General features: G+C 34.4%; 6 protein-coding genes, 1 long non-coding RNA gene and 2 pseudogenes across 7 annotated transcripts in view; 7 read left to right on the top strand and 2 right to left on the bottom strand.

The window, feature by feature from the left end:
* Window positions 1-1,814, top strand: part of LOC120166265 (26S proteasome regulatory subunit 8 homolog A) — a 4,084-nt gene extending 2,270 nt beyond the window's left edge. The window contains exons 6-9 of the mRNA XM_039175565.1: window positions 207-363; window positions 478-576; window positions 1,044-1,154; window positions 1,490-1,814. Of these exons, the coding sequence (XP_039031496.1) occupies window positions 207-363; window positions 478-576; window positions 1,044-1,154; window positions 1,490-1,630 (508 nt within the window). The 3' untranslated portion in view covers window positions 1,631-1,814. The remainder of the gene's footprint in view (window positions 1-206; window positions 364-477; window positions 577-1,043; window positions 1,155-1,489) is intronic.
* Window positions 1,815-2,704: 890 nt separating this feature from the next.
* LOC120166276 lies at window positions 2,705-4,726 on the top strand. Its single transcript, XM_039175576.1, has 6 exons — window positions 2,705-2,914; window positions 3,099-3,184; window positions 3,298-3,444; window positions 3,950-4,073; window positions 4,230-4,516; window positions 4,586-4,726. The coding sequence occupies exons 1-6, from the start codon at window positions 2,734-2,736 to the stop codon at window positions 4,676-4,678; spliced, it is 918 nt and encodes a 305-aa protein (XP_039031507.1). The 5' UTR covers window positions 2,705-2,733; the 3' UTR covers window positions 4,679-4,726.
* A 24,743-nt stretch (window positions 4,727-29,469) lies between these two features.
* Window positions 29,470-32,528, top strand: LOC120166305 (transportin MOS14-like). Its single transcript, XM_039175592.1, has 3 exons — window positions 29,470-31,252; window positions 31,891-32,076; window positions 32,368-32,528. The coding sequence occupies exons 1-3, from the start codon at window positions 29,470-29,472 to the stop codon at window positions 32,526-32,528; spliced, it is 2,130 nt and encodes a 709-aa protein (XP_039031523.1).
* Window positions 32,529-39,267: 6,739 nt separating this feature from the next.
* LOC120166304 lies at window positions 39,268-40,415 on the bottom strand (annotated as a pseudogene).
* A 4,859-nt stretch (window positions 40,416-45,274) lies between these two features.
* LOC120166324 (uncharacterized protein At2g34160-like) lies at window positions 45,275-46,961 on the top strand. Its single transcript, XM_039175605.1, has 5 exons — window positions 45,275-45,464; window positions 45,688-45,736; window positions 46,300-46,362; window positions 46,488-46,552; window positions 46,773-46,961. Exons 1-5 carry the CDS (start codon window positions 45,345-45,347, stop codon window positions 46,866-46,868), a joined length of 393 nt encoding a protein of 130 aa, XP_039031536.1. The 5' UTR covers window positions 45,275-45,344; the 3' UTR covers window positions 46,869-46,961.
* A 376-nt stretch (window positions 46,962-47,337) lies between these two features.
* On the top strand, window positions 47,338-50,351 carry LOC120166323 (chaperone protein dnaJ 49-like). Its single transcript, XM_039175604.1, has 2 exons — window positions 47,338-48,667; window positions 49,999-50,351. The coding sequence occupies exon 1, from the start codon at window positions 47,553-47,555 to the stop codon at window positions 48,609-48,611; it is 1,059 nt and encodes a 352-aa protein (XP_039031535.1). The 5' UTR covers window positions 47,338-47,552; the 3' UTR covers window positions 48,612-48,667; window positions 49,999-50,351.
* Window positions 50,352-53,312: 2,961 nt separating this feature from the next.
* Window positions 53,313-53,980, top strand: LOC120166326. Its single transcript, XR_005519916.1, has 4 exons — window positions 53,313-53,421; window positions 53,495-53,592; window positions 53,760-53,823; window positions 53,962-53,980. It is a non-coding gene; the product is annotated as an uncharacterized LOC120166326 (long non-coding RNA).
* Window positions 53,981-54,066: 86 nt separating this feature from the next.
* LOC120166303 lies at window positions 54,067-55,253 on the bottom strand (annotated as a pseudogene).
* An 8,213-nt stretch (window positions 55,254-63,466) lies between these two features.
* LOC120166325 (methyl-CpG-binding domain-containing protein 11-like) lies at window positions 63,467-64,997 on the top strand. The gene is made up of 2 exons (XM_039175606.1): window positions 63,467-63,648; window positions 64,184-64,997. The coding sequence occupies exons 1-2, from the start codon at window positions 63,556-63,558 to the stop codon at window positions 64,940-64,942; spliced, it is 852 nt and encodes a 283-aa protein (XP_039031537.1). The 5' UTR covers window positions 63,467-63,555; the 3' UTR covers window positions 64,943-64,997.
* The last annotated feature ends 6,831 nt before the right edge of the window (window positions 64,998-71,828 follow it).

The raw sequence follows: 71,828 nt of genomic DNA, 5'->3' as shown, positions 1-71,828 counted from the left end.
TGTTTTTGATTGAGATGAAGAATTTTTTTTTTTAATTTGTAGATAGTTACTTGTCATCTATTATTAGTCATTAGCCAATGCGCAATCTTATGTAGCCTGAAACACAAAGTAGAGCTGCTTCTGTCTGATTATCTGTCATGCTGTTATACTTTAGTTTATATTTTGTTTACAAAAGCGGTTTCTTCTCCTTCCTCTCCTATCTCTAGGGAGCATGCTCCATCGATCATATTCATGGATGAGATAGACAGTATTGGATCTGCCCGAATGGAATCTGGAAGTGGCAATGGTGACAGTGAGGTGCAGAGGACCATGTTGGAACTTCTCAACCAGCTTGATGGATTTGAAGCATCTAACAAGATTAAGGTATTAATTACTTCAGTGGATACTGATCTAGTGAATTAGGAAACACTGTTTAAATTTGCCAATAGTTATTTTTTGTTGATTCCTTTAATAAATTTTTGGTGCGTTGATGAACAGGTTCTGATGGCTACAAATCGGATTGATATATTGGATCAAGCTCTTCTTAGGCCAGGACGAATTGACAGGAAGATTGAATTTCCAAATCCGAATGAGGAGGTACATGTTATAGTGGTCATTAACTCATTATGTTCCTGCTAGTACATTGGTGCAGTTGTCCATCTTTTCATGTTAGGGGTATTCAATGTGATCCCCTCATTGTCACCTTGTTCTTATGCATGTTTGAAGAAGAAAAGGCATGGAGAAGGTTGCATTTGAACTGTAAAAACAAAATCTCATGATTTATCTTCCTGATCATATGTAATTGATTGCATTACGTGTTCTTTCATTTTAGACTTCATTGTAAAGAAAACATTTTTATTTAGGTAGTTGTTCAGGTTCTTCTGCCATTATTAGCAACCTGTTTTGGGTATTATGAACCTGCAGAATGCAGTTAATAGAGCTATCATTTAATGGCAGTCAGTATTTTCCTGCTACTGTTTTACCCGAATTTCTCCCTTTTCTAGTGAGCACGTGATACTATGCTATATGATAAGTACTTATGTTGTCTATTCAATTGTATGCAGTCTCGTCAGGACATCCTAAAAATTCATTCTAGAAGAATGAACTTGATGCGGGGGATTGATCTAAAGAAGATCGCGGAGAAGATGAATGGTGCTTCTGGTGCAGAGCTTAAGGTATGTTTGCTGATAATTATTCAATTTGTGTCTGGTTTCTGGATAAATAGAATATATTTTTCTGATCAGAATATGGTGGGCAAGCTGTGAATGTCATCTTTTTGTCGCCTTGGATGGCACTTATTAATACACTTGTGATTTTTAAAAAAAATACAAAACCCTTGGATGGGATCTGGTTTTTTGGTATCTCATTATGAATGCTAAGGTCATTCGACGACATCTGCGAGGCTTTTGAGGACCGCTAACAAAATTTACGAACATATGTAAGATGCTTTTGCATGACCATATGGTTTATTGAACGTCTTACCAATGTAGACGTGTGCTTGTTTTTGCAGGCGGTTTGCACAGAAGCCGGGATGTTTGCTTTGAGGGAAAGGAGAGTCCATGTAACACAGGAAGATTTCGAGATGGCTGTGGCAAAGGTGATGAAGAAGGAGACAGAGAAAAACATGTCCTTACGAAAACTGTGGAAGTGAATTATGTTTTTATTTTCAGGTTGTGCTTCTATACTTGGTTTTCGGGGGAAATTGAACATGTAATTCCAGATTTATATAGTGACAATGTAAACTGTAAGCCTGATTTCTTTGACAAGACTGTCTTAGAGATTTACATGTAGAAGACTTGAACTCTATGAACTACTTAGATCAGTTTGTCGTACGATGAAACTATGGGGATGATTGAGCATAAAACAGAGTTCTTTGATTGCAAACAATTTGGTTTCCGATTGGGAAAAATTGTGGTTCTAATTACAAAGAAAAAATCTATTGGATAGTGGAAGGATGAATGAAAGAGCATATTGATAATTTGAAATGCATGATATCTTGTTGTTGAATTAAACATCTCTTAGTAAAATTTTTTCTCATGGTTACGCGCTGGCCTCTTAAGAACAAAGGACACCAGTCGACTGTAATAAGGTTTGGTACAATTCAAGACTGTTAAATGATACAAATTAATGAAGTTTAGATAACTTGTTAAAGAGAACATTAGAATTAGTCTTAATCTTATATATTAAGAGGTTGACTTCGATATCTAAGCTGTATGAGTTGTGGAAATAGAATGGTTGGAATTTACCTTAGTAGTATTATAATGACAGCAATAATGAGAACTTCACTTTTTAATTAGTAACCTCTGATCATAAACTTCAAAGGGTAAAAGAAAATCACATTTGACAAGTTTAAACATCTCTTACGTACGATTAATTCGCATTCTCCAATATATATATATATGGAACTTTTTAGTATAATCGATCACCCTAAGGACTAAGAAAGAATTTAGCCAGTTTTGGTCCATATCCATTTTAATATAAAATAATATAGAAATTCCAACAAAAGAATCCGAGTTACTTACAATTTCCCCCCTTTAACTATCCGCCTTTCTTTTGACCTTTCAATTATCCCCAATTTCAGTTTCCTCGGGGCAAGAACCTGAATTTTTATTCCGCGAAATTTTGTATTATATATCGATTTATGTTTTGTTTTGTTTTAAAGCATCATTTTTTTATGTTCGATTCGTGATTGCTAAATTTTGGTCATTGATATTTGGCTAGGTAGGTTAATTTTTTTCTCTTCTTTCTCGATCAATGGAGGGTGAATTGCAGTTGGAGCCAGCAGATGCTCGAAACCCTAGTGATTCTGATCCTCTTTTAGGAAACCAGATCGATCCTCCATCTCCGGAGAGTTCGAGCGAGATTAGGAATGAAGATATCGAGAATGGTTCTGCTCCTTGTTGCCGCATTTGCCTCGAGTGCGATGGTGAAGAAGGTAAGGTTTATTCCATCCTTTGATTTTCCTTTTTGTTTCTAATTTTTTATCTTAATTTTTTAGCTTGAGTTCGTGAATTGTGAATGTAATTGTATTAAGATATTCAATATTGAGTTTTGGCATGCGGGTGATTTTACATGATTGACATGTATAATCAAACCTTGAACTGATTGTTGTTTTGTAGATGATGAACTAATATCTCCATGTATGTGCAAAGGCACCCAGCAGTTTGTTCATCGTGCTTGCCTTGATCATTGGCGTTCGGTAAAGGTAAATTAAGCTGGTTTCTCTACCTGAATGTGAAGGTTCAGTTATCAACTTTTGTGTGAAAATTATATGTTAGTAATTGGACTAATGTGAGCTTCATCCTCCTCTTTTGATAGGAAGGATTTGCTTTCTCCCATTGCACGACTTGCATGGCTCAGTTTCACCTTCGAGTTGAATTTTTTGAGGACAACTCTTGGCGTAAAATAAAGTTCAAACTTTTTGTGGCAAGAGATGTCTTTCTTGTGTTCTTGGCTGTACAAACTGTAAGTCTTCTTAGTTTTCTACATGTACATGCATCAGGCTAATATGGTTATTATATGATAGTTAATCTACCACCTCTTATTCTTCTCATTTAGCTGTCTTTATTGCTGATTCTGATATTTGTATATGGTGATTACATGTTGTATTATGGTGCCACCAACTTCTGGAAAACCCTGCACCTTCTTACTCCTTCGACTTTGATGTATTTTTTATTGTTGGATTCATGAAGCCTCATTTTAGCACTACCATTCAGATGCATTCATCAGAATTCAGAATACCTAACCCCTACAAACTTCATACTTCTATCGCCTTCCTATTTTTGTGGAAAAGATGGGGAAAAAATTATTCAAGTGACCCTGGAATAGTGGAAGAGGCTGATATAAGTATCTTCTTCCCCAAGCTTTTAGTCATGCATAACTTGGAAAGATTGAGAGGAAACTTGTCTGATTGGTTCATCATCAATTGCCTTGAAATGGTCATCCTATGATGGATTTATCTATTCTTCAGGTGATTACTACAATGGGAGGTTTTGCATATGTCATGGATAAAGATGGGGCTTTCCGGAAGTCATTCAGTGATGGTTGGGATCGCATACTGTCAAACCATCCCATACCATTTTATTATTGCATAGGTAAGCTTCCCTGATTTTGTCCTGTCTTTTTCTAGTATATACTACAGGTAAACATTGCTTTGTACATTAATAGTGTTTAATGCATGAGTTCAGCAGCATATGCCAATTTCTGGCATGGTAAGATGATAAACTCATAATGTTTCCCATGTTTCTTAGGGGTGCTTGCCTTCTTTGTGTTGCTCGGATTTTTTGGTCTCATATTGCATTGCTCCTCCCTCAATAGCAACGACCCGCGAATGGCTGGATGCCAGAATTGTTGTTACGGGTGGGGTATATTGGATTGCTTTCCTGCATCTATGGAAGCATGCTTTGCACTGGTGGTGGTTTTCGTTGTGATCTTTGCCATTCTGGGGATAGCTTACGGTTTTCTTGCTGCCACCATGGCAATTCAGCGGATCTGGCAGAAACACTACCATATTCTTACTAAGAGGGAGCTTACTAAGGTAAACATCATGCTAGCTAACTTTATAATTATATTACTACTAATGAAATCTCACATTGGTCTTTTGCAGGAGTACATTGTGGAGGACCTTCACGGCTCTTATACCCCACCAAAACTTGATCCGGAACACGAAGAGCGCTTGAAAATGATGAAGCTTTTGTAGTGTGAAGGAATAGGCATTTGAGGTGAGTCTTTCAAAGTATTCAGAATACAAAAGATAAAATTCTATCGGTTGCTTGGTCATTTTGTCAAATAGTTTTTTTTTTGGGGGGGGGGATATCTGTGTCTCTAGAAATCTGACTTTGAAGTCTTTACATGGTTATAGCCGACTGAATGTGAACGCAATAAACCGGCCATGTTGGGGGGCAGGGGGTGCATAATAATATGTTCAGTGATATATACATATGTATCGTTTTCCCTTGATGTTTGTCTAGTAACCAAATCAACTACCGTTATATTAATTATTCTACACAATATACCTTGCGTATGAAAACCCTAGTGTACATAAATGGTTCTTATGTAATATGTTTTTAATTATTTTCTAGGGTAAAGTACATAGATGGTCCCCTGACTATAGGCTACTATTTTATTAAGTCTACTGACTATTAAAAGTTATAAAATGATCTTTTAACTATAGAGTGTTGTTTTGTTGAGTCCATCGACTATTAAAAGTTACAAAATGATCACTCTATTCATTATGTTTCAAACTCGTCATTTTCTGTTAAAAAGTTGATGACATTCTAAGCTGAACGTTAACTTGCAGACTGTGATATGATAAAATCTGATACCAGAATCTCAAACGACTATCATATTTCAGTCATCATGATAATGTTCATCTTAGACGACTGATTTTTTTTAACAAAAAATGATGAATTTGGAATATAATGAATAGTCAGGTGATCATTTTGTAACTTGTAATAGTTGAGAGACTCAACAAATCAACATTCTATAGTTGGAGGATCATTTTGTAACTTTTAATAGTTGATGTACTTAATAAAATAATACTTTATAATCGGGGATCATTTGTGTCCTTTACCCTATTTTCTATATATATGTGTCGGAAGCTGAATCATGCTGTTGGGGGTATTTGATCTCCATATTGATACAAACTTCTTTTCCTTGAAAACGTTGTTGTTAAGGAGGTTGAATATGGAGGAAATAGATATGTGGTTTATATATCTTTTCACTTTTAGCGTAACATGATCCGATTCTTTTGGTCGCATTTCGAGAGATAGAATTATGCATGGTTGGTAAGCGAGGGCTCGATATTTAGTTGTATCATAAAATATTCAATATGAATCAGTAGCAGAGCCACAGCTTGGTGACGGTGGGCACTTGTAATACCCTAAATGTCAGGCCAGTGACTTTATTGAAAAGATTTAAATTTTGAGGATTTAATTAATAAATGATAAAGTATAAGAAAATAAATTAGAAATTGTTTGGTTAAGACTAATTTCTAAAATTCAAAGAATGAAAGGGATATTTTGGTCCTTTAAGGGGGAAATAAATTATGATATAAAAGTAAAGTAAAGGGGAAAAGAGAGAATGAACACCTTTGAGGAAAAAATTAATTGTCTAGTTGTGCATTTGATATAAAGGTGTCAATTATGTCAGTTAAATAAAATGTTAAATACCTTTGAGTAAAAGATTAATTGTCTAGCTGTGCATTTGATAGAAATGTGTCAATTATGTCAGTTAGATGAAAGGTTAAATACATTTGAGTAAAATATTAATTGCCTAGCGATGCATTTGACAGAAAGGTATCAATTATGTCAGTTAGATGAAAGGTTAAATATCTTTGAGTAAAAGATTAATTGCATGATGTGCATTTGACATAAATGTATCAATTATGCCAGTTAGATGAAAGGTTAAATACCTTTGAGTAAAAGATTAATTACCTAGTTGTGCATTTGATAGAAATGTGTTAATCATGCAAATTAAATGAAAGATTAAATGTCTTTGGGTAAAAGACTAAACGTTTAACAATGCATTTTAACATAAGCGATGTCATTTACTGATTTGACTAAAAGGACTGTAAATGAATCCCATAAAGTAGACAATTTATCATGGTTTTGATAGTCAGGACATACTTATAAATAAATTGTAATTCTTTTACAAGGTTATGCATCACTAAGTAAATACTTAACGTGTGTTGATTTCACGTGTAGGTAACAATCAAAGATTTGTCGAGTAAGGAGTGCAGCCACAACAACTTTCATCAATTAAAGGTTGACTCGTCAGTAACATTGAGATAATCTTATTCATTTTGAAAACTTAGCTGGCATGTAATTGAACTTAAGAAAATATTTTGTAATGTATTTAAAGTGATAGTTTTAGTATTATGCTTCTATGAATGTTATACTATTGTGTGGTTTTAAAATTTAAAACAAAATTTTACGAGTTTTTAAATGACAAAATGTTTTAAAAAATGATGTGTCATCTGTATCTCGTGTACGAAAAGATATACGGAAGATGAGTATTACATTTATTGGTATCAAAGCTACAGGTTTAGCCAATTCTTGTCCGAAATCGAGTTCATTCGAAATAAGAAAAAAGGATTATAAGCAACTAAAATTGTCAAGGTTACTGATATGGTGTCATTAGAGTGTAATTGATGACACTCCTTAGTAACTATAATGTTATTACTATGCATGTTCTAATAGATATCAGAATCCTTAAACTTGCGTAGAGCGGGGAAACAAGAGATGAGAGAAGGAACTGGTAGCGAAAGTTATGAGGTTAATAGTGAACTGTCGGTTCCATCTGAAAATGCTAGTGCGCCTGCAAATAAAGGGATGACAATGCCAGAGTTTGGAGTTTTTATGCAAGCTCTCTACGGTATATTGACTCGTTTTCAACCTCCTCTACCCCCTGCTCCTCTAGTACCGAGGATGATGATCCCAAAAGAGCTAAAGAGTTTAGGAGCTCTTGAATTTCGTGGAAAAGAGGAGGAATGCCCTATGGAGGTTGATTTATGGCTGAATCTGTAGCACCCTTAACCCGTATCTGACCCGGATACGAATCTTAGGTGTCACATTGACTTTTCAAAACATGTACCTTTATAAAAACTATAGAAACTTTAAACTTTAATTAATATAAAGTTAACCATTTACATTCATATGTTCAAAACATCACCAAAATCGATCAGAGCATACATACTTAACGATTTTGTTTACATGCCAACATGTCTATTACATAAAAAGACGTACTTTACAAAAATATTTCTGATCTGATCTTCGAGTGGAGATATGTTGTTTTTCTAGTCTTAAGCTTGATCCTCTTGCTTATCAGCACCTACATGTAAAACACTTATACTCTAAGTCATATACTTAGTGAGGCATAAAAATATAACAAGGCATTTCCTATGAACATGCAATCTAACTATCCAAATGCAATTATACTTATCATATCCTCATTTAATAATGTCATATATGATTCAGTTTAAACAATAATAACATGTTAACATATAATCATGTAAATACTCTTTATATCTTTTATAAGTTCATGTACATTACTGCGAACTTAAGGTATGCGAGTACTTTGAGGTTGTGCACACATATGTTGTCACCACAGCTCGTATAAGAATCCACTGAGTGACAAGTGGAATCTATGTCCCGAATGACCTATGTAACCCTCGACTTTTAGTTTGCCAACTATACCTATAGCTCTCATATCACATAACATGGGCATAATTTCTCTCATATCCACGGTGGGTAATTCATAATTGCTGGTGGTCTTCCTCGGAAGTTGCTCTCAACCTAGTGTTGGGGGCAGTCTACTACCCTACCTCCCCTTACCCCATTACATATGGGAATAGGGTCAGCTAATTTTTTTTCATACCTTCATATAATCATAATTTCATCACATAATCATAATTTCATCACATAATCATGTACATATGACCATCAATCTCATATCATATAACATATGTTATTTAAGTGTATTCACATGAATCATATAACATGTATCAAATCATATAAACATATATAACTCATACATGTGTTTATAAGGATCATAACATATGCATGTTCATAATTATTGGATCATGAGAACTAATATAGAAAATAGACTTATCACAAGTCTTGTTTCCATTGAACCGCACCTATAGTATGTATTCACCTTAGCCTTACTTAATTCCAATTTCACTTCTATGGTTTTCTCTCTTTGGATCAATCCTAACTCTGTGGTCGTTTTGGAACTTGTTTGTGCTCGATATCTACACAATCATACATATATACATATTAATATTCTAAATATCATGATTCGATTCTTAATTTCTTAGACCAGAAGAAAGACTAAATTTCATTTTCTATATGAAGTAGTATCAGTACCCCCATAGGGTATCGATACTTCCCTGGCTGTAGTATCGATACCAAGCATGATATCGATATCCCTTTTGCATTCGAAATACTTGTTTCAAAAATTGGTCCCGATATTGACCTTATGGTATCGGTACCCTTGGTATCGATACTACCCTCTAGGTATCGATACCCCATGAATGTCTTTGTCAAATTCAAGCTTATGGTATCGATATTGTTCGACCAGTATCAATACCCCTATACCAAAATTCACTATTTTACTCTTGAAGTATCAGTACTTGATGAAGCAGTATCGATACTCACAGTCCAGAAATCATTTTTAAACCCGAAATTTAACCATAATAATCTAAACCTTTCATTCCTTCACCCTTTTTATACACTTAAACTCACATATACCTACCATAATCAATTTATATTCATTCAACATATCCTTATCCTCAAAATCTCATCATCTATATGGAAATCAAGAATCATACCAAATTTTCAACATATTCTAATTTAAATTCTAACACTTCATATCTCTCAATTCAACTATTGAAAAGTCAAATTTAGTTTCAAATTCCACTCATCAACTCTTTGCTAAGGTTTCATTTAAAGACTCCTTATCTTTAATCCCTCCTAATTCCTTCATCTCATAGTTTTAAGATAACTTAAGCTTTCCTTAAGCTTAAGTATCATCTAATGAACCAAACTTAATTTCAACTAGTAATCAACTAACAAGAAAACTTACATTTTCTCTTAAGGTTCACAGCTGAAGAATAATAATAATAATAATAAGAGAGTTTTATGGAGAAATCTTCCTTTTTCCCTTTTTACTTATCTCCACTTGTATATATCTCTTCCATATCTTAATTTTAATTCATTCCTTAATTAAATGACTATTTTGCCTTTTCATTTTTCTTTCTTTGCTATTTAATTCTACACTAAGTTTTTAATATAAGTCCTTAAACTTTTCAATTTATCTATTTTAGTCACTAAATTTTGAAGTTTTCAATTTAGTCACTAACCCGGTATTGAGGATGTTACAAATCTCTCCCTTAAGAAAATTCGTTCTCGAATTTTCATTGCACAAAGAGATGGGGGTACTGATTCTTCATGTCTTTTTCACGCTCCCATGTTGCTTCCTCTATCTTGTGATTCCTCCACAATACTTTGACCAATGGAATAGTCTTATTCATTAATTGTTTCACCTCATATGCCAATATATGTACCAGTTCTTCTTCATAAGTCAGGTCAGACTGGACCTCTATCTCTTCTGGTGTCACAATATCGAAGGGATCATACCTATATCTCCGAAGCATTGAAACATGAAACACATCATGAATCTTTTCCATTTCAGGTGGCAAAGCTAGTTGATATGTCATTGGTCCTACTCTCTTAACAATCTCATAAGGTCCAATAAGTCGAGGACTAAGCTTTCCTTTTCTTCCAAATCTCAACACATTCTTACATGAAGACACCTTTAAAAATACTTTATCTCCTACTTGGAACTCAATTTCTTTCCTCTTCAAATCCGCATATAATTTATGTTTATTAGCTGCCGCTTTCAGATTATTCTGAATCACTTGAACTTTCTCTTCCACTTCCTTAATTAAATCAGGACCAAGGACTTCTCGGTCCTTAAGCTCGTACCAATTCAAAGGCGCACAACACTTTCTCCCATATAGAGCTTCATAAAGAGCCATTTTGATACTTGACTGGTAGCTATTGTTGTAAGCAAATTCGGCAAGTGGCAAATATTTTTCCCATGATCCTTTGAACTCTATTATACAGGCTCTCAACATATCCTCCAGGATTTGGATAGTCTGCTTGGACTGTCTATCGGTTTGAGGATGAAATGTTGTGCTAAAGTTTAATTGGTTTGAGGATGAAACAATTGAAATCGGTACACCATTCAATCTGATAATCTCCCTGATGTACAATTCAACATATTTATCCATGGAGAAATCAGTTCTTACTGGAAAGAAATGAGTTGATTTAGTCAATCTATCCACTATCACCCAGATTGAATTTCTTTTATTTAGAGTCAAAGGAAACCCCGTCACAAAATCCATAGTCACATTCTCTCACTTCCATTGAGAAATAAACATTGGTTGCAATAATCCAGACGGTACTTGATGCTCAACTTTGGCTTGCTGACAAGTCAAACACTTGGACACAAATTTCGTAATACTTCTTTTCATTCTTGGCCACCAATAATGACTCTTGATATTCATATACATCTTGTTTCCAACCGGATGCATCATCAATGGACTACAATGAGCTTCTGTTAATAGTTCATCCTTCAACTCATCATTATCTGAAATCACTAATCTCCCTCGATAATACAGATTCTCATAAGCTTTAATCTCATAATCATTAAACTCTTCATTCTTTACTTGTTGTAACTTCTTCAAACACCTTTCATCTTTGGGTTGCAATTCTTTAACTATATCTAGCCATGATGGCTTAAGGGTCAATTCCGCACATATTGAACCATAACCATCCAATGATAATCTGACATCTAAAGCTCGTAAGGCTGCAAACGTATTTCGACTTAAGGCATCCGCTACTACATTTGCTTTTCCCGGATGTAAATCGATCACCACATCACAATCCTTTAGAAATTCCAGTCATCTCCTATGTCTTAAATTTAATTCCTTCTAAGTCATCAAATACTTCAAGCTCTTATGATCAGTATAAATAACAATGTTCACCATATAAGTAGTGACGCCAAATTTTAAGAGCAAGCACTACTGCAGCCAACTCTAGATCATGCGTTGGATAATTCTTCTCATGCGGTTTTAATTGTCTCGACGCATACCACCTTGCCCTCTTACATCAACACACATCCCAAACCATTATGGGACACGTCGTTATAAACCACGTAGTTCTTTCCAGACTCAGGTTGAACTAATACTGGAGTTTCTGTAAAAATCTTTTTCAACATTTAAAAACTTTCTTGACATTCTAGAGTCCAAGAAAATACAACATCTTTTCTCATTAACTCTGTTAAAGGTAAAGTTATCATCTAAAAGTTCTTAACGAACCTTCGATAATAACCTGCAAGTCCCAGAAAACTTCAAACTTCAGATACATGCTTTGGAACTTCCCATTCTAGAATGACTTTTATCTTTTGAGGATCAACGCGAATTCCTTCAGCACAAATTACATGTCCAATGAATATCACCTCATTCAACCAAAACTCACATTTCGATAGTTTGGCATATAACTTCTTATCTCTTAGAATTTGCAAAACTATCCTCAGGTGAGTACTATGTTCTTCATTCGTTTTCGAATACACCAATATGTCATCAATGAACACAACTACAAATTGGTCCAAATAAGGTTGAAATATTCTATTCATTAGGTCCATAAAGGCAGCCGGTGCATTCAAAACTCCAAAAGGCATAACAATGAACTCGTAGTGATCATACCTCATTCTAAATGATGTCTTTGGAATATATTTCTCCTGAATCTTCAGCTGATGATATCCAGATCGCAAATCAATCTTAGAGAAAATTGAAGCTCCTGTCAACTGATCAAACAAATCATCAATTCTAGGGAGAGGATATTTATTCTTGATAGTCACCTTGTTGTGTTGGCTATAGTCAATGCAGAGTCGCATTGACACATCATTCTTTCGAACAAACAAACAACTTGATCTAATGAATCTTTTATCCAATAGTTCCTGTAACTGAATCTTTAACTCCTGTAATTCTTTTGGATCCATTCTATATGGTGTCATTGGAATGAGCACAGTTCCAGGCATTATTTCAATATGAAATTCCACTTCTATAATTGGAGGTAACCCTGTCAACTCTGCTGGAAAAATATCAGGAAACCCTATGAATATAGGAATTTTTTCTAACTTTTTCTTCTTGGTTCTAGTATCCATTACATTGGCCATGAAACTCTGACATCCCTGTAGTAATAACTTCTTTGCTGACATCACCGAAATAACGTTTTCTAATGGATTTCATCTTTCACTGAACACTATTACTTCTAATCCTTCTGAACTGATTAATGTTACTCTTTTCAGTCTACAATCCACATTTGCATGATAGTGATATAACCAGTTCATTCCTAATATCACCTCAAATTCTTCAAAGGGTAATTCCATCAGATTAGCATGGAATTCAATTCCCTAAATTCGTATGGGACACCTTCGACACACTCTATTTACCCAAGCAATGTGCCCTAAAAGATTTGTCAATATCACATCACTACTAATAGCTTATAATTGAATTCTCAATTCTTTCACCAATTTACTACTAATATATGAGTATGTAAACCCCATATCCATCAATACCATAATACATTTATCATATAGTAGAAATATACTTGTAATTATCTCTGGATCATCACGATCTTCATTGGTCTTGAGGTTATACACTCGAGCAGTGGAGTGTATTTCTTGTTGAGTAGAGGACTCTGACTGAATTCTTCTTTTACCTCTATATAGTCCTCTATGAGACATCAAAGCAGATCGTCCCGACTGTGCAGGCTCTCCGGTCTTCAATGGATAATCTCTTATGAAACGTCTTCTTTTTCCCATCATCGAAAACAAGCTCCGAATTGTACTCTACATATCCCACTGTGGTATCTTCCACAAGTCTGACATTGTCTCTGTTATGCTCTTCCATCACTAGACCCCACTGATTGAGTCTGTCTAGCTCTCATCTGATTTGATCCTCTAGCAGAGGATGCCACCGATTCAGACCTCACTTGAGATCGAAAACCAAAATATCTACCTCTCTTGGGTAATGTAGAACTTGATGAAGCCCCCATTCTTTTAGACGATTGATCTCTTTGTTCCCCAAACCGTTCATTCTGAGCTCTCTCTAAAGCTTTAGCACGATTTACTACCTCTTGAAATGAGGACAAATTCAACATGATCAACATCTCCTTTAACTTTGGGTGCAAGCCCTCAACAAACCACTCACATGCTTCCTTCTTTATAGGAACCAACTCAGCCGCAAAACGACTTAACTTGTTGAATTCGCACTCGTATTCAAACACAGTGTTATTCATTTGCTTTAGATTCAAGAATTCTTGCTTCATCTGCTTAATGAATTGATCTCTGATATACTTGTGCTTAAACTCTTCTAGGAACAAAGACTATGTCACCTGATCACTAGTCATCCTTAAAGTGACATTTGTCCACCAAATTCTCGCTTGCCTACGGAGCAAGGAGACCACTCTATCTAGTTTCTCCATAAAAAATAGTAGAGTCCCTCAAACATGATCTTCACATCTTTGAGCCAAAGGTCCACAGTAACAAGACCTTCCTCAGCTTCACCATTAAATTCTGGAGCTCCTAATCCCTTCAACTCCTTTGCAATATCATTCTCTGAGTTGAAAATACATGAGGTTGGAAACGTGTCAAGATGGCGTCCAACGTTCTAAAGAAGACGTCTTGGTCTTGTACAGGCACTCCAGAAAGTGTTTGTCCTTCACCTTGCCTGACCAAGGCAGGTGAATTACTACTCTCAGTGGGCCTATTATCTCTCGCTTCACTTCGGGAGCTATCTTGTCCGGACATCTAATAAGATATGACCAAATAACTCTATTAGCATAGCAGCATACTTGTTACTCTTATCAGATCAGAAGTTTTCTCTATTATGTTGGCATGTACAACTTTAAAGACACTCTAGACTCCGATTTATGCCTAGAATCAGCTAAATCATAGCTCTTATACCATTATAAAGTAATACCCTTAACCTGTATCTGGCCCGGATATGAATCTGAGGTGTCACATTAACTTTTCAAAACATGTACCTTTATAAAAACTATAGAAAATTTAAACTTTTATTAATATAAAGTTAACCATTTACATCCATATGTTCAAAACATCACCAAAATCAATCAGAGCATACATACTTAACGACTTTGTTTACATGTCAACCTATCTATTACATAAAAAGACATACTTCACAAAATATTTCTGATATGATCTTCGAGTGGAGATATGTTGTTCTGCTGGTCTTAAACTTGATCCTCTTGCTTATCAGCACCTACGTGTAAAACACTTACACGCTAAGTCATAGACTTAGTGAGGCATAAAAATATAACAAGGCATTTCCTATGAACATGCAATCTAACTATCCAAATGCAATTATACTTATCATATCCTCATTTAATAATGTCATATATGATTCAGTGTAAACAATAATAATATGTTAACATATAATCATGTAAATACTCTTTATATCTTTTATAAGCCTATGTACATTATTGAGAACTTAAGGTATGCGAGAACTTTGAGCTTGTACACACATATGCTCTCACCACAGCTCGTATAAGAATCCACTGAGTGACATGTGAAATCTATGTCCCGAAGGACTTCACATATTTCCCGAATGACCTATGTAACCCTCGACTCTTGGCATGTCAATTATACCTATATCTCTCATATCACATAACATGGGCATAATCATTATTTTCCATACATTCATATAATCATAATTTCATCATATAATCATATACATATGACCATCAATCTCATATCATATAACATATGATATTTAAGTATATTCATATGAATCATATAGCATATATCAAATCATATAAACATATATAACTCATACATGTGTTTATAAGGATCTTAACATATGCATGTTCATAATTATTAGATCATGAGAACTAATATAGAAAATAGACTTATCACAAGTCTTATTTCCATTGAACTGCACCTTAGTATGCACTCACCTTAGTCTCACTTAATTCCACTTCTATGATTTTCTCTCTTTGGATCAATCCTAACTCTGTGGTCATTTCGGAACTTGTTTGTGCTCGATATCTACACAATCATACATATATACAAATCAACATTCCAAATATCATGATTCGATTCTTAATTTCTTAGACCATAAGAAAGACTAAATTTCATTTTCTATTTGAAGTAGTACCGACACCCCTCATAGGGTATCGATACTTCCCTAGCAGTAGTAGCGATACAAAGCCTGGTATTGATACTCCTTTTGCATTCGAAATACTTGTTTTAAAAGTTGGTACCGATACTGACCTTATGGTATCGGTACTGAACAAAAGTGAGAAGAAATGAAATTCTTCTTTATTGCTCTAAACGTAAATTACAATTTATAAAGAAGAACAACTCTAAGTTAGGAAATAATTCCTAAGATCAGGGAATTAGATTAGTTGACTATTTACATAAGGCAAACTCCTAGAATTAAGAAAAAAAAGATATTGTTCCTTGATTCTAGGAATTCCAACACTCCCCCTCAAGCTGGTGAATAGATGTTCATCAAACCCAGCTTGCTAGTGAGATCTTCAAACATGTTCTTGTTTAAGCTCTTGGTAAACAAGTCTGCAATTTGTTGTTTAGTTGGTAGGTAGGTTATGCATACTTCCCCTGATTCGATCTTTTCTTTGATAAAATGGCGATCTATTTCTACATGTTTGGTACGATCATGGTGAACCGGATTGTATGTTATGCTCACTGCTGCCTGATTATCACAGTACAGTTTCATAGGTCTGGTGTGAGGCATTTTTAATTCCCTCATTAGTCGTTGTATCCAAATTCCCTCGCATATACCATGTGACACAGCTCGATATTCAGCTTCAGCACTACTACGAGCTACAACAGATTGTTTTTTACTTCTCCACGTCACAAGGTTGCCCCACACGTAACTGCAGTAACCGCTTGTAGACCTTTTATCATTCACCGAACCTGCCCAATCAACATCTGTGAAGATGTCTACATATCGATTTTTTGTTTTCTTGAAGTATAAGCCCTTACCCTGGGTTCCCTTCAAGTATCTCAACACCCTATGGACAGCCTCTAGATGTTTCTCCCTTGGGTTATGCATATATTGGCTGATAACACTCACACTGAAAGCAATGTCAGGATGAGTGTGGGATAGATAGATAAGTTTTCCCACAAGTCGTTGATATCTCCCCCTGTCTACTTCCTCTCCATCTTCATTATTTCCAAGTTTCAAATTGAATTCCATCGGGGTCTCTGCAGGTCTGCAACCTAACATGCCAGTATGCTTCAGTAAATCTAGAACATATTTTCGTTGAGAGATGGAGATACCTGTTCGAGACCTTACTACTTCCATTCCAAGGAAGTATTTTAGATTTCTTAAGTCCTTAAGCTCAAATTCAGTGCTAAGGAACTCTTTTAGGCATCTGATTTCATTCGAATCATCTTCTGTTAGAATGATATCGTCAACATAGACTATAAGGATGGAGCATTTACCTTCCTTTGAATGTTTGTAGAACATGGTATGGTCAGCTTGTCCTTGGGTATATGCCTTGTTGGTCATAGCCTTGGCAAATCGACTAAACCAAACTTTTGGGGACTGTTTCAACCCATATAGTGATTTCTTTAACCTACATACCCGACCTTTTTCTTCTTTAAATCCTGGTGGAAAGTCCATATACACTTCCTCGGCCAATTCACCATTTAGGAAGGCGTTTTTAACATCCAACTGAGTCAAAGGCCAATCAATATTTACAGCAAGTAATAGAAGAACCCGAATAGTATTAAGTTTGGCAACAGGTGCAAAGGTCTCATCATAGTCGAGCCCATATGTCTGAGTGAAGCCCTTTGCCACAAGTCGAGCCTTGTGCCTGTCAATAGTTCCATCAGTTTTGAATTTGGTGGTGAAAATCCATTTGCAGTCTACTGGTTTTTTTCCTTCATGCAGATCCGAGATTTCCCATGTTCCATTATTTTTTAGAGCATTCATTTCTTCCATTACAGCATGTTTCCATTCAGGTGATTCAAGAGCTTCCTTCACATCCCTTGGAGTTTTTACATGGTCAATATTTGTCACAAAGTTTTTGTATGACTTGGATAGATTTCCATAAGACACAAACCGAGAGATAGGGTGTTGGGTGCAGGTCCTTACACCTTTTCGAATAGCAATTGGGAGATCAATAAATGGAGAATCAGGGGTTACCTCTGTTGTAGAACAGTCCACGGTTGTAGATGAATTTGGCACTGCTATGTCAGTTTCAGGAGAATAATGACGCCTTGAACTGGAGTTCAGGAGCACAGAGTTGTTGAGTTTCAGGAGCAAGCTGTGGAGCAAGCTGTTGTTGTTTTTGCATACTAGGATCATCATTTTGCTGCTGGAAAGGGACTATGAGGATGTCATTTGTATGAAACTTTTGTGGCAGATTAGGATCGGGTGGTGGAGTAATAAGGAGGGTATTGAGGTTCTCATCTTTATTGAGAATCTCCCCCTGAAGATGAGTTACTGAAAAATATGGTTCTGTTTCAAAGAAGGTTACATCTCAGGAAACAAATGTATGATACAAACTAGGTGAGTAACATTTGTACCCTTTTTGTGTAGGGGAGTTGCCAACAAAAACACAAGTATGAGCACGAGAGTAAAGTTTAGATAGGTTGGGTTGATAGTTATGGACAAAGGCTTTACACCCGAATAATTTAACCGGTAAGGTAGGAACATGGAAAAGAGGAAAAGGTTTTTGAAGGGTATTTAGAGGTGTTTGAAATTTAAGGACTTTGGATGGCATTCGGTTGATTAGGTAGCATGCGGTAAGAACAACCTCTCCCCATAGGTATTTTGGGATATTTGTGGTAAACATTAGGGCTCGAGCAACATTTAATAGGTGCCGATTTTTTCTTTTCGAAATTTCATTTTGTTGTGGTGTGTCTAGACAGGAGCTTTGGTGTATGATGCCTTGTTCTGCAAGGTAAGGACTTAAAATTGAGTTGAAGTACTCTCTTTTATTATCGGTGCGGAGCGTTTGTATGGTAGAATTGAATTGGGTTCTAATCATTGAATGAAAATTTTGGAATACTTTGGGTGTTTCAGACTTTTCTTTGAGGAGATAAACCCAACAAACTCTAGTATGGTCATCAATAAATGTTATAAACCATCTATCCCCCGTAATATTTTTCACTCGGCTAGCCCCCTATAGATCACTGTGTATTAAAGAGAAAGGTTTGGATTGGATATAAGGTTTTAATGTATAAGGAACACGAGTATGTTTTGAGAGTTGGCAAATTTCACACTTTAGGGAATTTGGATTTTTATTTCGAAATAACAGTGGAAATACATACTTCATGTACAAAAAGTTTAGGTGTCCTAGCCTTTGGTGCCACAACATAATTATGTCCTCATGTGAAGCAGATAACGCCAAACTTCCTTTCTTATTGTCTTTATTCCATATGTAGAGTCCATCATCAACCTTAGTAGTGCCAATCATCTTCCTCGATTTATGTTCCTGTACAACACAACCACGAGCAGAAAATTCAACAAGAGTAGCATTATCCTCAATTAGTTTACTAACTGACAGTAAATTGCAAGATAAACTTGGGACATGTAAGACTTTGTCAAAAAAGAGTTTTTCAGTGAGTTGAACTGCCCCAGTCCCAGCAACAGGCGAGTATGAACCATCATCTATTCGGATACAAGATTGGTTGTGACAGGGGATGTAGCTGTGGAACAGGGATGAGTTACCTGTCATGTGGTCAGAGGCACCTGAATCCAGGATCCAAGCGGATTGATTAGTTGAATCCGAAGTAATATTAAAAGCAATACCTTGAATAGCCTAGGATCCATGAGCAGTAGGTGTTTCAAGTATCTTGTGTAGGGCTTCGAGTTGAGATTTGGTTAGGCGGACATTGAATTTATTTTCTATAGAGGATGAAGTGTTGGATGATACAAGGGCTGAGGTTTTAGATTCGAAAAGATTTTCTGGTTGTTCTGTCATAGGAAGAAAACATCGCAAGAACAATTTCTAGAGGAAGAGTAGAATAGGATTGAATGAGTCCTACAGCTCTGATGCCATGAACAAAAGTGAGAAGAAATGAAATTCTTCTTTATTACTCTAAACGTAAATTACAATTTATAAAGAATAACTACTCTAAGTTAGGAAATAATTTCTAAGATCAGAGAATTAGATTAGTTGACTATTTACATAAGGCAAACTCCTAGAATTAAGAAATAAAAAGATATTGTTCCTTGATTCTAGGAATTCCAACAGGTACTCTTGGTATCGATACCCTTGGTATCGATACTACCCTCCAGGTATCGATACCCCATGAATGTCTTTGTCAAATTCAAGCTTATGGTATCGATATTGTTCGACCAGTATCGATACCCCTATACCAAAATTCACTATTTTACTCTTTAAGTATCAATACTTGATGAAGCAATATCGATACTCACAGCCCAAAAATCATTTTTAAACCTAAAATTTAACCATAATAATCTAAACCTTTCATTCATTCACCCTTGTTATACACTTAAACTCACATATACCTACCATAATCAATTTATACTCATTCAACACATCCTTATCCTCAAAATCCCATCCTCTATATGGAAATCAAGAATCATACCAAATTTTCAACATATTCTAATTTCAATTATATCACTTCATATCTCTCAATTCAACTATTGACAAGTCAAATTTAGTTTCAAATTTCACTTATCAACTCTTTGCTAAGATTTCATTTAAAGACTCCTTATCTTTAATCCCTCATAATTCTTTCATCTCATAGTTTTAAGATAACTTAAATTGTCCTTAAGCTTAAGTATCATTTAATTATAAAAAACCAAACTTAATTTCAACTAACAAGAAAACCCACCTTTGCTCTTAAGGTTCACGACTGAAGAACAAGAAGAAGAAGAGAGTTTTCTGGAGAAATCTTTATTTTTCCCTTTTCACTTATCTCCATGTGTATATATCTTTTCCATATCTCAATTTTTAATTCATTCCTTAATCAATGACTAATTTTGCCCTTCCATTCTTCCTTCTTTGCTATCTAATCCTACACCAAGTTTTCAATATAAGTCCCTGAACTTTTTAATTGATCTATTATAGTCACTAAATTTTGAAGTTTTTCAATTTAGTCACTAACCCAATATTGAGGATGTTACAGAATGATGTAACGATAATGCTTGAAAGTCTTCATTGCTCGGATTCAGAGAAGCTAGATGGAGTTGTATCGTTGTTAAATGGATCAACTCGAGTATGGTGGTCAATACTACAATGTATATACTACCTGAACAATTGACCTGACTGTTCTTCCGGGAAGAATTTAACAATAAGTATATTGGTGAGCAGTTCAGACGAGTGATGCTGATGAAGTTTCTTTATTTGAAACAAGGCGACCGAAATGTACATGAGTACGAGGCTGAGTATAATAAGTTAAGTCGTTTTGCTACTGAGGTGGTTTCCAATGATAAGGTCTGTTGCGATTGGTTTATTAAGGGGTTGAGGCCAAAGTTGAAAGAAATGATGTTGGCTTTGAGTTTGCTTAGCTTGTAAGAAGTTATAAACCAACCAAAGCTATCAAAAGAGCTCAAGCGGAGACATTAGCAGAGGAACAGAGCTTGCAGATGGGGAAAGGGTTGGAACACCTTCAACTCCCCATTATGTTAATAGAGACAAAGGCTTAAGTTTTATATATACTGACAGAGAGGGTTCTGCTGCAGCTTCACCAAAAACTAAACAGTCTCAGTCGGTTGCTGCTAGCTCGGGTAGAGTAGTTGGAGAAAGAAATACATGTCAGACATGTGGTAAAGCACACCTAGGAGTATGCAGACTTCTTAGTGGAGCTTGTTTCCAATGTGGTGAGACTGGTCACTTTTTCTGAATCTGTCCAAAGAGATTTGGGGACCATTCGACGCAATCTGAAAGATCTGTTGCAGCCTCTAATAGAAGTATAGGAAATGGTAGATCCAGGGGACAAACTGAATCAATGCAGCGATAAGAGACTCGGGGAGTCACCAGAATTTATAACATTAAGACCAATGAGGATCGGGATGACCCGGAGATCATAACAGGTACATTTCATCTTTTTGATGAGCCTGTATTTGTATTAGTTGACCCTGGTTCTACACATTCTTACATTAGTACAAAGCTGGTTAGAGCTAGAGGAATTTCTTTAGAACCAATCTTTAGTGAAATGATAGCGGTAAGTCCTATAGGTCACAGTGCGAGAGTAGAGCGGGTGTGTAGAAAATGCCCAATAAAAATCCAAGGGATTGTATTTTCGGTAAATTTAATGGAGTTTTCTTTCGATGAGTTTGAAATCATTTTGGGTATGGAATGGTTGTCTCCATATCATAGATGGGTTGATTGTCGCCAGAAGCGATTATTTTTGAAAGATGCGGAAGGCTTAGAAATTGTAGTGATCGGCGAAAAAGTAAAATCACCATCCAATGTGATATCAACCATGACTGCAAAGAAAATGATGTCAAAGGGGTGTATAACTTTTCTAAATAATGTGGTAGATACTCAAGTGTCAGAGGTGAGATTAAACGATATTCCAATAGTTAAGGAATTTTCAGAGGTATTTTTGGAGGAATTAACGGGGTTACCTCCAGATCGTGAAGTGGAATTCATGTTTGAGGTTTACTCGGGTACAGAAGATGTTTCTATGGCCCCATATCGAATGACTTCAATGGAGTTAAGAGAATTAAAAGCTCAGTTGCAAGAGTTACTTGATAAGGGATTTATCAGACCCAGTGTTTCTCCTAGGGGAGTATCGGTACTATTTGTGAAAAAGAAGGATGGGTCTATGCGGTTATGTATTGACTATTGACAGTTGAATAAAGTAATGATAAAAAATAAGTATCTTTTTCCGAGGATTGATGATATGTTTGATCAATTGAAAAGTGCAATGGTGTTTTCTAATATAGACTTGAGGTCGGGGTACTACCAATTAAAGATCGAAAAGGAGGATATTTCCAAGAAAGCTTTTCGGACTCGGTACGGACACTATGAGTTCGTGGTAATGCCATTTGGACTGACTAATGCTCCTACAACATTTATGGACTTGATGAACTGAATATTCCAACCTTACTTGGATCAATTTGTGGTGGTATTCATAGAAGTTATTTTGGTGTATTCCAAGTTAAGAGAGGACCATGTTAACCATCTATGGGTGGCTCTTCAGATATTTCGAGAGAAGAAGTTGTATGAAAAATTGTCCAAGTGTAAATTTTGGTTATCTGAGTTTTCTGTCCTTGGTCATATAGTCTCCACAGAAAGCATAAGAGTAGATCCTAAAAAGATCCGAGCCATAGTAGATTGGCAGCCCCAAAGAATATTTTTGAGGTTAGAAGTTTCTTGGGGCTTGCTGGTTATTATAGACGGTTCATGAAGAATTTCTCAATGTTAGTTTTACCGTTAAATAAGTTGTTACAGAAAGATGTGTCTATTGTTTGGTCGGAGAAATGGCAAGAAAATTTTGAATTGCTAAAGAGAATAGTAATAGAGGCCCCAATGCTTGTGCAACCTGAGTCAGGTAAAGTGATGAATCCTATAATGGATTCGGATGTGTGCTGATGCAAAAAGGGAAAGTTGTGACTTATGCCTCAAGACTGCTAAAGAATCATGATAGAAATTACCCAACGCATGACTAGAATTGGCAGCGGTAGTGTTTGCTTTGAAAATTTGGAGCCATTATTTGTACGGTGAGCGTTGTCATGTTTACACGGATCACAAGAGTCTCAAGTACTTGTTTAATCAAAATGAGCTGAATTTAAGACAGAAAAGATGGATTGAGCTTTTAAAAGATTATAATTTGATTATTGATTATCATCCCGAAAAGGCTAATGTGGTAGCGGATGCGCTCAGTTGAAAGACTTTTACAGCTTTACGGGCTTTGGATGATCATATGTCTCTAAAGGAAGACGGTGCCTTGATTGTTAAACTTAAACTAAAGCTGATGTTTTTAGATAGGGTAAAAGAGCTGCAAGGTCAATATGAGAATTATTTAGCGATGATGGCCCAAGTAGAAAGAGAAGAAACCAAAGACTTTCAAGGGAGAATTCTTACCGAGGCACATTGTAGACCTTTGACGATGCATCCAGGAGGGAATAAGATGTACCAGGATTTGAAGAGTCGTTATTGGTGACCTGGTATGAAAAGAGTTGTATCGGAGTTTGTTGCAAAATGTTTGACATGTCAATAAGTGAAAACTGAACATCAAGTGCCTTCTGGATTGCTACAATCGATATCCATTCCTGAGTGGAAGTAGAAGAGGGTTACAATGGATTTTGTTTCGGGGCTACCTTTGACACCATGTAAAAAGGACTCGATATGAGTAATTGTAGACAAATTGACCAAGACGACTCATTTTATTCCAGTTCGAGTAGATTACTCGATGAATAAGTATGCGGAGTTGTATATAAAAGAGATAGTCAGACTGTATGGACTGCCTATATCAATAGTGTCAGATCGAGACCCAAGGTTTACTTCAAGATTCTAAAAGTCATTACATGAGGTATTGGGTACTCGATTGAACTTCAGCACAACTTTTCATCCATAGACAAAAAAGATCATGGGAAAGGTATTTATTTGCCTTTGGTTGAATTTGCTTATAACAACAATTACCAATCGAGTATTAAGATGGCCCCATATGAAGCTTTGTGTGCAAGGAAATGTCAGACACCATTAAATTGGTTCAAACTTAAAGATCGAAATCTAATTGGCCCAGATTTGATGAAAGAAATGGAGGAGAAAGTAAAAATTATCCATCATAATTTGAAGATAGCCTTCGATCGACAGAAATCTTATGTTGATTTGAAACGAAAAGAAATCAATTTTCAAGTGGGAGACAAAATATTTCTGAAGGTATTGCCTTGGAATAAGGTATTGTGATTTGAGCGAAAAGGGAAGCTAAGTCCGAGATTCATTGGACCTTATGAGAACTTGGAAAGGGTTAGACCCGTAGCTTATCAATTAGTGTTGCCTCCGGATATGGACAAGATCCACAATGTTTTCCACATATCGATGCTTAGAAGGTACAGATCATATTCATCCCATATCATCGAGCCTGAATGGATAGAGATCCGATCAGATTTAACTTATAAGGAAGAACCAGTACGGATCTTGGCTAAGGAAAACAAGGAATTGTGTAACAAAAGAATTTTGTTAGTTAAAGTGCTTTGGCATAATTATAAGGTAGAAAAAGCTACTTGGGAAAGAGAGGAGAGCATAAGGAATCAGTTTCCACACCTCTTCGTTCCAGGTACTTCATTAAATTCGAGGACGAATTTTCTTAAGGGGAAGAATTGTAATATCCTAAATGTCAGGCCAATGACTTTATTGAAAAGATTTAAATTTTAATGATTTAATTAATAAATGATAAAGTATAAGAAAATAAATTAGAAATTATTTGATTAAGACTAATTTCTAATAATGAAAGAATGAAAGGGGTATTTTGGTCCTTTAAGGGGGAAATGAATTATGGTATTAAAATAAAGTAAAGGGCAAAAGGGAGAGTGAATACCTTTGAGTAAAAGATTAATTGACTAGCTGTGCATTTGACAGAAAGGTGTCAATTATGTCAGTTAGATGAAAGGTTAAATACCTTTGAGTAAAAGATTAATTGCCTAGTGCATTTGACAGAAATGTGTCAATTATGCCAATTAGATGAAAGGTTAAATACCTTTGAGTAAAAGATTAATTGTCTAGCTGTGCATTTGACAGAAAGGTTACAATTATGCTAGTTAGATAAAATGTTAAATACCTTTGAGTAAAAGATTAATTGTCTAGCTGTGCATTTGACAGAAAGGTGTCGATTATGCCAGTTAGATGAAAGGTTAAATACCTTTGAGTAAAAGATTAATTGACTAGCTGTGCATTTGGCAGAAAGGTGTCAATCATGCAAGTTAGATGAAAGGTTGAATGCCTTTGGGTAAAAGACTAAATGCTTAATAGTGCATTTTGACATAAACGGTGTCATTTATTGATTTGACTAAAAGGACTGTAAAGGAATCCCATAAAGTAGACAATTTATCATGGTTTTGATAGTCAAGACATACTTATGAATAAATTGTAATTCTTTTACAAGGTTATGCATCACTAAGTAAATACTTAACATGTGTTGATTCCACACATAGGTAGTAATCAAATATTTATCGAGTAAGGAGTGCAGCCGCAACAACTTTCATCAATTAAAGGTTGACTCGTCAGTAATATTGGGATAATCTTATTCATTTTGAAAACTTAGCTGGCATATAATTGAACTTAAGAAAATATTTTGTAATGTATTTAAAGTGATAGTTCTAGTACTATGCTTCTATGAATGTTGTACCATTGTGTGGTTTTAAAATTTGAAACAAATTTTATGGGGTTTTAAATGAATAAATATTTTAAAAAGTGATGTGACATCTGTATCTCGTTTACGAAAAGGTATACGGGAGATGGGTGTTACAGCAGGTACCCGCCCTAAAAATCCAAAATTTCTTTGATTTGCTACTTATTTTATTGATGGTGCCAACTCTGAAATTTGAGTTTTCTTCAATTAGTTACTTATTTTACGGACGATATACATTCTGAAATTTTATTTGTACCCGTCTCATTTAAAAATTTTATGTTGTTGACATATGTGTGTCCACTTTAAAAAAACTATATTTATGGGTCACTGAATATGATTCCACAAAGTATAGTTTCATTTCAAGTTTAGGACAAGTGTTCCAAGTGATATGGGATACTGCGTTTTTTCTAGTAAATATTCTAATTCAGAACACTCGGTCAATACCAAGAGTTGAAATGAACTCAACATCCTGGTTGAATTCCTTTAAACAAAGACAAACAGAACATGAGGTTAAATATTCACATAGTTTTAAGATCAAACAAATATTACTAATTAAAAGTTACAATTCATAGCCTCAAATCCATTAAGCTCGGTTATTAGAATGACAACTTACTACTTCAAATGAAACCCAAATGCAAATAAAGTAAGTCTTCCACGGCCTGTCTCGGCCTTTGGCTTATTCATCCATCTTTACGGACAGATACATGCAATGTTTTAAAACTGATTAACTACTCTAAGTAATTGAGATTAATATTAATTCCTATTTAGCATATCTAATAGATTCATTACAACTACACAAAAGTATAAACGGATAAGAAATGTTAGGGGTTCGAATCATGGTGTTTGTGAATGTAACAAACTTGGTTGGGAGGGTCACCTTCATCTCTGTAGTAGCCGATCGTATTTATTAGATATAGGTGGTTATAAAAAAAAAGTAAAAATGGATAAGCTTTAATTATAATAGTTAAAAAGAAAACTATGGGAGTAAATGAATGTTCACCTCTTTTATTTTCAATGGAACCTACCTTCTAACTTGAACCCCTATGGATGAAACATAGAACATGTCCAATCAAAACCCAACTTTTTAAACAAAAGAAATTTGAAATAAAATCTGATACATAAATTATATTTTTGCTACGTACCCCTATAATTACTCGTCAAATTTAAAGTTTGGGATGTGAGCAATTTTGTGCCAATCTTCGCACCTACTCTATAGGTATCTTTTGGTCAACGTCGAACATCTTTGAATATACAATTGTTCAAGTCTAGTGAGATGGTCCATTCCCTACGGTAAAGCGGACAATTCCTGGCAATTAATAATATGGAGTTGATGAAGAGAAGTGAGATTTTATAGCCAAGTTGGCAGCTTTACCCGTATAATTATGTATGTCTTGCTCCGGGTGGTAGAATTTACTTGTCTCGACATGTTGTATTTGATGAGGAGCACTTTCCCTTTGCAGGTGGTGAAGTTGTTGCATCAACGAGTGCTCATCTAGTGCAGTCTCAAATTCAAATTCAAATTCAAATTCGGTTAGTTCCTGGTGCTGATGGGTTCATGGAAAATAATAGTTTGCGTGTGCTTTGGGGACTATTTCTTGACAGAATATACTATGTACTAGGACTGATGTGCTAGATACATAGTCTGCTGATCGTACAGACTTGAATGGAGACTTACCTATGAATGTGACAAGTGTTGGTGCATGGTGTAATCAGTCCCAGCATGACGTGGTAGGGAAGATACTGTGAATTCTCAAGATAATCCTGTAGCTGTCTTACATAATGATGGTTGTCAACTCGATGTACTGCATGAAGAGTCACGTATGGATAATTCAAGTGCTTTGCATGAAGATCCATGTGGTGATAGCATGGTACTTGGGGCAATAGAGGTTAACTCTATTTCAACACGTGTTAGTGCTCCTTCTAACACTCATTCTATGGTAACATGGAGCAAGCTAGGTTTGTTTAAACCTAAAGCTTGGCTTGCTCATACAACTGAGGATGTGAACGTTATAGAGCCCGTGTCGATTGGTTGGCGTTATCGAGACCTGAATGGAGAGCAGTTGTTTATGCTGAGTACGAGGCGTTCTTGAGAAATAAAACATGGTAGTTGGTTCCTTTGCCTGTTGGACGAACTGCAATTAGGTGTCCATGGTTGTTTAAGGTGAAATGTAATGCTGATAGATTTGTGTCTCGACATAAGGCAAGGTTAGTTGCCCGGGGTTACTCACAAGTGCCAGGACAAGAATTTGTTGATACGTTCAGTCTTGTGATTAAATCTATAACAGTGAGTGTTGAATTTTCTTTAGCTGTTAGCAATGGCTGAAAGCTGTGTCAAGTGAACGTAAACAACGCCTGAGTTGCACGAGGATGTGTTTATGGTTCAACCTCCTGGGTTTAAACATGTTGCGCCAAATAGTACGAAGCTTGTTTGTAAGTTGGAGAAAGCTTTATATGGGCTAAAGCAAGGCCCTTGGAATTGGTATAAAAAGCTTCGAACTTACTTACTAGATGTTGGGTTTAAAGGAACGCAAACAGATGCCTCTCTGTTTATCAAAACGGTTGGTGAATGTTCTTTGTATATCTTGATATATGTTGATGATATAATCATTACTGGTCACTCAGCTGAGGAGGTGGAGGTTGTTGTGCACATGTTTGGTCAAGAGTTTTCCTTAAAAGACTTGGGAGATCTTTCTTACTTCCTTAGGTTGAAGGTTACCAGAGACGATGGTGTGTTGTTTTTGAGTCAAAGGAAGTATATATGTGAGCTGTTGGATAGAGCTAAAATGACTGATGCAAAGGCTGGCCCAACTCTTATGTTAGTCTCACCAAAGCTTACAATAGATGCGAGGAGAGCGCTTGAAGATCCTCAGTTGTATCGAAGCATTGTTAGGGGGTTTCTTTATCTTAGTCATATGTGTCCTGATATTTCTTTTAACGGGAACAAGGTTGCATAATATTTACATCAACCTTGTGAATTTCATTGGGCAGCAGTGAAGAGGATATTGCGCTATTTAGCTGGTACGTTGGATTATGGACTTGTTTTTAAAAGCATCTGTCATGATCATGAGAGATATAGAAATCGGAGAAGACGGAAGAGAATTAAGGAAATTAGAAATAGGGTTAGGGATTTTAATTAAGGGGAGGGGTACTGCCAGCAGTGAAGTCACGCCAACAACACCTGCAAGGGAATCTAACTGTTAGAGACAATTGTATTGTCAGCTGGTAAATGGTTGGTACAATGTAAATATATAAGCAATGTACTGGGTAGGGCTGAAGGCATGAAATGAATGAATGAATACTTAGTTTTCTTGAATCCCTTTTCTTCTCTTATTTAATCTCTATTTCCTCAATTTCCTTCGATTATTCTTTTTCTATCGTAGGGACACAATAATTGGTATATAGAGCCACTCTTCCTGACAACTTGTTCATTGTTATACCCCAGAAAAATACCAAATCATGGTCGAAAATCCTAATCTTTCTTCAATCTAACAACAGATTGCAGAACTTACAAATCTGGTGAAGCAAACTACATAGGGAAATAACCCTCCTAAATGGTGGCAGAAGCAGGATAGTCGGTTGAGTATGTTGGAATCCAAAATGGCGTCGCAGCAGAGAGATGTGAAGCACATGTTACATATTCTAAATGGTAAAGAGTGCGAGCAAAAACATGATGATTCTCAGGTGTTCGATAAATTGCCAACATCAAAGATTCAAATTACTGCTTATGTTGAGTATTTCGGACAATTTACATCAGAACAATTCCCTGAGGATATTGTTGAGCTTATTCGCAGCTGCTATCCATCGAAGGAGCAACGCTTTTTTGATGACGTTCTTGCAACTTTTGTCCTTCATTATCCAGAACATGGGCATGTGGTTGTTCTTCCAATAATTTCAGGCATCATTGACGGATCCAGTGAAGCAATGATGATAGTGAATGCTTTGCTGGAAGTTGTTTCCCATCCAGAATATGATATTGCTTCATTGACCTTTAATTTTTGGCACAGTCTTCAGGTTATCTTTACAAAAAGGAATTCCAACATTTCATTTGGCGATGAAGCATCCATTGAAGCTGAAAGAAACCAAAGGCTTCAAGTTTTTCGTCAATCATATGAGTCTCTTGTATCCTTGGTTAGCTTCCGAGTTCAATATCCCCAAGCCTATCAAGATCTTTCATATGAGGATCTCAAGGAATTCAAACATTCGAGATATGTTGTTGCGGATGTGTTGACGGATGCGGCATCAGTTTTAGGCGGCGATGCAATGCTACAAATTCTTTACGTGAAGCTATTAGAGGTTGTATCTTGTTGTGGAAATGAACAAAGTGAATGGCATCCAACTGAGGCTGCTTTATTTTGCATTCGAGCTATATCAAGTTATGTGTCGGTCGTTGAAATAAACGTAATGCCTCAGGTTATTGATCTGTTTCCGAAACTGCCTCATCAGCCGCAGCTACTCCAAACGGTTTGCTTAATAATTGGAGCATTTTCTAAGTGGCTTGATGTTGCACCAAGTGGTTTCTCTAAGTTGCCTTTGGTGATTGATATTCTCATGAGTGGGATGCGTACCTTTGATGATTCTGCTGCAGCTGTTGCTTTGGCATTTAGACACATCTGTGATGATTTCCGTAAAAAGCTTTCTACATATTGTAAAGATCTTTTCCATATATACTATACAACAGTTAATGGTGAAGGTAGTTTTAAGGGCTCTGTTGATGATTCGTTACACTTAGTTGAAGCTTTGAGCATGGTTGTTACTGAACTTCCACCAGAGCCTGCTAAGGCTGCTTTGGAGGAACTATGTGCATCAGTTGTTACTCCTTTACAGGCAGTTATTAACCAAGGTCCAGAAGTTTTAGAGAAGAAACATGCTAGTGAATTAACAGTTCACATAGATCGATTTGCTTATATTTTCCGGTATGTAAATCATCCTGAAGCAGTTGCTGATTCAGTTTACAGGCTTTGGCCTATATTCAAAGCCATATTTGATATTTGCGCTTGGGACATGAGGACCATGGAGTCTCTTTGTCGTGCTTGCAAATATGTTGTGAGAACTTCTGGAAGGTTTATGGGAATAACAATTGAAGCAATGCTTGAAGAAATCCAAGGCATGTATCAACAACACCACCAGTTGTGCTTCCTTTATCTCTCTAGTGAAGTTATAAAGATATTTGGCTCTGACCCTTCTTGTGCAAGTTACCTAAAAAATATGATTGAAGTGCTCTTCAAGCACATAACGTCCATTCTCACGAGTATTAAGGAATTCACTACAAGACCAGACATCGCAGATGATTGTTTTCTACTGGCATCAAGATGCATTCGTTATTGTCCTCAATTATTTGTCCTTTCTGCTGTATTTCTGGCAAGGGCATTACTCGGGAAAGGTGAGTTTTGTATGCTAATTTTTTCACAAAAACTGAACAAAATGGGATACACATCATTGTAAGGAAGAAATTATTTGATACTTGGGGACAAGGATCATTTCAAGGGAAGGGGAATTTCATAACTATACGGGAAGTCAACAAAGAAAGCAGCATGAATCAGTTACTTAAACAACTTTTAAATCTGAAATTTTTTCAGAAGACTCAAGCAAGGCTAAAATTTTTTGCTAAAATAAAATTGACAGACAGAGGTATAAAGAAAAAGGACAGAATTTACCTGAAGTTTCAGTCTTACCATCAAACCTCACTTGCTCTTCGAAAAGGATTAAGGCTAGCAGTAAGGATCTATAGTACCTGCATCGTTTTACATTGCATGGGGCTAGTAGCATATAACTTGTTATATGAGTCCTCGAAGGTGCAAACAATGAATTATGATAGTTGGTTGAAAAAGAAATCTGGAGATCAACACATTAGCTCATTGGAGCCTTCCAAGTTTGGACATAAAGGATAGTTAAAGGTCCAATATGCTATGAAGTTTGACAAACATTGGGAGAAGAAGTACAATCAGTTGCTGTGGATGAACTTAAGGTTGGAAAACATCATTGGGGTAAACTATATTGTGCTTAAGGCACAATTGTTAGGTTTTGATCCTTGGGGACAAGGATCATTTCATGGATGGGGTATTGTCATGATTATGAGAGATATAAAAATCGGAGAAGACGAAGGAGAATTAGGGAAATTGGAAATAGGGTTAGGGATTTCAATTAAGGGGAGGGGTATTGCCAACAGTGAAGTCACACCAACAACACCTGCAAGGGAATCTAACTGTTAGAGACAGTTGTATTGCCAACTGGTAAATGGTTGGTACAATGTAAATATATAAGCAATGTACTGGGTAGGGCTGAAGGCATGAAATGAATGAATGAATTCTCAGTTTTCTTGAATCCCTTTTCTTCTTTTCTTTAATCTTATTTCCTCAATTTCCTTCGATTATTCTTCTTCTATCGCAGGGACACAACAACATCAAGTGAAGTGCCTAAGATTTCAGCCTTTGCTGATGAGGATCGACAAGTAATGTGGATGGTAGGAAGTCTCTGATTATTGTGTGTATTTTCAAGGGAATTTGGTAGCTTGGAGTTTTAAGCGTCAACGCTCGGTGTCAAGGTCTACGACTGAGGTTGAGTATCGAGGAATTATCGATGTTGCATCTGAGATTGTTTGGCTACGAGCTTCGTTGAATGACATGAAAGTGTCTTTAATTGAGTTGTCGATTGTTTAGAGTGATAATACGAATGTTGTTGCTATGAGTGCAACCCCCATTTTTCATGCAAGGTCAAAACATGTTGAGCTCGATGTGCATTTCTTTTGTGAGAAGGTGGCAGAGGGTAGTCTGGTTGTTTAATTACATACCTGCTCAGTATCAAATTGATTATGGATTCATGAAACCTTTGTCTAGAGCTTCTCATTCGGTGTTTAGAAAGAAGGTGAAGGTGTTCAAGTTGGAGAAAGTAGAGAGCATATTGTAGTATAATAGGCTGAAGGTCTATTTGTTAAATAGTGTGGGGTAAAACCGTTAGGCACAGTTGTAAAACTGTTATGGGTAGCTCATGTAACTACCTCATAGTTTTCATAATTGTATGCACTAATGGTTTGATTAAATTCCCATAGGGTTTCTGTGTAAGTTAAGTCTTCTCAAAGGAATAAACCTGGAGTTCTTTCAGTGTTTAATCTTCAACATCGTAAAAAATATCTTTGAACTTTCATAGAAGGATGGGACGAACGAGACAGTCGCTCATGAAAATTTTAAATTAATATATATTTTAGATATTATTCTATATTTTTAACTGATAATATATTTATCATTCTCCTAAAATTTTATTAGTTAAATTCTTCTTAAAATTTTAAAATTTGGTCCTTTAAGATCTTGCGTCCATTCTTACTTCCACATTCAGAGAAGCAGCGTCTCATTGTGGTGCAGTTGCCAAGAGCACAACTTTAATTTTGCTTATGGTCCCCTCGAACTTTCTCAAGTCGATTTTTACATTGAAGACCAAAGAAATCATTCTAGAGAGATCGACTATTCAAATTCAAATATTCATGTTATTTTGACTGGACCTGGATTGAGAGTTTGGAACACGAACCATTAGCCAGCCAGACACACAAGGGGCGGCCATGAAATCAGAAGCATATTCATGGAGGCGAGCCAGTCCTTATGCTCGACGACAGTCAAAACGTGGTGCCCGTCTTATTGTCAATTGTTTAAAGATGGCCAATTTGTGGTAACAAAAAGACAGAGCACGCCTATAAGATAAGGATAGGGGCAGGACCACCGGAGAGATCAACGAATACAACAAGACAATGTCATTGCCATGCGATATGTCTCCAGAGACTACGAACACCGAGTCGTTTCACGACGCTATGTACCATTCAGCTATCGCTTCTAGACTCGCCTCCGGTTTCAAGGATCGTTCTGATCTATGATTCGCCGGTGAATCAGGACCAAATTTGATATTTTCTTTCTTTTTTTAGGTTAGAAATTATAATAATATTCTTGATGTCAATGATTTTTTGTTTGGATCAAGATGTCGGCGTAATGTACTGGTACCAAAAAGTAATGATCGAACGTTGATGTAAATAAAATAATATTTCATATTATTAATTGAATTAGCATTTGATTCAAAGTTTAAACTTGAATTAAAATATTAAACAAAACAATTTAAAACAAAAAGACAAAAAACAAAAAAAAAATAACGATGATGTTTCATGTCTTATTAAAATAATTTATCTAGAAATCAATGCGTGGATCATTTTTACCAAAATATCACCTCACCCCTACACTCTCTCTCCTAATATTATTAATTTAGTAAGGGAAGACACGGATTATCATTCGTGCTTTAACTGAACCTCTAACATATACAAAAGACACGAATTATAAATCACACTTTCTATAAGTTCACATTATCCCTCAAAGTATTTTAAAAAAATATACTTTAAAAAAATTTAAAAATAAAACTATAAAGACTAACATTATAATTTAATACATATTAGTTTCATGAGTTGAAGAGTTTAATGATATTAGCTTATATAGGCATATTCGAGTGCTTAGGTTATGTTTCTTGATAATGTGTGATAAAAACTAAAATGTGTATTCTTTAATTTTTTTATCTTTATATCTAATGAATCTACTTATACACTATTGTTAAATTGCATTATATTAATATTTATTATTAAGGTTTATATTAATTAAGATTAAATATTTTTATATGTTAATTTATTTAAATAATTACATTAGATTAATATTTATTATTAAGGTCTATACTAAATTAAATTTTGAAGTTGATATATATCAAAAGAGAAATGATATATTAATGTAAGATCGAATATAAAATTAATTATATTTGGGCGACTCAAACACCTTAAAATATTGTATATTCTTTTATTTCAAATCTAGATTATGAGATAATGGGTAATTTTCATGTAATTTATTTAATTATATGTTTTGCTGTAGTAATTTGAGATAGAATAAGTTATAAGATGTTCTTTTTACTTTTTAAATTGGAGAGCTTAAGAGTCTAACACATCTGTAAGAAGCACCTGAAAGTATTTTTTTTACGTTATGATAATCAAGATTGTTGCTTTCTACTAACAAAAAAATTGATTAGGTATATAAGCTTCAACAATTTTAAAGGGGAGATCTCAACAGAGTTAACAATAGTGTATAAATAGATTCATTAGATATAGAGATAAAAAATTAAAGAATACATCTTTTAAATTTTATCCCAGATTGTCAAGAAACATAACTTAAACACTATAATATGCTTATATAAGTTAACCTCATTAAGCTCTTCAACTCATGGAACTAATATGTATTAAATTACGATATTAGTTTCTATAGTTTTATTTTTTTAATTTTTAAAGTATAATTTTTAAAAATGTTTTGAGAGATGATGTGGACCTATGGAAGGCATGATTCATGATCCGCGTCTTCTCTTACGTGGCGTCAGCTCGGACAGAACCCTTTAAAGATGCAAATGGTGATCCACGTTTTGTCAAAAAGAGTGCTAGATCAATAATATTAGAAAAAAATGTGTCTGACAGATAATTAATAGGTCCGAAGATGATATTTTGGTAAAATCGACTTTTAAGAAACTCTCATTTAATATTTATATAATTACTCCTAGATACTAATAGTTTGAATTGAAGTCTTTTTATCTCTATTTCAAACTCGTTTTTTCTTTAAAAAGAGACAATCCATTAGAATCCGTATTCATGAGATTCGAATAAAATATCCCTCTCTAATTATATCACGTTTAATGGGAAAATATGTTATTAGATTAAGGGGTTGTTTGTTTGCCTCTTAATGGAATCATTTAACGCTGAATGTTGAACCGTTCAACATTCAACGCGTTTGTTTCGCACCTCTGAATGATTCAGTGCTGACTGATTCAGCAAAACAGTGATAATGATTCAGCACAGAAGTACATTCTGAATGATTCAGAGCCATTATCAAACAACATGTCATATTCAGAGCTAATTCATACAGAGCCTCTAAATCATTCAACATTTGAATCATTCAGCGCTTAATCATTCTGAAGTAAACAAATAGCCCCTAAGACAACACTTAAACCAGTGGTTCATAACCGCACAGGAACCCACTTGGCTTTTGTTTTCTGTGTTACTATTAAACGACAAAAACAAGGCTAAAGAACACAAATGGTCACTCAATTATAAGGTATTGTATTATTAAATCTCTCAATTATTAAAAGTTAATAAAATGTTTTTTTCATTATATAGCGTTATTTTATTAAATCCTTTGACTATTAAAAGTTACAAAATAGTCATCGAACTATTCATTATGTTCCAAACTCATCATATTCCATAAACGGAGCTGAACTTTAACTCGTTTAATGTGATATGATAAAATCTGATCACACAATCTTAAACAACTATCGTATCCATGTCATCATTGTTAATATTCAACTTAAACAACCACCAATTTTTTAACGGAAAAGGACAAGTCTGTAACATAATAAATAGTCAGGTGACCATTTTGTAACTTTTAATAGTCGAGAGACTTAACAAATCAACATTTCATAGTCGAATGATCATTTTATAACTTTTAATAATAAATGAAATTAATAAAACAGTACATATAGTCGGGGGACCATTTGTGTATTTTACCCTAAAAACAATATGCATATGATTAACGTATGTATAAATAAGAAGGACAAAATACATCCTATCAACCTTGAAGACACATGTACGTTTACCCGATCAAGGAAAGATTAGTTTGTGAGTTGTGACAAAAGGAAATCACTAGGGGTGTTCAAATGATCGAATTAATTCGGTTAATCGATCGAATTGAATTAGTCCGGTTAATTCGGTTCGATTACCAAATTAGTTCGATCGGTTAACAGTTAAGAAAATTTTTAGAATTCGGTTAACGGTTAATTCGGTTCGAATTCAGTTAATTAACCGAATTAACCGAAATTAAATTTTAAATATTAAATATATTATATATAACATATGGGCTCAGCCCAAACCATTTAAAATCCAATTAATAATTTAAGATCTAATAACTTTTAAACCTAAATCAATATTAACTAATTAAAAAATTATATAATTTTTTTATAATTATATATTATTTAAATTAATTGTAAAATGTTTTTTTAATTAAAAAATATTAAATATATTATATATAACATATGGGCTAAGCCCAACCCATTTAAAACCCAATTAATAATTTAAGATACAATAACTTTTAAACCTAAATCAATATTAATTAATTAAAAAATTTATCTGAAATTTTTATTTTATAATTATATATTATTTAAATTAATTATAAGCTTTTTTTTAATTAAAAACATTTAATTTTTATATAAATTAGAAAATTAAAAAAAATTCGGTAAATTCGAAAATTAACCGAATTAACCGAAATTTATTCGGTTCGGTTAATATGTTTGAAAAAAAGTTCGGTTCGGTTAACGGTTAAAGAAAAAAAAAGTTTGATTAATTCGGTTATGATTAATTCGGTTCGGTCCGGTTCGATTTTAACCGAATGAACAGCCCTAGAAATCATTGTCAAGGATCGCCTTATCCACCCCGAATATATATATATATATATATATATATATATATATATATATATATATATATATATATATATATATATATATATATATATAGGTTGAGCTTATTTTTATAATGAGAAAAACCTCAGTGACCAAAATTCTAGATAATATACGATTTTGACCAACTTTTTTTGGATTTGCGAAAATGACCAACAAAATCGCAATGCGATCTCTAATTCGCATTGCGATCTCCACTATCGCAAATTCGCGTTGCATTTCGCATTGCGATAGTTGAAAATCGCGTTGCGATAGTTGAAAATCGCGTTGCGATTTTCCATTTGGCGTTGCGATAGTTGAAAATCGCAACGCGGTTTTCCATTTCGCGTTGCGATAGTCTACAGTTGTCGTTGCGATTTTCCAAATTCGTTGCGATAGTCTACAGTTGTTGTTGCGATAGTTAAAAAAAAAAATTGTTTCTCTAAAAAGATAGTATCCGCGCGGACGTGTCTAAGACACGTATTACCACGACCACGACCACGACCACGACCAGACCCGACCCGAGACGGACGGCGGCGGCGGTGGCGCGCGAGAGTCCTCCTTGTTCTCTATCACTCAACAAGGAAGTGGGAAAGCCAAGCCTTAAATACCATTCCCAATAGTGTTTCCAATACTATGTGGGATTTGAGCATTACCAACACTTGTTCCCAATACTATGTGGGATTGAGCCTTAAATAGTGATATTATTTTGAATGTTTGCTTAAAATTGCAATAATCGCGATTGATTGTAGATTGACTTTTAATTATGACATATTTAATCGTATACTAATGCAATTGGTTGCTAATTCAGTTGTTTTAAGGTGTATGATTGTTAATTGTTTCCTGAATAATCACATTGTATTGGAAACAAGTGTTGGTAATGCTCAATCCCACATAGTATTGGAAACACTATTGGAAATGGTATTTAAGGCTTGGCTTTCCCACTTCCTTGTTGAGTGATAGAGAACAAGGAGGACTCTCGCGCGCCGCTGCCGTCCGTCTCGGGTCGGGTCTGGTCGTGGTCGTGGTCGTGGTCGTGGTCGTGGTCGTGGTCGTGGTCGTGGTAATACGTGTCTTCGACACGTCCGCGCGGATACTATCTTTTTAGAGAAAATTCTTAAGAAACAAAATCTTTTTTTTAACTATCACAACGAATTTTCACAACGAATTTGGAAAATCGCAACGACAACTGTAGACTATCGCAACGACAACTGTAGACTAACGACAACTGTAGACTATCGCAACGCGAAATGGAAAAGCGCAACGCGATTTTCAACTACCGCAATGCGAAATGGAAAATCGCGTTGCGATTTTCAACTACCGCAACGCGATTTTCAACTATCGCAACGCGAAATGGAAAATCGCAACGCGAAATGGAAAATCACAACGCGAAATGGAAAATCGCAATGCGAAATGCAATGCGAATTTGCGATAGTGGAGATCGCAATGCGAATTAGAGATCGCATTGCGATTTTGTTGGTCATCTTCGCAAATCCAAAAAAAATTAGTCAAAATTATATATTATCTGAAATTTTTGGTCACTGAGATTATTTTCTCTTTATAATATGGTTTCAATCTCAAGGCTTATATTATTTTAGCTCAAATTAGATAATAATAATTTAAAATACTAATACTTTTGAATGTTTGGGTTGAAGAAAACATGATTAATTTGTAGATCATGTCGTACTTATCGTAATTTACATCGAAAGTCGAGTTGTTATCCCGATTAAAAAATTGAAGATTCGAAAGATCCATTTGATTAAATAGGGAACCTTTGGAGAGCAATTAATATCGAAGGACGCGATTAGAGTTGAAATGAACTAAAAAAGAGGGGTTCAACGGATAAATATCTCAATTATATCTCTGTATAAATTGGAAATGGGACAACTGCCCCCCGGATAAATATCCCAATTACACGTTTGTGTAATGGAATGGGCCAAGGGGACAAGTGCTTTCAAAGCAGCGTTCAACTATTTTTAGTTTGGTTCTCCCTTTCAAGGCATTCTTGGTGAAGGGACTAGTCCCCTTGCTATCACTTTGAGCTTATTTAACAAAATTAGTATCCGAATTCCCAGCTTTTGAGGACAGCAATAGCTTCTTTTCTTCTTCATCCTTGCTTTTACATGAATCGACGGTTGTGGACGGTGACGGAGCGTCAGTTTCATCTTCTGGAAAGAATCCAACAAAAGCGTCTCTCAGAATATTCTAAACCCTCAATCCTAAACCATACAAGCAAAGATCGAAGAATAGGAAGCGTACCGATTTCCTCAACCTTCTTCACTCTAGTTGCTTGAAGGCTTTCCGGAAGTAAGCAGCTGAATAAAGAACCTACAATTTTGATAAATCATCAACTTAATGATTTCCAATGTGTCTGCATGCATACGTACATATGTGCATATATAACTTGGTAAAGAGTTAGAAGGATGAACAAACCTAGCCGAGCCAGTCGGTTCACCCACCCAGGGATGTGTTTGCCTGTCAATTTATGAACAACGTCATCCGTAAAGTGATTACAATTCTTGGAGACGAGGTGGTAACTATTTCCATAATACTGGGAAGCCATTTTCTCGATGAACGTTGTGAATTCCGGCAACGACACGTTTATGCTTCCCAATGAGATTGAACAACGGTAGGCGAAACCGGGGCAGTTCTTGGGTTCCACTTCGAAAACTCCGGTGGCCGAAAATTCATGAGCCCCGAAACCATACTCTTTACCATGAACTGTGTACATAAAGATCGAGACATATATAAATAATCGAAATTTAAAATCGAAGAATTTCAAAAATTAAACATGTTATAACTTCATTAACATAAAGAACTCCGATTAATAGATTTTCAAAACTTAAGAACAAACCTTCAATGCCGGAATGGAAAATCCCAAAACCAAACCAAAAAGAATAATTATTGATGCGTGTAAGATCATAAACATGCAAAACTACATTGGTTCCATTGTTATTGCTCTCACCATTGCTGGAATTTGAGGCTTTATGCAAAACTACATTGGTTCCATTGTTATTGCTCTCACCATTGCTGGAATTTGAGGCTTTCCCTATTTTCATTTTATTGTAACACAAAAAGATAAATTGAAAATATTTCCCAAATTCCCCAGAAATTCTTGTAGAAGATGAGGCTAAAGGTATGTGTGTTTTTTATCCTGGAGAAAAGAGATTCAGAAAATGATAGTTATAAATCTCATAAACATGAGTTAGGCGATTATTCAGTTTAGGATTGATTGAAAATTTGAAGGTTTTGTTCTAACTGTTATTTGATCGGAATTATGTCTGTCAATTTGCTGCGTTTGTTACTTCGTTTATTTGTTATGTTCGTGTCTCAAATTGGAATCGTCGACCAATTTGTCTGATGTAATGGAAAAAAACAAAACAAATTTATATTATAGGGATTTTATTTTGGGTAAACTACATGGGAGACTACTAAACTATGGTAAAAAATCAATGTGACCACCGAACTTTTAATTGAATCAATCAGACCACCCAACTATTTAATTGATTCAATCAAACCACCGACCGTTAATTTTTAACAGAGGTGGTGACATGTCTGTTAAGATTAATTGGCATAATTATATATTTGGTCATTAATATTTACATATTCTATCAATTTAGTCACTATTTTAATTCAATTAAATAAAATTAACTATCCAATTAGAACGTGACACGTGTCAATATATGATTGGAAGGTGTTATTTATGGATTTTAAATTATTTAATTAAATAAATTTTCTATCCAATCAGATAGTGACACGTGTCACCACCAATTGAAATGAAAATAAAGGGATAATTTGGTGCTGAAGGGGGAATCAAACTAGGGACTTGGGGATAGAACAGATGGCCAAACCATTGGGCCAAAGGTCCCCAATGGTTTAAAGTTACAACAATGTGTATTTGACTTGTAAAAGTTTGTTAATGATAAAAATTTAAACAAATTATTTGCTAAAACAAATTATTTAAAATTAAATAAAGGGTAAAGTATAGTAATGGTCACTGAACATTTCTAAAGCTTGTATTTAGGTCCCCCAACTTTTAAAACTTGCAATACAATCCCCCAACATTTATTTCGTTTGCAATATGGTCCCCCAACTTAAATCACTGTTAGAAAATTAGGGTAAATTATATAAACGATCATGAACTTTTCAGGCACTTGAATTTAGGTCCCCAACTTTTAATGAACTAAAGCTTGTATTTAGGTCCCCCAACTTTTAAAACTTGCAATACAATCCCCCAACATTTATTTCGTTTGCAATATGGTCCCCCAACTTAAATCACTGTTAGAAAATTAGGGTAAATTATATAAACGATCATTGAACTTTTCAGGCACTTGAATTTAGGTCCCCAACTTTTAAAACTTGCAAAAAAGTCCCCCAATAATTTTATTTTCTTATTAAATATAGATGTATAGAAAATATAAATGATTCAATTTATATTTAAATGTATGAATCATTTATATTTTTGATATATTTTATTTTTCTTGTATAAACTAGTATTTAAAATATGTTTATATTTTAATCAAAATATTTCAATATATGAATAAAAATATATTTATATAAATGTATATTTATATTTAGATGTATAAATAAAAAAATATATTCATATATTAATGAATCATTTATATTTTTTGAATATTTTATTTTTAATAAGAAATTAAAATTATTAATTATATTAGAAATACTCAACTTAAGATTATATATAATCATGATAATAAAAAAAATATATTAAAATTTTTTAAAAATATATAAATCTTAAATTTATTCTTTTAAAATATTGTATCAACTAATATTTAAAAAATATTATATATCAAACAATTTATCAAATATAATATTTTTTATTGTAAAAAAATACCCATCATTTATTGCTTTCAAATTTTTTGCCGAAGTTCAAATCTCATTATTTCCATTTTCCATTATATTCTTTTTTTTCTGGCATTGGTCATACTATTAGTATATTATATTGTATATCTCTTAACACAAACGATGATGTTAGCTTAGTGGCTCACCATGTATCTTTCATTTGCGTGACTCAGGTTTGAGTTTGCCCAAGACCCAAATTTTACTTCTTTGTAACTTAATTTTCTTCTAATTAGGTGGTGACATGTGTCACCAATAACATATATCATGATCATGTGTTAACACATGTCAGATCCTGGTTAAATGATTAATTTATTAAATTTTATTTAATTTAGGACCAAATTGATAGCATATATAAATAATTAGGTGGTGACATGTGTCACCAATGACACGTTTCATGATCATGTGCTAACACATGTCAGATCCTAATTAAATGATTAATTTATTAAATTCTATTTAGTTTAGGACCAAATTGATTATATAAATAATAAAGACTGAATGTATAATAATGTCAATTCCTTTTAACTGCCACTTCATCATTTGTATCAATTGGTAACGACTAGTGGCTTAGTTAAAACAGTTAAATAATTATGTTGTATGATTGATAAATTTAAAAGATTGATGACAAAAGTAAAAAGGGCTAGATAGTTAAGTTGTCAACCTAGTAGTTTACACTTTTATTTATACGTCAAAATAACATTTTATAAATTTAAAATTCGAATTATTTTCAACCTCTTCTATATCCTAACTACTTTTTTTAATTAAAAAATTTCTTCAACAGATAAGAATTATACTATTATATTTATATAAAAAAATACGTATCACATGAAATAAGATGAAATTAAATAATAATAAATCTGACATAATTGAATTTAATTGAATTATTTTGGAATTTAGGGTTTAGAATGAAATTGAATTACTTTGGAAATTGGAGTTTAGAATGAAATTGAGGATTGTTTTGCAAGTTTTAAAAGTTGGGGGACCTAAATTCAAGTGTCTAAAAAGTTCAATAACCTTTTATATAATTTACCCTAATTTCTAACGGTGGTTTAAGTTAGGGGACCATATTGCAAACGGAATAAATGTTGGGGGACTGTATTGCAAGTTTTAAAAGTTGGGGGACCTAAATGCAAGCTTCAAAAATGTTCAGTGACCATTACTGTACTTTACCCTTAAATAAATTATTCACGATTAATCATTTTCAAATAAATTTTGGTTTGATTAACGGTTAAAGAAAATAATACGGTTAATTTGGTTCGGTTAATCAAACCAAAATTTATTTGAAAATTATTAACCAAACTGAATTAACGGAAACCTTTTTGAAAATTATTAACATAATTAATCGAAGAAAAAATTCGGTTAATTCGGTTCGGTTAATCGAACCAAAATTTATTTGAAAATTATTAACCAAACTGAATTAATTTAAAAATTATTAACCGAAACGAATTTACTGATTTTTTTAAAAGTATTAACCGAATTAATCCAAGCAAAAATTTAGTTAATTCAGTTTGGTTAACCGAACCAAAATTTATTTGAAAATTATTAACCAAACCGAATTAATTTGAAAATTATTAATCGAATCAAATTAACCGATTTTTTAAATTATAAATCGAATTAATCAAAGCAAAAATTGGATAATTCGGTTCGGTTAATCGAACTAAAATTTATTTGAAAATTATTAACCGGATTAATTTGAAAATTATTAATCGAACCGAATTAATCAAATTTTTTCTTTAACCATTAATCGAACTGAAATTTATTTGAAATTTATTTACTGAACCAATTTTGGTTAATTCGGGCAATTTTCGAATTAAATTTTTTTTTTTAAAAAAATTTATAATTTATATAAAAATTGAATATTTGTAATTCAAAAAAACAATTTACAATTAATTTATTTAATAATTTGTTTTAACAAATGATTTGTTTAAATTTTTATCTTTAACAAACTTTTACAAGTTAAATACAAATTGTTGTAACTTTAAATCATTAGAGACCTTTGATCCAATGGTTTGGGTACCTGCTCTATCCCCTAAGTCCTTGGTTTCAATTCCACCCTTAAGCTCAAAATTATCTCTTTATTTTAATTTCAATTGGTGGTGACACGTGTCACCACCTGATTGGATAGAAAAATTATTTAATTAAATAATTTAAAATTCATAAATAAAGCCTTCCATTAATATATTGACACGTGTCACATTCTAATTGGATAGTTAAATTTATTTAATTGAATTAAAATAGTGACTAAATTGATAGAATATGTAAATATTAAAGACCAAATATATAATTATGCCAATTAAGACCACCTCTGTTAAAAATTAACGGTCGTTGGTTTGATTGAATCAATTAAATAGTTGGGTGGTCTGATTGATTCAATTAAAAGTTCGATAGTCACATTGATTTTTGACCATAGTTTAGTGGTCTCCAGTGTATTTTATCCTTTTTTATTATAATAAGATGATTTTATAAAAAAAACATTAACGATTAAAATAAAAAAATAACAACAATTTGGTAGTTTACCATTTATAATTAAAAATTAGAAATATTTTATTATTAATTTGGCCATGAATATTCATATGGAAAGGCTCTTGGACTTATAGACTCTCTTTAATATTATAAATTAATATTTTTATGAAATTATAAATATAACTAAGACAATTTAATAAAATATGATTTTGTTATTGTTTGTTTATTCTTAAAATTTTTACATATGATTATATTTTATCTCTAAAATTATAAATATTTGATGTTGTTTATATAATGATTAATTTCCTTAACATACATGAACTTGTATTAAGTTTTAACTAATATTACGTAATACTATGATCTTTATTTTTTAGGGATATGTATTATATTTAATTAATTATACTGTACATAAGCATTATTTAATTAGTTAATATAATATATTAAATTAGTTGAATCAAAATATATATTTAAATTAATAAATTATTAATTAATATCTCTTTAAATTGTAAAGCATTTTTATTTACATAGAAAGAAACCCTAGCCAGTGAGGAGTCACTAGGCCCAGTACCAGCACAAGATTTCAACCCAATTAAACAGAGGCCAGGAGAGATGTGTGTTTCAGGTTAGGGTTTTTAGGGTGTAGGGTTTGAGCAGCAGAGGTCTCAAAAATGGAAGAAATCACTCAAGGAGTCAACAACATCATCTTGGCTAACGATTCCCACAAGAAGAACCGGATTCAAGTCTCCAATACCAAAAAGCCCTTGTTTTTCTACGTTAATCTCGCCAAGGTTTCCCTTTCTTCCTTCTTTTCTCCTCGCTCTGTTAGAATCAAGTGTTGAATTTGAAAAATCACAATAAAATTTCGGTGGGTTTTAGGGTTTTTTATTATTCCTTCTGAGCATTTTTCTTTTAAGTATTTGGGTATCTAAGGGGTTAGCTTTTAGCTTAAACAAAGAAGATTAATTCCTTGTTAATTTATTACAATGATAAGATAACCTTTTTTCTCTGCAGAGATATATGCAACAGTACAATGAGGTGGAGTTGTCTGCCCTTGGCATGGGTACGATTGACGTCTTAAATCCTCCATTTTTAATTCTTTAATTTCATTTTTACCTCAATTTTTTCTGATCTGAATATTAATATGATTGATTCTCATATACAAGTGTTGTTTAATTTCCTTGAAATGCATTAGTATGTTATACTGGAGACAAATGTCTGGGATTTAAGTTATGGTAATATCCCCTTAATGAAGCTGTTGACCTATAGATTATTTCACTATACTGCATTGAAGCTTTGCGGTTCAGTTTTTAGTACTTTTCTTTATAGATATTGCCCTAAAGGCAATGGTGCCGGAAATCTCCGATCCTTGTGTTATACTTGTTTATGCGAGGAGATTGTAAATTAAGATGTGGCAAAGTTTTTATTTTATGGCACAAAGTTGGTAGTAATTTGGGGATGTTGCAAATGTTCATTCAAATCATAGCCCTTGGAGATTCCTTTTCTCGAGTGCAAAATGGTTGTAACTTGATTTTCCTTGTAGTGTATTACTATTTGTTGATTGTCTATGCTGAATATTTTAGAATTGCAGTAAATCCTTTTCTATTTATCATTTCATGTATGCAGCTATAGCGACAGTCGTCACGATTGCAGAGATACTAAAAAACAATGGTTTGGCTGTTGAGAAGAGTAAGCAGTCTTCTACTTTTATTGCTTTATTTATATATATTTAGAAGAAAAAACACACGAGCACACACACGTTGATGTAACCATTAAATCCTGATAGTGCCGGGAATCAACCTGAACATGTGCAGAGATCACAACTGCAATCGTTGACATGAAGGACGACCTTAGAGGGCATCCAGTCCAAAAGGCAAAGGTAAAATCAACACAACAGGTCTTCTTGCTTCCTTTTGCATGCATCTGCTGCCGTGATCTAATGCAAAAACATATTTGCAAGCTGAAACATTTGCTCTCTCCTCATAAGATAATCCAAGGAAACCAGTATTTAATTTTTGCATTACTTGTTGTTCCCTGTTATCTAGTACTGATAATATACATGTTTATATGTGTGTGTGTGGTATTTTGTTGTTCCTCAGATTGAGATATTGTTGGGAAAGACCGAAAAATTCGATGAATTAATGGCAGCTGCTGCTGAAGAAAGAGGTGGTGTAGATGGAGAAGAGCAGGGTTGAACCTTGATTTTTATTTGTTAGTTTATGGTGATCTGTTTTCTTTTTTTTACAAATTGTAGGCGTTTTGAGTTATTATCTTGCTGGAATGTTGAATTATATTTTTAAAAAATGAATATCTGTTTTCTTTTTTCTCCAGATAAGCAGAATCTTAAAAGAAGGGTAAATTACATTGAAAGCCACTTTTTATTTTAGTCATCAGTTTCAATATGACTAGTTCTTAATAAGTTGTATTTTTATTATTTACGTTATTGATTTGTTAAGACTTAAAACTTATGTTAGCATTTGTACAGGAATGGGTTTTTAATTCTGTCTTTACTATTTGGACTAATTAATAATATTATAAATATCTTAAAGCTTTACATAAAGAAGAGACTAAAATAAGAATGTGTCGTATCCGATCCGAATTCAAACCGATGTTCCGATACGACACTTATCCATCAACCGACTGGTTTTATATAGAAAATTGGACAATATCACGGAACCTCACTATTTATCTATCGTTGCCCTCTGCCTCTGGCGTCTTCTTCCCATCACCGGCAAAATGATCCCCTATGCTATGAATAGCGTATGAACCCTTGATAGCGAATACCCTTTTACCCCGTAGGTCTTCTAGGGAAAAACCCCTCAATTTTTCATCCCCAATTCAATAGCTATCTATTTATATTTTATTCGTTTGATTTGAACATGGATGGCAACAAAGATGACGCCTTGAAATGCTTGAAACTCGGCAAAGATGCATTGGACGCCGGAGATCGACCCCGTGCCCTTAAATTCCTCACCAAAGCGCGTCGTCTTGACCCATCACTTCCCGTCGACAATCTCTTATCAGCGGCTGCTGAAGCGAAATCCGACGATCGGTCTACCCCGGATCCTCCGCCTGATTCTTCTCAATCTAAGCCGTCCGATAAACCCTCTATTCGACGGAGGAATCCACCGGCTGGATCGGTTTCTTCTTCTTCTCCGCCGGCGGATGCCGCAGGTACGTACACCGAAGAGCAAGTCGTGACCGTGAAGCAAATTAGGAAAAAGAAGGATTATTATGAAATTCTGGGGTTAGAAAAAAATTGTTCTGTTGATGATGTTCGGAAAGCTTATCGGAAACTATCCTTGAAAGTTCATCCCGATAAGAATAAAGCTCCATGTTCCGAGGAAGCCTTTAAATCTGTTTCGAAAGCGTTTCAATGCTTAAGCGATGAAGAAAGTAGGAAAAGGTACGATCTCGTTGGATCAGATGAACCTGTATATGAAAGGAGAGCTTCACAGTATCGTGGCGCGGGCAATGGATTCAATGGCTTTTACGATACTGATTTTGATGCTGACGAGATATTTAGGAACTTCTTCTTTGGTGGGATGCCTCCGGCGACTACCCAATTTCGAAGTTTCAATTTCGGGCCTCGAATGGGAGCTAGAACGGGGGATCAAGGCTCTGCTGGATTCAACATCCGAATGCTGATTCAGTTGCTACCGATTCTTCTAATCCTCTTGTTTAGCTTTTTACCATCATCTGAGCCTGTTTTTTCGCTGTCCAGGTCGTATCCTTACGAGTACAAGTTCACAACAAAGAATGGTGTGAACTTTTATGTGAGGTCGAAGAAATTCAAACTCGATTATCCGGATGATAGTATTGAGCGGGCAAGGATTGAGGAGCGTGTTGAGAGAGATTATGAATCTATTTTGGCTCAGAACTGTAGGCTTGAGCTTCAGCGGCAGCAATGGGGATTTATTCGTGAGACACCGCATTGATATATGTTGGACAAGTTTCAGTCCACAGCAGCAGCAGCTTAATGGCTTCCATTAAGGTCTTCTATATGCTCCTGTATTATTTTTCTTCCATTAAGTTTTAAGTTTTGAAGTTTTAGTGCAATGATTGTGACCATAAGCATGAGAATAATAATATGTCATTATGACTTGTCTATTTGCTATACAAATGCAGAATTTGAAATCTGTGTTTAGAGTATATAGTTTGATAGCTTGTTATGCATATCTACATTGATTGTCAATGTAACCTTATCTATGCTTGAATGATATATTCATGCCTAGAGTATAAAAAATGTATGCGCTGTTAGCTTTGATGATGATCAAAATCAAACATAGTTCGGTTAGAGTTGATGTAAATTTCATTTATGTTGCATATATATATGTTCTCATTCTTAGAATGAAGTTCTGCTGTCCATTGGAAATAATTCTTAAAGCAATTTTTTTCAGAACTTGATGCTAGTACATGTTTTAGAATTATGTTTCTTGTTACTGGGGATGAGGTCTTAGGAATGTTCAGACAATTCAAAATCATGCCTCTTTTTGTTTTTGTCGTGAAGGGAAGGAAGAAAGGAAAGAAAAGAAAAAAATGTAGAAAACTGATACACATAAAAACAACTTCTGCCTTGAAAACTGAAGCCATTAAACTGACAGTTGCAACCAACTCAAACAGCCTAGGACACGCTTTAAGAAGCTACGAAACATATTCACAACTAATACTTACCTTCAATGAAACTCCCCATACCATATTCCCTTACTCTAGTCTACATGCTGCTTTATTTTTCCTCAAAGGAACTCTTGAATGGTCTTTGTTCCACTCCAAGTTTCCCAGAACTGCAGCAATATATGGATGCTACCAGAGACTTGCTACCTTGCTTTGACTTCAACAAACTGTGGAAACCTATGTATCTTTATAATTTCTCTGTTCCTGGTATCATTATACTCATTTGCAGTAAGAGACAGTTTTCTCGTATTAGTGTTAAAATGAGTAGAAACTTCTGTATTTGCAATACTTGCATGCAATCTTACAATTTGATGTGTCAGAATTAAATCGATTTTCTTTTATTGGATGGTTACCTTTATGACTCGAATATGTCAAAAATTTTGCCCCTTTCAAAATGTGCCTTTTGAAACACCGAGTACAAGCATAGCTCTTGTGGTTTCATGTTCTTATGATATGCTACTGGAGGCGTTTAAGGACAACTCGAATCACTTCCTACTTCTGTTTACTTTAGAATTACGTTGTTGTTCAACCATTGCAACAATGGTTTCCTTATATTTGATGACATGTTTGATGCTGACTGATTAAGGTGTTGAAAAAATATTGCTTCCCCTTCGTCTTAATACGCTAACAATGACTGCATTTGTTTTGCAGGTGATAGACTGATCAAAAACTATCGGGCTTGTCACGTTGCACCCGTCCATGGCAAACACAGACCTGCACTCTGTTCTGGACAATACTCGTGACTTGGTGAAAAACAAAATCTTTGCAATTTACGTAGTTTTAAAGGTTTGCGACCCACGTATATGTGGGTTATCAAGCTGCTAAGGGGAGCATTAGACCACATACTAATATTTGTTATTGATATATTTGCTAAATGTAAGATTTTATATATCGAGATTGATGTATGTCCAGAATGTTACCTGGACTGATATGGCATATGCAGACCATCCATTTTGATGTTAATTGAATTTATATCAACTGAGAAAACAGATCAATTCATGCAACCCTTTTGTGTTTCTATCATGAAACGTGAACCAAAAAAAGTTTATGTTCTATTAGGGGATTGTCTCAGGAAAGGTGGGTTAATATACGGCTAATATACGGCATTATCGGATATATTAAAAGATATTTAATAAATTCGGTTTAGCGTTACCTATTATGTTGACAGACTAATAATGTTTTAGGTAGAAAACATGAAAAACTATTAAAAAAATTGGTAACCGGTAAACTTTGGTTATCGGTAAGTACCTATCCTTTTTATAAAAGTGTTCATACTTTCAACATATCAGGTAAATTTTATTGGTTTTATCATAATGAAACTGGTTTTGTCATATTTTTACATGTTATATTGTAAAGTATCTATCCTTTTTATAAAAGTGTCCATACTTTTTTCACTGTGGAAAACATTAATTTAAGGTTATCTTTTGTGTGAGTTTTAAGATATTAATTTAGTATATATAGGCGTCTAATGATTTATTTTTTTACGTTACGGTATATATTATTATTAAATTAAAAACAATAAAAATATATATTACATATTTATTATTATCTTTGGTTAATATTGTTAAATTTAAATACTAAATAATATTTTATAAAATATCAAAACAATCAAATATTTTTTTTGTGTAAATGAAATTATTAAATTAATATTGTAGGTGGAAAACATGAAACACTGTTAAAAAAAGTTGAAACATAAATTACATAACTTTAAAAAAAAGTATCGATCCTTTTTATAAAAAGTATGGACACTTTCAATATAATAGGTAAAAATATGATGTAATAGGTAGCGCTTATATAATGTAATAGGTAGCGTTTATATAATGTAATAGGTAGTGCTTATATTGTAAAGTATCTATCCTTTTTATAAAAGTGTCCATACTTTTTTCACTGTGCAAAACATTAATTTAAGGTTATCTTTTGAGTGAGTTTTAAGATATTAATTTAGTAATTATAGGCGTCTAATGATTTATTTTTTACGTTGCGGTATATATTATTATTAAATTAAAAACAATAAACATATATATTACATATTTATTATTATATTTGGTTAATATTGTTAATTTTAAATTCTAAATAATATTTTATAAAATATCAAAACAATCAAATAATTTTTTGTGCAAATGAAATTATTAAATTAATATTGTAGGTAGAAAACATGAAACACTATTAAAAAAATTGAAACATAAATTACATAACTTTAAAAAAAGTATCGATCCTTTTTATAAAAAGTATGGACACTTTCAATATAATAGGTAAAAATATGATGTAATAGGTAGCGCTTATATAATGTAATAGGTAGCGTTTATATAATGTAATATGTAGTGCTTATATTGTAAAGTATCTATCCTTTTTATAAAAGTGTCCATACTTTTTTCACTGTGGAAAACATTAATTTAAGGTTATCTTTTGAGTGAGTTTTAAGATATTAATTTAGTAATTATAGGCGTCTAATGATTTATTTTTTACGTTACTGTATATATTATTATTAAATTAAAAACAATAAACATATATATTACATATTTATTATTATCTTTGGTTAATATTGTTAAATTTAAATTCTAAATAATATTTTATAAAATATCAAAACAATCAAATAATTTTTTGTGTAAATGAAATTATTAAATTAATATTGTAGGTAGAAAATATGAAACACTATTAAAAAAATTGAAACATAAATTACATAACTTTAAAAAAAGTATAGATCATTTTTATAAAAAGTATGGACACTTTCAATATAATAGGTAAAAATATAATGTAATAGGTAACGCTTATATAATGTAATAGATAGCGTTTATATAATGTAATAGGTAGTGTTTATATTGTAAAGTATCTATCCTTTTTATAAAAGTGTCCATACTTTTTTCACTGTGGAAAATATTAATTTAAGGTTATCTTTTGAGTGAGTTTTAAGATATTAATTTAGTAATTATAGGCGTCTAATGATTTATTTTTTACGTTACGATATATATTATTATTAAATTAAAAACAAAAAACATATATATTACATATTTATTATTATCTTTGGTTAATATTGTTAAATTTAAATTATAAATTTTATAAAATATCAAAACAATCAAATAATTTTTTGTGCAAATGAAATTATTAAATTAATATTATAAGTGGAAAACATGAAACACTATTAAAAAATTGAAACATAAATTACATAACTTTAAAAAAAGTATCGATCTTTTTTATAAAAAAGTATAGACACTTTCAACATATTATAATGTAATAGGTAAATTTGTAATGTTATTGGTATAAATATACTGGTTTACTTATAAAATAGGTCAATATAAGCGCTACCTATTACATTATATAAGCGCTACCTAATATGTTAGTGTACTTTATAATATTTCCGGTTAAATAATATAACATAACCGGTCTAAATTTTAACCGGTCACTTGTTTAACCAGTCACACCGTATATTAGCCGTTTTTTAGACGCCGCACCGCAGAACTACCCTTCTATTAGGACACATTGATGAAGCAGCATTTTAGTTTTGGTTTAGATGCTCTATTAGGACACATTATCATGGGTTTTCTGTACTCTTTGAACAAAAATGTTCATGTTTGATGATATTAATATTAATAGAATGTGTTAATTAAGGAAAAATATATAAAATTGTATTAGATAAAAATAACAATTTCTTTTGAAAAAAACCCAATAACAGAAAAATGACGTAAATAATTTAAACTAACTATTAACTAATATGTACGTGAGGAGATCAAATTAGGTGATATTCAAGTGGATGAATGAATTGCAAATATCAGTATAATAGAGGGACCAAAAACAGAATTTTACCGATATATGATTTTTGCTCTTCTTTAGGCTTATCCCGTAGTTCCTAAAAAATGCTGTTCTTTAGCCTTATCCCATAGAAGTTCCTAAAAAGGCATATCCTTTTCCAACTGTTCTCCTTTCCGAAGTTGAAAGCTTTATTTATAACACGAAGCAATCCAAGAAGATATAGTGAAAGGCCAGGCCTACTGGAAACTCAGTTAAGAATAAAAGGAGGAATGGCTGATTCTTTATGTTTAACTTGTGTTCGTTCCTTGAGCGCTCCTAATAAACCAGGTACTCTAAAAAGTAGTAGTTTTTAGTTTCATTGGATTAATCTTAGACCCAGTTTTTATTTCATTGATTCTAGGGATAACTATCAGTGATTCTATTCCAAGGAAGGTTCTTAGGGTAAATGAAGTGTTTAAGAGCTCCAGGAATGTCAAACTTGAGTCTTTTGAGGCCTAGGTGAGATTTATTTTTCTATTTTAACTACCTCTTCCATAAATCGTCATAAGTTTGCATTTTGTTAGTGAAATTGTGGAACTTGAAGTCTTCTATTCCGGATTTGTTATAATCTCCGTCATTAATTTCTGGTTCCTGCTTGCAAGTTACCTTGGTATCTGGTTTAACAGGCTGCAGATAAAAATCAAAGCACTCAATCGAAGAGTATTGTTTGCCCCGATTATGAAGCAAACGGTAAGCAGAATTGTGGCTAATTACTTTTTATCTTTGGACAAGTCTTTTCTGTTGATATACACTGATATCAAATGTTCCAAAGATTTATTTATTTGTTTGTTTTTCTGCATAACTTGTTTCTACGCCGACTACCAGAAGGTTCGAAACCGTGTCCTCAATGCAAAGGTACCGGATTTAATTCGGTTGATCACTTCAACGGAATATTTAAAGCCGGTGGACTGTGTTGGCTTTGCAGGTGCGCCATCAACTAACGGCCACCAAACAATGCTTCTTCTCCTCTCTTGTCCAGCTCTGAAACACCGGATGTGAATAAAGGTGTTGAGTTTATATAGAACAGGGGGCTGAGTTTACAAGACAATGGAGCTTACCTCGGAAACTTTGTTCAGTTTATCCCGGACATTTTGCAACAGTTGGGAAAGGTTACCAGCCCATTTATAAAATTCCTACTCCTTGTTGTCGAGTAACTTCTCAGCTACCTGATACAAAGAGGGTGAGAAAAGGTGTTCGAGTCTACGACCTAATAAACCGAACCAAGGGGACAAAGTCGGTATCGATTGCAGCCTGCAAGGCCGGGACATGTTGGAATAAAAGCACTACTATGAGGTATCAACTAGATAGACGCTTGCAAGATATTTGAGACGATGGTTAAGAGGAAAATACATGAGTTTACCTTCTTCCCGATCATCCGACCACCGGTCGAGTGTGCAAAGTATGTGTTGTAGAAATGGCATATGAAGGCTTGAGGATCGTTCTCAGATACTTGATTAAGATGCTCTGCATAGGTAACACCAGGAGATAATGGTCCTGGAATGCCATAGCCTTGCTCTTCGAACCACTTTAAGTCGTTTGCCAATTTTTAGACCTTCCCAATCCCGTGTTTTTGAATTCGGCATCTGCAGCCGAACCGGACATACACATTAGTTCTATCATCTAAGAAACTTCAAGATTCATTGTTATCTAAGAAACCTCTGTTCACACATGACCAGATTCTATAATCAATCAAGATCCTATGAAAAACATAAGCATTAATAGAACTCCAACACATAATATATATACACCAAATTAAACAGTTCAAAAAGAACGAAATTATGCTAATGAAAAACAAATAGCTAAAAAGGGTAGAAGTATTGAAAAGTAAACTTACAGATAAGGGCTTTATCAACAATACTTTCAAGCGTATCATAGACCAATTTGCTATCCACAAGGAACTTCAAGTAGCCGTCAATGGTGGGCTCCCATTGCCGCACGGAACGTTCTTCGGGCTGTTTAACTTCCGTTTCTCCCTCCTTTGCTTGCTCTTTAGTATGCAGTTTCATAGTCACGAACCTCATCTCCTCCACGAACCCTTTAGCCTCTCCAGGGTACCTCTTCTGGGGCATCTCCCTCGTGGAAGCCGACACGAGGTAGCTCTTAGTAGTAGGGATGGGCATGTGTCGGGTTGGATCGGATTTTTTGTCCACTCGACCCGACCCGAGATCAAGAAACCTTCCACTCGAGACCCGACCCGAGATCAAAAAATCTTCCACTCGAGACCCGACCCGAACAAAACAAGATTTTATCCGACCTGAACCCGACCTGATATATAACTTAAAAACCCGACTTGACCCGAAATAATAAAAAAATACTTTTATTTAATAAAAACAGCGACTTAATTGAAAAAATAATATATAGAGGGAGTGGAGTTGAAACTTCTTCTCTCAATCACTCCAATCATCCATCTCACCTAGTGGATGTTGAAAATTAAAATAAACTTTCGGTGGAAAGTTAGGATTAAATTAATTCCACCGAAAGTTATACAATAGTGAAGTCAAAGTTGACTTGATTTTGTTGATTTTTTGCAATGGTAAAATCTCAATTTTAGTCATTGTACTTTAGGGTATTTACAAGATTAGTCATTAAGCTTCAACTATAAATATCCTAACCCATTTAGCTTCAAAATCATTCCAAATCATTATAGCTTTCTTCCAATACTAGAGAATTTAGAGAGTTTCTTGAGAGTTTTTTTCTCATTTTCATCAAGAGAAAATTATCATTGTTTTCTCCTTGTTAGATCGAGAGAAGTTGTAATTCTTATTTTCTCATAGTAAAATTCTTCTACCGTTGCCTGTAGTTTTTATCCTATATTATTTAGGGGTTTTCCACATAAAATTTGTATCTTCTTTATCTTCATTTTTATTTTCTCAAATTATTAGTTTCAATTTTGCTCTATCCGATAGCTGTATTCTGTAATAATTGGTATCAGAGCTAGATTTGAGTATGTAATATCTACTTATTATCTTTGTGGTTGCCACCAAAAGGTGAATCCTCCATCATAGGAAAGTAAGAAGGTATTACCCATTCTTTGAAGGTTCCAGAGAATTATTCACAATAGTAAAATAGTGGAAGCTATCCGTAATAGAAGCTATGGCAACGAAATTTGATATTGAAAAGTTCAATGGGAGAAATTTCTCATTGTGGAAATTAAAGATGAAGGCCATCCTGAGGAAAAACGGTTGTCTAGCAGCTATCAATGAGAGGCCTGTAGATTTCACAGATGGCAACAAATGGATCGAAATGGACGAGAATACTATGGCAAACTTTCATCTAGCATTAGCAGATAAAGTATTGTCAAGCATCGAGGAGAAGAAAACAGCTAAGGAGATATGAGATCATCTCACCAAATTATACGAGGCCACATCGTTGCACAATAAAATTTTTCTTAAGAGGAAATTGTACACTCTTCGTATGCCATAATCTACTCCAGTGACGGAGCACTTAAACACACTGAACACTTTATTTTCTCAACTTACATCCTTAAGATGTATAATAGGAGAACAAGAACGTGATGAACTTTTACTTCAAAGTCTACCTGATTCGTATGATCAACTCATCATCAACTTGACAAACAGTAATGTCACCAGTCTAGTCTTTGAAGACGTTGCAGCTGCTGTTCTATAAGAAAATCAACGCAAGAACAAGGAAGACAGACAAGTAAATCTGTAACAAGCAGAAGCATTAACAACGATGAGAGGGAGATCAACAGAACGTGACCAAAGCAGTAGTTACAAACATGGTAGATCGAAGTCGAGGAGCAAGAAGAATTTAAAGTGCTACAACTGTGGAAAGAAAGGTCACTTGAAGAAGGATTGTTGGAGTCTAAATAAAAACTCAAATCCATAAGGCAATACCGCAAACACTTCAGATGATGGAGATGCTCTATGTTGTGAAACGCCAACCACCGTGGCAGGCAGAAAAAGATTTGCAGATATATGGCTCATTGATTCAGGAGCAACATATCACACGACCTTAAGAAGAGAATGGTTCCATCATTATGAACCTGTCTCAGGAGGATCTGTGTATAGTTGAAATGATCATGCCTTAGAGATTGTTGGTGTGGGAACCATCAAATTGAAGATATATAATGGAACAATTAAAGTTGTTCGAGATGTGCGACACGTGAAAGGCCTGAAGAAAAATGTATTATCCTACGGATTGTTGGATAATAATGCAAGCAAGATTGAAACACGAAAATGAATCATGAAGGTGCTCCGTGGAACGCTTGTGGTGATGAAAGACGAAAAGATAGAAACAAACTTGTACATGCTGAAGGGAGAGACTTTGATAGAAGCAGAAGCCTCTGTTGCCTCATGTAGTTCAGATTCTGCAATGCTATGACATCATAAACTTGGACACATGTCAAAACAAGGAATGAAAATCCTTGTGGAACAAAGGCTACTTCCAGACTTAACAAAGGTATCATTTACTTTGTGTAGCATTGCATAACAAGTAAGTAGCACCGGTTGAAATTCAACACGTCAAATTCTAGAGGCAAAAGTGTTCTAGAATTGGTTCAGTCTGACGTATGGAAAGCACTAGTTATATCCTTAAGTGGAGCAAAATACTTTGTCTCATTTATTGATGACTACTCTAGGAGATGTTGGGTGTATCCTATTAAGAAGAATTCAAATGTGTTTTCAACTTTCAAAAAAATCAAAGCACGGGTGGAACTTGATTATGGAAATAAGATCAAGTGTTTCAGAACAGATAATGGAGGAGAATACACAAGTGAATAATTTGATGACTTTTGCAGGAAAGAAGGCATCAAAAGATAGTTCACAGTGGCAAACACTCTTCAACAAAATGGAGTGACAGATCTGATGAATAGAACCTTGTTAGAAAGAACAAGAGCAATGCTGAGAGCTGCAGGCCTAGAAAAATCATTTTGGGCAGAAGTAGTCAATACCGCCTGTTATTTGGTGAATCGAGCTCCATCAACTGCAATAGAGCTGAAGACACCAATGGAGATGTGGACTGGTAAACCAGCTGATTATTCAAACCTCCATGTATTTGGAAGTATTGTGTATGATATGTACAACTCCCAAGAAATTTCAAAGTTGGATCCAAAATCTAGGAAATGCAAATTCTTGGGGTATTCTGATGGAGTAAAGGGGTATCTCTTGTGGGATCCCACTGCCCGCAAAGTGATCATCAGCAGGGATGTTATCTTTGTAGAAGATAAGCTACAAAGAAAAGAAGACGATGATAGCGTTGAAAAGTAAGAGACTACACATATATATGTAGAAAAGGAGTTTGAACAAGGAGATTCTTCTGAACCAGAACCAGTACATGATGAACAAGAACCAGAGAGTTCTGAAGCTCTAATAACTCGTCAATCAGATCGTGTGAGAAGACATCCCAATTGGAACTCAGATTATGTTATAGAATGAAATATTGCATACTGCCTTTTAACAGAGGACGGTGAGCCATCAACATACCAGAAGGCAATAAACAACTCAGATACTTCACTGTGGATGATGGCGATGCAAGAAGAAATAGAATCCCTTCATAAAAATAATACATGAGATCTTGTGCCACTACCACAAGGAAGGAAGCCAATTGGTAACAAATAGGTCTTCAAAATCAAGCGAAATGGTGACGATCAAGTTGAGAGGTATCGTGCAAGACTGGTGGTCAAATGATATACTCAAAAAGAAGGTATCGATTTCAATGAAATCTTTTCTCCTATGGTTAGACTAACAACAGTTCGAGTAGTCTTGGCAATGCGTGCTACATTGAATTTACATCTAGAGTAGCTAGATGTTAAAACAACTTTTCTTCATGAAAATCTTGAAGAAGAGATTTACATGCTCTAGCCTGAAGGTTTTGAATAAAAAGAAAAGAAGAACTTGGTTTGCAGGTTGAAAAATCTCTGTACGGTCTAAAACAAGTGCCGAGGTGTTGGTATAACAGATTTGATTCCTTCATTATGTGCCTTGGATACAACAGACTTAACACAAACCCTTGTGCTTATTTCAAGAGGTTTGGTGATAACGATTTTGTTATACTACTATTGTATGTGGATTACATGTTGGTTGCAAGACCCAACAAAGATCATATTAAAGAATTGAAGGCACAATTGGCTAGGGAATTTGAAATGAAGGACTTGGGATCAACAAACAAGATTCTAGGGATGCAAATTCACCGAGACAGAAGTAATAGGAAGATTTGGCTTTCACAAAAGAATTACTTGAAGAAGATATTGTCACGATTCAACATGCAAGATTGTAAGCCAATTTCTACCCCTCTTCCTATTAACTTCAAATTATCTTCCAGTATGAGTCCTAACAGTGAACAAGAGAGGATGAAGATGTCTCGAGTGCCGTATGCATCGGCAGTGGGAAGTTTAATGTTCGCTATGATATGCACAAGACCAGACATTGCACAAGCAGTGGGAGTGGTTAGTCGGTACATGGAGAATCCAGGCAATGAGCATTGGAATACAGTAAAGAGGATCCTGAGATACATCAAAGGGACCTCAAATGTTACATTATGTTACGGAGGATCAAACTTACTAATCAATGGGTATGTAGATTCTGACTATGCAAGGGAATTGGATAAAAGCAAATCTACTACAGGATATGTGTTCAAAGTTACTGGTGGAGCTGTAAGCTGGGTTTCAAAATTACAGTCAGTTGTGGCTATATCCACAACAGAGGCAGAATATGTAGTAGCTAGATAAGCCAGTAAAGAAGCAATTTGGTTGAAGATGCTATTGGAGGAGCTTAAGCATAATCAAGAGTATGTCTCTTTGTTTTGTGACAGTCAAAGTGCCTTGCATCTAGCAAGGAATCCAACATTTCATTCAAGGACAAAGCACATACAAGTTCAGTACCATTTCATTCGTGAAAAGGTGGAAGAAGAGACAATAGATATGCAGAAGATCCATACCAAAAACAACATAGCAGATTTCATGACGAAGCAGATCAATGTTGATAAATTTACTTAGTGTCGATCCTCTTGTGGCCTGATAGAAACATAAGCAACATGAAGGTACAAGGTATAAAGAATGGTGTGAAGATATGATTGTTTTCAATCAAATCTTCAAGTGGGAGATTGTTGAAAATTAAAACAAACTTTTGGTGGAAAGTTGGGATTAAATTAATTCCACCGAAAGTTGCACAATGGTGAAGTCAAAAGTTGGCTTGATTTTGTTGATTTTTTGGCAATGGTAAAATCTTAATTTTAGTCATTGTATTTTAGGGTATTTACAAGATTAGTCCTTAAGCTTTAACTATAAATACACTAACCCATTTAGCTTCAAAATCATCCCAAATCATTCTAGCTTTCTCCCAATACTAGAGAATTTAGAGAGTTTATTGAGAGTTGTTTTCTTCTTTTTATCAAGAGAGAATTATCATTGTTTTCTCCTTGTTAGATCTAGAGAAATTGTAATTCCTATTTTCTTATAGTGAAATTCTTCTACCGTTGCCCATGATTTTTACTCTATATTATTTAGGGATTTTCCACGTAAAATTTGTGTCTTCTTTATCTTCATTTTTATTTTCTCAAATTATCAGTTGCGATTTTGCTCCATCCGATAGCCGTATTCCGCAACAGTGGAGTGGAGTAACCTTTATGATTGAGTTCCAAGCTCCTAGATCATTAGCTTGAATGAAGATCATAATCTTATTCTTCCAATAGGCATAATTAGCTCCATTGAAATACGGTGACTTGTTGATCGATTGAGAGTCTTCAAGGTAGTAAGAGCTGAAAGTCGAAGCCATCTTTTTGTCGGTTGCTTTGGGAATCGATAGAACTTCTTCTAGGATCGTCTCAAGGTTGTTAGATATTCTAATGAGTTAAACTCTGATACCAATTGTTGGGATTTTCGAAACTCTAATTGGACAACCTAAAATTTGCACAAAGGGGTGAATTGACAGAAATTTATTTAGGGAGTAAAGAGAATAAAAGATAGAAAAATTAGCACAACGATTTATAGTGGTTCAACTTCTCGACTAAGTCTACCTCTACTACCTTAGGTTATCACCAAAGATTTTCTAACAAATTCACTAATTTGTTATTTCTTTTTACAGGATCAAGAGATAACCTTTACACTCCCTAGTTTTTCACTTGGCTAAACTAACCAAACCCCTTTACAAAAAGATAAAAAGAAGTAAACAAATAAAACCACTAAAATGCAGGGTGTTTACAAATTTAAAGCTCACAAGAACAAAATATTTACAAGATAATAGGAATAAATAGTGAAAAACTCTTCTCTTGTGTTTGAATGCTTGAATATGTGTTCTAACCCTGCTTTAAGTGTCCTCAACTTGTATTTATTTGTTGGAATGAAGTTGTGGCTGTTTCTAATCGTTGGGAGTGATTTAGAGCCGTTGGGGATGTTTTTCTCTATAAAATAAAACTGCCCAATACAGATGGTATCGGTACTCCTACAGGGAGTATCGGTACTACCTTTGTTATTTTTAAATAAATCTAGTCGTTGGGCCTGACGATCGATACCGTTTTTGTATTATGAAATTTGAGAAATGCTGAAAGTATCGATACTCAACCTTACTTAAGGTATCATTCCATATGAACATTATCAGTACTTTTCATGAGGTATCGATACTGTAAGAACAATATCAATACTTCTTGTTCAGAACAACATTTTGTGCTTAATTCCAAGTTAAATAGACTTTGAATTATTTTTGAAAACTTTAAACAAATTCAATTCAAGTCCAAAAATATTTTACCATAAATTATTATATCAAAACATAGTTCAACGAAGTATAAAATTAAATCTTTACAATATTACCTCTTATTTATTAAATTAGATAGATAATTATGAATAAATACTTTTTATATTCCGGATATAAATAAGATACACTTATTTCTTTTAACAAAATTCATTTAATAGTAACAACGTTACTATTATTTTTGTTTTAGTAATAATATAACTATTTGTTTATTAATTTGATATTTTAATATTTTTAAATAAATTGTATATTTTGAAAGTCTTAATACAAAAATAAGTATACAAATTATAATCAAAATTAATTTTTGGTGTTAAAGAATTTTTTGTCAAAAAGTTGTCTAAATTTTTTTTCTGTTTCACTTTTAGGTGCTTACCATCAAAAAGACCGTTAAATGACACATATCACATTTATATTTTTAATTTTTTAAAATAAAATATTATTTAAAATTATTGTTTTTAAAATTGAACATGATATATATTACTTAACAATTCTTTTTTAACGTTAAACACATAAAAGTAAAATAAAGAAAACATTAAATACTTATTTTTAATAAAATAAATCCTAAAACACTAAAATTAATTTCTAATAATTTAATTGCTTATTTTTACATTAAACCTTTTACAAATGATTCATTAGAGTAACAATTAAATAAGTATTGTCTTTTGTATAAGATAATAAGTTTCTTTAACATTCGTTAGGTCACGGGTAGAGCCGATAATCAGTTCATTTGGATTGGGTTTAAATCGAGTCATTTCAGGTTGAATTATTTTGGGCCTAGATTATATTCGGTTTAATTTTATTCCGGTTAAATCGGGTTTGATTTTGATTTAGTTCGGGTGTATGTAAATTAGGTCAGATCAAGTAACGGGTCGGGTCAATTTTTGAGTTAGGTGAATATCAGATCAGTTTTTTTTGTTCGGATAAATATCAAATCAATTGATTTTTTGGTCGAGTTAATATCAGATCGATTAGATTTCGGGCCAGGTCAATACTAGATTGGTTGATTTTCGAATATGTTAATATGAGATTAATTGATTTTCGAATCGGGTCAAACTTTAGATTATGTCAATTTGGATTGAACTAGTTATGCGTCTAATTAAATATATATATAATTATTAATATATTCTTGTAAAAACATGTCTTCTTATTTATTAGTGTTCTCATTTCGGTTACAAGTCTTATCAAATATATATAGATTTTCGGTTTAGATTGCTTTTGATTTAGATTAATTTCGGTCTGGGTTGTTTTTCGGTCCGGATTAAATTCAATTTGGGTTGTTTTGATTTTGGTTATTTTTAATCCGAATTGTTTTTGATTTGAGTTAACTTCGATTCAAATTATTTTTTATTTGAGTTAAATTAGATCTGAGTCCATACTAGATCATCTAAATTTTGGATCATATATGGTTTGGATTAGGTATGATTCAAGATTTGAGTCCAATTTGTTGGGTCTAGTCACGAGACAGGTGTAAAAAAAGAATAGAATTTAGGAAATAAAGAAAGAAAAGAAAATGGAAATCGACAGCCACAGCGAATGAAGCGCGTGGCTGTTGATTAATATGTCATTTGGCTTTGTTTTGTCGTATTTATGTCCCCAAACAATTAAGCGAATGGAGTTGACTTCTTTTGTTCGTTCGAAATATACATACAGAAAGATAAACAGTTGAATATATATTAAATTGTTGGTGAAATTTTTATGGGAAAATAGTAAGTTGAAAATGGTGAGCTCAGTGGAGAAAAAGGAAATGGAGAGTGGCGAAGGGGAAGCTGTTTGCTTGGAACTCCATGCTCCTCCTGGCTGGACCAAAAAAGTTTTTTTTTCCTTTCATAATCTCATCTTAGATTGCTTCAAATTTACCATGGCTTCTTATCATTTGATTTCTTTCTGCTTTGTATGCTTTACTTCTGTTAACTTACTCGTTAATTTCTCTAGGTTTCGCTTAATTGTTTTCATGGGTAATCTTGGTGGAATTTAGGGTTAATTTGTTCTTCTTCTAAGATTAATGATGAATTGTGAGTAATTTTTCTAATTTGGGGTTGTCAATTTCTTGGAAGCCAAGCAGTAGCTAGGGTTCTATTGGATTTTTTTTCTGTAATTTCTGTTTTAAAATAATTTTATAGGGGACGAATAAGCAAACAAATAAGAGCCTACGTAAAATTTAGTGATATTAGGTAGATGTGTGTTCATATGTGAAATACCATGTTAATTATTAGCTCCCATTTTTTACTGTGATATCAAGCTTACGTTTTCATTAGGCATCTAAGATTTTCTGGTTCTGTATTTAGTTTTCTGTCGATGAGCCAGTGCGACCTTAGGTTGTTGTCTTGTCTGCAGTTGATGCCGAGAAAACCGGGATACCTAAGAAAAACGACACCATATTCATTGCTCCCACAGGAGGGGAAATCAGTAGTAAGAGACAATTGGAACAGTATCTTAAAGCAAATCCCGGTGGTCCTGCTGTATCGGAATTTGATTGGGGTACGGGCGAGACCCCAAGGAGATCGGCGAGGATTAGTGAGAAGGTAAAAGCAATTCCGGAAAGTACTGAACCTCCAAGGAAACAAGGGAGAAAATCGTCAGCTTCAAAGAAGGATAACAAAGAATTGGAGACTGTCCCTGAAGGAACCGAGACTAAAGACGTTCATATGGAAGAGGCTGGAAATAAAAATAACGAAACGAGACATGGTGAAGATGTTAATGTATCTACTAATATTAAAGAAGGTAAGGAGAATGCTGAAGCAGTATCTGAAATGTTGAAGGGCCCCCAAGATGGAGTTGAAGCCAATGCTTCGGATAAAGGATTTGAGGATGCAACCTCTGAGGTAAAGCTTCAACAACCAGTGGATGAAGCAGAGAAAGGGCTTGGACCTGAGCAACATGCCAGACCCGGCATAGACGTTATTGCCAAGGAAATAAAAAATGAGGTAGTAGGAGAAGACAAAGCGAAATACGAAAGTAACACCGCTGAATCCGGAGGAGCAATCGAGGAGACAGAATCGATAAAATGCAACGAGGTACAAAACATAACGGGTGTTGACGGAAATAGCAAGAAAGAAGAAGAAGCAATTCGGAACGGTAGTAATGAAAGTAATGAGGTGGTGTAGAAAACGGTTGTAGCTGGTTATTTCTGTTTGTGCAGTTAGAGAATTAGTTAATTTGTTTTGGTTAGTTACAAGTTAGTTAGATACTTAGTTGTTTTATAAATACACTGGTTGTATAATTTTAAACTGTACAGAAATAAAGAGGACTTTCCAGTATCCTTGAACTAGCGTTTAACATGGTATCATTCGGTTCATTTCTGGGCTCTTGGGTTATTGGGCTTCCTTCACGCTAGTCCATCTTTGTCTCTTGTTTCTGCGTAGGTTTCCTAATTCCTGTATTGCTCTCTGCGTTTCTTTTCTTTCTTTGTTCGCGATGCCTCCACGAGATGCCTTGGAGATCGATTTCACGCACCCCTTGTATTTGTATCCATCCGATACGCCAGGAGCTGTTCTTGTTTCTTACCAGCTCACCGGAGTTCATGATTACAACGTCTGGAGTCGGTCAATGCGCATCTTTCTCCTCGCGAGGAATAAGATAGGGTTTATTGATGGGATTTGCCGTCGGTCTGATTTCGTGGAGCAGCTTCAATCGCAGTGGGATAATTGCAACGCGATTGTCCTCTCCTGACTAATTAATTCGGTCAGCAAGGATCTCTTAGCAGGTATTGTTTTTTCCTCGAGTGCTGCCCTTGTATGAACCGATTTGAAAGAGCGGTTTGACAAGGTGGATGGTTCTCTGATTTATTTTCTACACCGAGAAATTGCAACTCTGGTTCAAGGAGATTCTTCGATTTCGTCGTATTTCACAAAATTGAAGCTCCTTTGGAACGAGTATGGTGCTTTGGTACCTCTTCCTTCCTGCGATTGCGACAATGAACAGCAAAATTCTGCTAAAGCTCTTCAGCAACGTTTATTCCAATTCCTAATGGGATTGAATGAATCATATTCCGCTGTGCGTAGCCAGATCCTCCTAATGCAGTCGTTACCAAATGTCAATCGTATTCTACTGGTATACCTTTGACCTATGATTCAACCATTTTTTATTCTAATTCTTCTGCATCTCCTGGCAGAACGGGTCGACGCTGATTTAATGGAACCTGTGACCATTGTAAAATTAAAGGTCATAAAAAGGACCAATGTTACAGATTGATAAGGTTTCCTGCTAATTTCAAATTTGATCGAAAGAAAGATGCTTCAACTGCTCTTACTGGCAAACTTGAAGATCATGTTCCTTCTTCTGTTCCTCATGTGTCCACTGCTCCCGTATTTACTCAAGAACAATACAACCAGATATTGAGTTTGTTGCATCAAACTCCAGCCTCAGAGTCATCGGTTAATCTTGTGGGACAAGCTTCAGGTATAATTTCTTCTATAAAGTGGATCTTAGACACTGGTACTACTGATCATATTACGTTTGAATTCTCTTGCTTGACAAATCCTGTTGCATGTGCTTCCAAAAATAGATTTGTTCATCTTCCTAATGGTAAAAAAGCCCTCATTACTCATACTGGTTCTTATATCCTTAGCAAAGACCACATTATTCATAATTTTTTATTTATCCCTGACTTTAGAAATAACCTTTTTTCTATCACTAAACTAACCAATGAGCTTCACTGTGTTGTTTCGTTGTATCCTGCATTTTGTATCCTGCAGGATATCTCCAGTGGAAAGATCAAGGGGATTGGTAAGGAACGAGGAGGTCTTTACTTGCTCGAGTATTCTTTTGCATCTTCGGGTTTGACTTCATCTTCTTCTCATGTTTCTTCATTTTCGAATTCTTCTGTTTGTAAGTCTGTAAATCATCGTTCTCCTACTGTTACTGAACTTTGGCATGCTGCCATTAATAAAATTCACAAGTTGTCTGTTCTCCAATCTGTTAAGTTTAGTCCTAGTGATGTGCAACATTGTTCAATATGTCCTATGGCTAGACAAACACGTTTGCCATTCCCTTTGAGTACTTCTAGAACCGAACATCCTTTTTAATTACTTCACATTGATCTTTGGGGTCCCTATGGCATTTCTACTCATAGTGGACATCAGTATTTTATTACGGTTGTCAATGATTTTAGTCGTATGACTTGGGTATTTTTATTACAACTTAAGAATGATGTTGTTATTCATTTTAAATCCTTGTTCCTAATGATTAACAATCAATTCTCTACTTCTGTTAAAATAATTCGTAGTGACAATGGGACCGAATTCTTCAATTCGGTTTGTTCTCCTTTGTTTTCTTCCCTTGGCATAATTCATCAATCGAGTTGTGTCCATACTCCTCAGTAAAATGGAGTAGTTGAGCGTAAGCATAGGCATTTACTTGAGGTTGCTCACGCTCTAAGGTTTCATTCTAAAGTTCCTTTGAAATTTTGGGGTGAATGTGTTATTGCTGCTTGTTATATGATAAATAGATTACCCTCTTCTGTTTTATCTTGGTTAACTCCTTTTGAATTGTTGTACAAAAAACCTCCTTCCTTATCTCACATTCGTGTTTTTGGATGTCTTGCCTATGCCACTCAGACACATTTAACTGATAAATTTGCTTCACGAGCCATTCCCTCTGTATTTTTTGGGTATTCCTCTACTCAAAAAGGCTATCTTTTATTTGATATTGAAAAAAAATTCTTTTTTGTCAATCGTTATGTTGTTTTCCATGAGTCTGTTTTTCCTTTCAATTTTCCTCAACAGTCTGATCTTTTTTTCCTGCTCAAACTTATAAGGGTGATGATGAATTCTTGGTTCTATCTCAACCTTCTATCTCTCCTAATGATCCATCTTCGCCAATTTTACCCGAATCATCAGAACCTTCTGCTTTTCCATTGCGTAAGTCTTCTCGAGCATCTAGACCTCCTACATGGCTACAAGATTATGTGCGTTCCAATCAGTTTTCTTCTTCTTTTTCCACTTGTAAGTACCCTCTTATTCATAATGTTTCTTATGATCATTTACCCGTTCATACACAATTTTTTCTTGCTACCACTTCATCCATTATTGAACCACAATCTTATTCTGAAGCTATTTCTAACCCAGTTTGGATTAAAGCCATGCAAGAAGAAATTCAAGTATTAGAATTCAATGGTACTTGGTCTGTAGTGCCTTTGACTCAAGGAGTGACTCTCATTGGTTGTAAATGGGTTTTCCGTGTCAAATATAAAGCTGATGGCATAGTCGAGCGTTTCAAAGCACGTCTTGTGGCTAAAGGTTACAATCAAAAGAAGGGTGTTGATTTTGTTGAAACTTTTTCTCTTGTAGCAAAATTAGTCACTGTTAGGACTGTTCTTGCTCTTGTTGCCATGAATGACTGGCCTTTTTTTGAAATAGATGTGCATAATGCTTTTCTTCAAGGTGATCGCTTTGAGGAAATATACATGAAGCTGCCTGAGGGTTTTAGCAGCCAGGGGGAGAATATGGTTTGTCGGCTGCAAAAATCTCTCTATGGTTTGAAGCAAGCTTCACGACAGTGGAATTTGAAGCTTACTGAAGCATTGGTAACGACAGGATATCAGCAGAGTAAGTTTGATTACTCGATGTTCACAAAAATGGAGGGTGACAAATTAGTGGTAATACTAATTTATGTAGATGATCTTCTGTTAACTGCCAATGATTTAGTATTGATCAATGAGTTGAAAGACATGTTAAACTGCAGTTTTAAGATGAAAGATTTGGGAGAATTGAAATACTTCTTAGGACTTGAGGTCTTAAGGTCAGAAGAAGGGATTGTGTTGAATCAAAGGAAATACGCTTTAGAATTACTAAAGGAGTCTGGTCTTGAAGGAGTCAAACCAGCCTTGACCCCTTTAAAGCAAAATTTAAAGCTTACCTCCACAGAATATGATGAACATTTGCAGCAAAAGAAAGAAGAAGTACTGGTTAAAGAAAAGTCAACTTTTCAAAGGTTAATTGGAAGACTAATATACTTAACACATACTCGGCCAGATATTACATTTGTTGTTCATCATCTTAGTCAGTTTATACAACAACCGAAGGAAACACATCTAGAGGTAGCATTGAGAATTGTCAGGTATTTGAAGAAGGAACCAGGACAGGGGATATTGTTGAAGAAAATGGGCAATAGTCAGCTGTCAGCATACTGTGATTCAGACTGGGCTTCATGCCCTATGTCACGAAAATCAGTTACTATTTTTTTGCATAAAGTTAGGTGATTCTTTGATATCCTGGAAATCAAAGAAATAAAATACAGTGGCAAGATCATCGGCAGAAGCTGAATATCGAAGTATGGCAATGGTTGCAGCTGAAATAGTGTGGTTAAATGACATTTTGAAGGAATTGCAATCTGATATTTTGAGGCCAGCAAAGCTGTACACTGATAGCAAAGCAACATTACAAATTTTAGCAAATCCAGTATTTCATGAACGGACTAAGCACATTGACATAGATTGCCATTTTGTTAGAGAAAAGATACAAGAAGGACTAATCAAAGCTGAGTATGTATCATCTGTAGAACAACTTGCTGATATTTTAACTAAAGCACTTGGGATACAACATCATAATTATTTGGTGGGCAAGTTGGGGATGAAAAATGTTTTAATCCCTCAACTTGAGGGTGAGTGTAGAAAACGGTTGTAGCTGGTTATTTCTGTTTGTACAGTTAGAGAATTAATTAATTTGTTTTGGTTAGTTACAAGTTAGTTAGATACTTAGTTGTTGTATAAATATACTGGTTGTATAATTTTAAACTGTACAGAAATAAAGAGGACTTTCCAGTATCCTTGAACTAGCGTTTAACAGGTGGGCATGGTCAAGCCTGGAGTTTGATCGAGGATTGTTTAACTGATAGATCGAGACAGCTTTCTATATACAACGTATGTAAATCAAATGTGTAGTTTCCAGTGATAGTGCAAATGGATGTGCATGTTTATGCTTTTCAACAATAAGGAATTATCTGATAGTCTTGCATATTGCCATAATCAGCCTAATTCAGTGATTCGCTTACTGTGTCATTGCCTTTTCTTTTTAACTTTTCTCATTTCTCACTGAACAAACAGAGGAGATGGAATTGATGCTTTGACCCCTTCTTCTTCAAGAAATATCAAAGCTCCAACCCATCCGCGGAGCTAGAGGTGCACAAAAAATCCGAATATCCGATTTTGCGCAAAAAATATCCGAAACTGGATTTGGGAAATCGATTTTTTTAAACCAGATCTTCGGAATCCGTTTTTTCTGTTAGTGGCAGGGTTATATCGCAACGGAGATCAAGACTAAGTCCCGAGTCGGTGGAAGCATGCATTTGTTTGAAGGATTATTTGGATGGAGCGGCTCGGAAGCAACATATCACCACCCTAGAAGATGCAATTGATGCCAATTTAGAAGCAAACTTACACATTGAAGAAGCCGAACTTGGAATATCCCCTCCAAACGAAGAAGGCGAAGATGATGAAGAAGAGATGGCGATGTAGTTTATTTTTAAACTTTGTTTCAATTATCGTAAACTCTGTTTCAATTATCGAACTTGGAAGTTTTTAAGTATTTGAATTTATCGAACTTGGAAGTATTTAAGTATTTCAATTATCGTAAACTTTGTTGCAATTGATGACGATGTAATTTTAACATTGTAATATTTAAGTATTTTAATTTATCGTTAATGAGTGTCTTGTGTATATGCTCTTCACATGCATAAAATGTTTATAAATACAACTAATTTATCTAGAATAGTTGTGCTTTGATTAGCTTTTAGTTTGTGATAGGTGTGCGTGAAATGGAGCTTAAATGAGGATCTAATGCGATTAAGTGGAAGATAATGAAAGCTTGTAAGAAATGTGGATGAATGTGCTTTGATGAGAGTGTTTAATAAGGAAGAACAAAGAAAACAGGACAAGAGTAGTGCTGCTCAGCATTACTCTCAAAGTCTTCAGGAGGAGGAGTAGAAACAGATTGCACAAGAGTAGTGTTGCTCACCACTACCGATTTTTTTATATCCGGTTTTTTTAAAAAACTGTTTTTTTTCAAACCGAAACTGGTTACACCATCCGACCCTCCAAACCGGTTAGGATCCAAACCGGTTAGGATCCAAACCGGTTTTTTCAAAATCTAATTTTTTAACTAGGTGAAAAAACCGGATCGGTTTTTATCCGATTCAGATCTGCTTTTTATCCGACTTTGTGCATGTCTACGCGGAGCCAGGCTTTGCTGAACACTTAAATTTTCTCTAAATATTTTGGTCATCGTTTTTTAAGCTTATTTATTTCCCAACCAAACAACCTTTCAAATATAATATATATTCTGTTCGACAAAAATATAATATATATTCAATGCTTTAATAATATAAAGTGGAGGAAGCTTTCAAATTGCAGCTAATTCAGGCTGTTCTTTATAGCGTCCATAACTACTGGACGAGACAGTTTTGTTTACCGAGGGCTATCATCAAATGAATAAATCAAATGTGCACAGGTGAGGACAAGCTTACTAAGGGTGATTGTTTTTTTGTTGAGGACATTTGTCGCCCGAAATAGGGGGGGTCTTGGGCTCAAGGACTTTTTTTGTTGGAGCCAAGCTTGTTTCCTCCTTTTGATTAGGAAGATCCTTCTGAAGGAGGGTTCGATGTGAATTGTGTGGATCCATTCTTATGTTTTTAACAGAGACTCCTTCTGACAGATTAAGGGTCTCCAAGGTTGTAGCTGGACATGGAAGTGTTTGTTGCGCCTTCGAAGTAAAACGAATGGTATCTGGGGGTTCCTTGGGCCTTTGTTCTCGTCAGTTAACTGTATTTTGGGGAGAGATTCTACCTAGGGGAAGAAGGTCTGCTGGGAGCGTTTGGTGTGGCATTCAGCTCACATTCTTAAGCATTCAACCATAGCTTGGATTGGGGTTTTGAATCAGCTTCCTACAAAAGACAGGCTTATTGCTTTTGGATTTTAGGTTGATGGTGTATGTGTCCTTTGTAGACGTGATTCGGAGTCTCGTGATCATTTATTTTTTCAATGTGATTTCTCCAGGA

This window comes from Hibiscus syriacus, unplaced genomic scaffold (genome assembly GCF_006381635.1).
Source record: "Hibiscus syriacus cultivar Baekdansim isolate YM2019G1 unplaced genomic scaffold, ASM638163v2 tig00111634_pilon, whole genome shotgun sequence".
Classification (NCBI taxonomy): domain Eukaryota; kingdom Viridiplantae; phylum Streptophyta; class Magnoliopsida; order Malvales; family Malvaceae; genus Hibiscus; species Hibiscus syriacus.
This window is presented reverse-complemented; position numbering and strand designations above follow the sequence as displayed.

What these genes read in the sequence shown, in the direction of transcription:
- LOC120166276 (XM_039175576.1), top strand. Translation starts at nt 2,734, where the DNA reads ATGGAGGGTGAATTGCAGTTGGAGCCAGCAGATGCTCGAAACCCTAGT. An exon ending in ATCATTGGCGTTCGGTAAAG is followed by an intron (nt 3,185 to 3,297) that starts GTAAATTAAGCT and finishes CTCTTTTGATAG; the next exon opens with GAAGGATTTGCTTTCTCCCA. An exon ending in ACCATTTTATTATTGCATAG is followed by an intron (nt 4,074 to 4,229) that starts GTAAGCTTCCCT and finishes CATGTTTCTTAG; the next exon opens with GGGTGCTTGCCTTCTTTGTG.
- LOC120166305 (XM_039175592.1), top strand. Translation starts at nt 29,470, where the DNA reads ATGGCGTCGCAGCAGAGAGATGTGAAGCACATGTTACATATTCTAAAT. An exon ending in AAGGGCATTACTCGGGAAAG is followed by an intron (nt 31,253 to 31,890) that starts GTGAGTTTTGTA and finishes CACAATTGTTAG; the next exon opens with GTTTTGATCCTTGGGGACAA. An exon ending in ACCTGCAAGGGAATCTAACT is followed by an intron (nt 32,077 to 32,367) that starts GTTAGAGACAGT and finishes TGTATTTTCAAG; the next exon opens with GGAATTTGGTAGCTTGGAGT.
- LOC120166324 (XM_039175605.1), top strand. Translation starts at nt 45,345, where the DNA reads ATGGAAGAAATCACTCAAGGAGTCAACAACATCATCTTGGCTAACGAT. An exon ending in TGGTTTGGCTGTTGAGAAGA is followed by an intron (nt 46,363 to 46,487) that starts GTAAGCAGTCTT and finishes GAACATGTGCAG; the next exon opens with AGATCACAACTGCAATCGTT. An exon ending in ATCCAGTCCAAAAGGCAAAG is followed by an intron (nt 46,553 to 46,772) that starts GTAAAATCAACA and finishes GTTGTTCCTCAG; the next exon opens with ATTGAGATATTGTTGGGAAA.
- LOC120166323 (XM_039175604.1), top strand. Translation starts at nt 47,553, where the DNA reads ATGGATGGCAACAAAGATGACGCCTTGAAATGCTTGAAACTCGGCAAA.
- LOC120166325 (XM_039175606.1), top strand. Translation starts at nt 63,556, where the DNA reads ATGGTGAGCTCAGTGGAGAAAAAGGAAATGGAGAGTGGCGAAGGGGAA. An exon ending in CTCCTGGCTGGACCAAAAAA is followed by an intron (nt 63,649 to 64,183) that starts GTTTTTTTTTCC and finishes GTTGATGCCGAG; the next exon opens with AAAACCGGGATACCTAAGAA.